This window comes from Physeter macrocephalus, chromosome 8 (assembly GCF_002837175.3).
Source record: "Physeter macrocephalus isolate SW-GA chromosome 8, ASM283717v5, whole genome shotgun sequence".
Taxonomy (NCBI): domain Eukaryota; kingdom Metazoa; phylum Chordata; class Mammalia; order Artiodactyla; family Physeteridae; genus Physeter; species Physeter macrocephalus.
Window position 1 is genome coordinate 151515389 of NC_041221.1, and position 68796 is coordinate 151584184.

Genomic DNA, 68796 nt, shown 5'->3' on the forward strand with positions numbered 1-68796 from the left:
TTTATAAATCACTCTCCACCTGGCCAAGACCTTTCACACTCTTAGAAGTTGCAGTCCCTCCTCAGGTCCTGTCAGACATGGAGTGCTGGGCCGGCAGGAGCAGGGCTGCCCAAAGGATAACAATATGGAGAAAGGGGTCTGTTTTTTTCACGTACCTCCCTGAACCTAGAACAGATCATCTGACTTAGTTCTGAGTTCTCCATAAAAACCCTCACGGCCTTGCTCCTCCTCTGGCCTCACATCTCTGCCTCACTTCCTTAGAGGGCTGTCTCTCTCTCTAGCTCTCACTCAGCAGCCAGGGGCCCCTCACAGGTCCTTGGGCAGAACAGAGACTGCAATAGCCATCAACTCTGAATCCTTTACCTTCTCCTTCAGGGAAGCCACAGGAAACATTGGATGGAATAAATCCCGCCAATCACAAGCATTCAAACATTCTCATAAGTACTGTTCTTTTAAAAAGCTGGAAAGTTGGGTTGAGGAGTTTGGGGTTATTATTAGCACCACACACTATAAAAAGGAAATACCACTGATGATCTTAGATGGCTGTATTTTTATATGGGATAATTCAAGCTTCCTTCTTAGAGTTTCCAGTCATAAGAAATCCTTAATAAAAATACTACCTCAGGTCGTACCCTCAAACTCAGCTCAACATTGTTGAAATCCGTTGGGACTATTCCAGTCAGGACTGACTGGGAAACTAGGATTGCATTTTTAGCCCATTCTTATGGCTGTTCCCTTCTGAGTTGCTCAGGTCTGTCCTACCAGAAGAAAACAACCAATTAATCAACCTATGTATGAATATTTATTTGTAGTGACCATGTGGAAGCAGCATGGCAATGGGTTGATCTGCAGACTCTTATCAGACTGATCTGAGCTTGGTCCCTGTGTCTCATAAGGCAAGTTGCTCAGCCCTGCTGTGCTTCCTCTAAAAAATGGGTTGTTGTGAACCCTGTGAGCTAATGCCTAATGTCTGGCACTTAGTAAATATTCAGTAAATGTTGATTCATTATTATTATGTGTTCACTCATGCCTCTTACCACGGGGACTGCAAAAGTGTGGTTTTGCCTTTGGGAATTCTATTTTCCATTTTGACACTCAAAACATACAGGCAGGAGAATAAAAGAACAACAGAAGTAATGAAATCTCACGTTAGTGAGGTTGCTAAAAAACGTGCAATTTAGTCTTTCAGATACTGCTGGCCCCCTGCTTTGAGCTTTATTGGAGAGGAATTTGTCAGTGTGTGTCAAAAGCGTTTAAAACGTGTTTGTCCTTAAGAAAGCAATCTGTCTGTCATGGACAGACAAATGAGGACTGACACAGGAGGACCATGCCATTACTGTATGTAGACTACATCACTTTAAGGTCTCTTAGAGCCCCAAGAGTCTGGGGCATCTTTAAGTGAAAATATTAATCTGAATTTGGAAAGTCATAGGGGTTAGCGGTACCTAACATGTATTCAGTTTAGTTAGGTTGTAGCAGATCACTAATTTTCCATCTTATTTCACAGAACCCAAGGCATGACTTGGGATTTACTGACATAGAAAATAGTCATGGCAGTTGTGTTTCCATTGTATTTGCACCCATCACCTCCCATCCCAAGAAGAAGGAATAAATCTGCAGCTGTTGTTTGAACTTCTGCAATCTGAAACAATTTGAAAACCACAGCTGTTAGAGGCATAAACCTGATTCTGGCTTTGTCCTTGATCCATGTCTCATGTTTCATGGAACTCACCAAAAGCCACGCTCTGGGGGTTGAGTCAGAAAGGCCCCTTCTCCTAATCATCACCCTTCCAGAAAACAGAAGTGCTGAGTGCTTATTCCTGAGGGGACTTTCCAGTGTGAAGCTGAGCCCGTTTGTGCCTTGGTTCAGTGGAACCAAACCCCTGAGAGGGGTGCTGATATTCCTAAAGTCCTACGAAAAGTTCAGCTACTACCCAGCTTTGCCCACTGGCAAGCAGAGATGAATATTATGGCAAACACCAGCATCTGGCTCCCAGCAGGAGGAAGGGACAGTCTGGAGGGCTTTAGTGCATCTCAAGTTAACCACGCTAGTCTACTCACTTCCACAGAGAACAGCAGGCTGTATTCAGGGATCTCAGTGACAGCTGTGCCTTCCAAACCAAGATGCTGTTCGGAAAGATGATCCAAATGTGGGCTATGTGTTTCAGTGGGATTAGGTGGGACTTTCCTACTCAAATGGCCCTTTGTGTGCTTCTCAAAGACAGGGTATTAACCTCACGCGTGGCTAAAGCATGATGGATGACTTGGAGTTCTCGATTTACATTTGGCTGCCAGTCAGAACTGAACCATCAAAATGCCTGGGTATCTGATGGACAGTGCCTGGCTTATTCAGACTTGTTTCTGATGGAGTGGGTGGATCCTGGGGCTTTTGCTCCATCCAGGTTTGATAAGCTAAACAAGGCTGGAATGTTACAAAGTTCCTCTCAAGGCAGCAGAATTCAGTGTCCTGAATCAGTAGGCTCTATTATCATTTTTGTTTATATTCAGCATCTTTACCTACTTCCAGATCTACTCTGACCTCTGCCCATTTGGTGCAAGGTGGGGGTCTCACCCAAGACTGGGGCAGCTGGAGCACAGGGCCTCTGCCCCTCTGCTCGAGTCACTTCTCCCAGCTCCTTAAAGTCACCTGCTTGGTCTTCTTGCTTTCTCAGTAAGATCCCTTGCAAGTGTGAAGTGCTTCTGTCTTCATCAGTGCTTTGGACTGTCTTCTCAGGCCAAGGGGAGTCAGAAGTTGACTTGCTCTATCTTGGCTGTTACAGGTTTGCACCATTATATGACAAGAGTTCAACACTCCCAGGCTGGAAGTGGGGTGGGATTGCCCCTCCATTCTCCTACAAACCAGAGTGGAGAAGGGGCTGCTTCATCTTCTGGTGAAGAACTGAGCTTTTAGAGGTTCCAGAATGATTCAGATGTCTTGGTTCCCAACAAAAGCTGTGTGGGAGACTTAGGCTGGCCTGCTGCACTGACCCCTTGACTAGGCCCAATGGCAAACAAGTTATCATGTGGGAGGAGCTAAGCTAAGTACCTGTGGTGTCACCAGAAGTCATGAACCCAGAATCCAGACATTATAAACCTAATAAAGGATCCAAGGGAGCAAGCTCTCCTCTGGCCTGGCAGACCCTTCACTCCACATGCTGAGTCTCTTCACTCAATGCGAAGAAGGGGCTGAGACTGAGATGTGTGGGCTGCTGGCCTGAGACGAAGTGAGGTCTGGGGTTGAGGTGGAGAGTGGCTGCATCTGACATCATGGAGCCCTGGTTCTATGTGCAGCCTCTGCACTGCTCGCTGGCATTGGCAACAGTGAACCAAAGTGAGAGCGACCTCAGTAGAATGGGACATCTTCTCAGTTATCCCCAGACACAACCAGCCTTTGTGCTCTGGCCTACCTCAGAGGAAACAAGAGAGCCTCTTAGAAAGTTTAACTCCAGGATTTCCCTGGTGGCACAGTGATTAAGAATCCGCCTGCCAATGCAGGGGACACGGGTTTGAGCCCTGGTCCAGGAAGATCCCACATGCCACGGAGCAACTAAGCCCACGAGCCACAACTACTGAGCCTGCACTCTAGAGCCCACGAGCCACAACTACTGAAGCCTGCACGCCTAGAGCCTGTGCTCCACAAGACAAGCCACTGCAATGAGAAGCCCTCGCACAGCAACAAAGAGTAGCCCCCACTCACTGCAATTAGAGAAAGCCCGCGCACAGCAACAGAGACCCAACGCAGCCAAAAATAAACAAATAAATTTATATATATATAAAAAAAGAAAGTTTAACTCCACAGAAACTTTTACAAGGTCAAACTTTTTAAGCTCTGGCACTGAATTTACTTACAGGAATCTATTCTAAACAAAGGAATTTGTTGTCCTCTCCGTGTTGGTAATCACAATACATGTCAGAAATAATTTAAATTCCAATAGAAAGGGATTGATTAAAGGGATTATGTTATATCAATACAAGTAAACCATTAAAAGTTGTATTCTAGATTAGTTCTTCCAGGCAGAAGTACAACCCACCACCAAGAAGTGTTCTGATCAAAACTCTAGATCTAACCACCAATTTATAGAAAATTCAGAGGACAGAGAAGCATGTTAAATGACAGCAAGGGAATGCAATCAGGAAAATTCAGAATGTAAGTACTCTACAAAACAAACTTTGTTTCTTCTTCAACAATAAAAACATACAAGAAAAACAAAAGACAAAATGGGAACATACAGAGAAAGAGACTTAGGATATATCTGAACCAAATGCAATGGGAAGACCTTTCTTGAATCCTGACTCAAACATACAATTGTAAAAAAAAAAACAAAAGATCATTTATGAGACAATTGGGAAACTTGAATGCTGGATATTTGATATTAATGAATGATTACAATTTTGGTTTTTTTTTTTAGTCCCAATCTTTTAGAGATATATACTAAACTGTTTATGGATAAAATAATATAATATTTGCAATTTGCTTTTTAAAACTCCATGGGGGGTGGGGGCAGGAGGGTAGGAAAGTATAGAATTGGTGATTGTCGAATGTGAGTGATAGGTACAGAAATTTTATGAAAGTATTTATGCTTCTTTTTAAGAATTTTATTTATTTATTTATTTTTGGCTGCATTGGGTCTTCGTTGCTGCGCGCAGCCTTTCTCTAGTTGTGGTGAGCGGGGGCTGCTCTTCTTTGCCATGCACGGGCTTCTCATTGTGGTGGCTTCTCTTGTTGCGGAGCATGTGCTCTAGGCGCCTGGGCTTCAGTAGTTGTGGCATGCAGGCTCAGTAGTTGTGACTCGCAGGCTCAGTAGTTGTGGCTCGCGGGCTCTAGAGCACAGGCTCAGTAGTTGTGGTGCATGGGCTTAGGTGCTCTGCAGCATGTGGGATCTTCCCGGACCAGGGCTTGAACCCATGTCCCCAGCATTGGCAGGCAGATTCTTAACCACTGTGCCACCAGGGAAGTCCTATGCTACTTATATAGGGTTTGAAATTTTTCATAATAAAAAGTTTTTGGAAATCATGTGGAAGAAATCTTGTGTCATGGAAAACTGTTTATGGCATATTACATTAAAAGAAAGAGGGAGTTGTATCTTAAGTACTATTATGATCTCATTTTTGTAACTGTGTGTATGTGTGAAAAAGTCTGCAAAAATATATGAAACAAAATGACTGATGAACTATGATTAATTCTGAATGACTGAATTACAGTGATTATACTTTTTTAGTGTGTTCACTGCTATAAATTTTTATAATAATCATTATTACTCATATATAAGCATGAAATAACAATGAATATATTTAAAATTAGAAAAAATATATGCATAACTATATTTGCACAGAAAAGTTATGGGAGGATAGTCTTCTAGGATTTGGGGCTTTCCTGTGTTTTCCTAATTCACTGAAAAGAGTAAAATTTCTTATAAAAAGAAATTTAGAACAAAGAAAAGTTGGCTTCATTTTAGGGCACTGAAATGGTTCTGATCACCAATTCCAACCTGGGGCAGGGGGGCATTTCCCACACCACCAACAGGCAATTCTCCACGATACACCACCAACAGGCAATTCTCCATGACACTGGCTGGGTATTCTACAATGTAGCTCAATTCTGACACCATCCACCTGGAGATAATGTCAGACCCTACAGGTGAAGGACTCAGTCCCACAAGACTGTTTCCACCCTACTTCAGACACCAGTCATATCCCCAGGTTACCACTTGTGTTTCCGACTGACCAGCTATAGAATGAAGCTTCCCAGTGACCCTCTGCTAGGATTCAACCAATTTGTTAGAGTGGCTCACAGAACTCAGAGAAACATTTTACTTCCTAGATTACTGGTTTATTATAAACGGTAATAAACGATATAAGTCAGGACCATCCAGATGAAGACATGCATCAGGACAAAGTATAGGGAAAAGGGCATGAAGCTTCCATGCCCTCTCCAGGCATGCTACTCTCCCAGCAGCTTCATATATTCAACCTGGACACTCTCTGAACCTCATACTTTGGGGATTTTTATGGAGGCTTCATCACATAGGCATGATAGATCATTAACTCCATTTTCAGCCCTTCTCCCTTCTCAAGAGAATGGGGGGCGGGGCCGAAAATTCCAAGCTTCTAATCATGGCTTGGTCTTTCTGGTGGCTGACCAGCACTCATCCAGCCGTCATCCAGGAGCCCACCCAGAGTCACCTCATCAGAACAAAGACACTCCTATCACCCAGAAAACTACAAGGGTTTCAGGAGCCCAGCATCAGGAACCCGGGTCAAAGACCAACCATTAGAAAAAAAGATGTTCCTAGTTCTCTGATCACTTTGGAGATTCCAAGGGTTTTAGAAGCTCTGTGCCAGAGACAAAGACCAAATCTGCATTTATTGTTATAAATCATAATATCACAGATATTTTAAGAAAATGTTTGAATACGTCATAACTACCAATTTATGCACTCTATTTCTGTACAAAGTTGAACTGTTCCCTGGCAGGCCTGAGTTCTGCTCCTCCACAGAGGAGATGTTTGATGTGGGACAAGTCAATTGTTCCTGAGTCTCAGTTTCTTCCACTCACTTGGTGGGTGGACTTGGATAAGTCACTTCACTTCTTTAAGTCCTCAGTTTTTTCATTGGTTAAATAAAGAAAACAACTATTTACAAGCTTGTTATGAAGACTGAGATAATCCCATAACATACCAGATACAGTTGCACATAGTAGGTGTTCAGTAAAGTGTAGCTTCTATCTATTAATTAATCCAACAAATATTTATTGAGCATGCAATACACTGCAGGCACAGTGCTAGGTATTACGGATAATTCGTCAAGCAAGAAACACAATGTCCCTGTTCTCTTGAAGCTTCTAGCCATGGTTGGTGGGGAGAAAATAAACAAGGAAACAAATAAATGAGATAATTACATTTGGTGATAAGTGCTTTGAAAAGAAAATTATTTCTGTGCTTATATTTACTATTAGTGTAAAAACATTCCTGGTCAATCTCTCTCTACTCCTTTATGTTTTAGGAGCCACTCTCAAATTAAAGAGAGCTCAACAATGACTTTAATTGAGCTTGGAAATTCACTGAACTACTGACTCTTAATGCAACATGAAGAAGACAGAGAGAAAAATGAAATGTTGGTGAGAGGAAAATCCTGAAGCTGTACCATAGCTCCCAAATGCCATTTTGTGAATCATTGCCTGGTGGGATTCAGAACTACCTGGGGAGCATTTTAAAGATACAGACTCCCGGGGCTTCCCTGGTGGCACAGTGGTTGAGAATCTGCCTGCCAATGCAGGGGACACGGGTTCAATCCCTGGTCCGGGAAGATCCCACATGCCGCGGAGCAGCTAAGCCCGTGCGCCGCAACTACTGAGCCTGCGCTCTAAAGCCCATGAGCCACAACTACTAAGCCCGCGTGCTGCAACTACTGAAGCCTGCACACCTAGAGCCTGTGCTCCACAACAAGAGAAGCCACCGCAATGAGAAGCCCACACACTGCAACAAAGAGTAGCCCCCGCTCACCACAACTAGAGAAAGCCCGTGCACAGCAACAAAGACCCAACGCAGCCAAAATAAATAAATAAATAAAATAAATTTATTTTAAAAAAAGATACAGACTCCCAGTTCCCATCCTCAAATATTCAAATTCTGGAGATCCAGGAATTTTTGTTGTTGTTGCTTTTTTTTTTTTTTTTAAGTTCACTGGTAATTCTTATGGGCAATCAATCATGGGAAGCAGTGCTTGTCAGGCAGCTTGTGAATTCCATTAGTCACCGAAGCTGAGAATACAGAGCTGTGTCTGTTGGCCACCATATATTTATTTTTCTAATTTCTAAAATACTTGCCCTGGTTGGCCCTCAAGGAACTTAGAATGTAGTGGGAGATATAAATGAAGGTGCTGTGGGAATACAAAGCAGGAACAACTAAGTCTTTGAGGGTTAGATAAAACTTTCTGGAAGGGAAGAATTCTGAATGAGTTAGAATCTGCTCCAGCTGCATGTGACAGAAGGCACAAAATTATAGTGGATTAAGCTAGTTAAAAATTTACTTTTCTCTCATATAAAAGCCTCTAGTCTGTAAGAGTGCTCACTCTGAAATCTCATCATTGAAATTTACTAGGACAAATTACTGAAACTGCAAACCTAACCCTTTCATATGATTAGTTATGGCACATCTGCCTGAAGCAATATTATGCAAACATGAAAAGTCATCACTTAGGAAGCTACAGAGTATGAAAAACAGCTCATGATAAAATATTGAGGAAATGCAAATTTGTGTATATGCAAAATTGTGTATGTGTTGTGATTACAACTGTGTGAAAAATGTGTGTATATGGGCAAATATAGAAAGACCATCATAAAATAAAAACAATTATTGGATGGATTACAGGTTTTTTCTTCTCTGAAGATTCCCTTTAGTACAGTTAAATTGTTTTCACAACAAAAATTTAAATGTCTTGCAAACTTTACATGGTGTCAAAGGTAGGAGTGCTTAAGAATCACCTGAGGAGCTTATTAAAAATGCATATTCCCAGGCTCTAGCCAGAGAGATTCTGATGCTATAGATCTAGGGAATGGCTGCATTTTTAACAAGCATCCCAGATCATTTTGTTGGAAGCAGTGCACTGACCACATCTGAAAAACACCACCATATCTAGTGTCTCAGAGACATTTAAAAATGTATAGAGTTGGAATATTATATGTGCCAAAACAGCCCAGCTTTGCATTGTCCTAAGGACTCTGGCCAATATTCCACTATCACTGTTGGGGAAACAGTAAGAAAGTTTAAAACAAATATTCCATATTCACAAAAATGTTTTCTCTCCCTGGTTTATACAGTGAAATATCACTAAAAGGTACAGCTTTGATCATTTTTCTTTTGTCTTTAAGCAAACTTGAAGCTATCTAATAAAAGCAACCCAGGCACTAACAGTTATGTATCTCCAGTTCTCTTACAGTCCCCATGTATCCTGTAACTTACTCCATGCCTTTCTAATAGGCCCAACACAAGTTCAGCTATAATCTGCCTTCGTGAGTGAAGCTCAGTCATTTCAAACTCTACATCTGCATTGCACAATGTGCATAAGCATAGATCTGCATAGATCCAGTTGATTCTATACTCACTGTATTCACTAGAATGATCAGTTTATCTGTTTGCCCAGGAATTTTCTGGTTTTATCGCTGGTCCTAGGTCCCATGACCTCCACCCCTGCAACCCCTCAGTACTGGGCAAACTAGGACAGTTGGTCACCCCCATACCTTTCCATTGCCTGTGACCCATGTAATTATGCACAGCTTAAAAGATCCTTTCCAGGGGCTTCCCTGGTGGCGCAGTGGTTGCGCGTCCGCCTGCCGATGCAGGGGAACCGGGTTCGCGCCCCGGTCTGGGAAGATCCCACATGCCGCGGAGCGGCTGGGCCCGTGAGCCATGGCCGCTGAGCCTGCACGTCCGGAGCCTGTGCTCCGCAACGGGAGAGGCCACAACAGAGGGAGGCCCGCATACCACAAAAAAAAAAAAAAGACCCTTTCCAGGAGGGGTTATCAGCCTCCACAGACAGTGTCCCAGGGAATACAGGCACGAACATAGCTTTTGGAAGATCTTCCTCTGAAAAAGAATACATATAAAATGCTGTTCATTATTTTTTAGAAATAAAACATTTCCCTGAAGTGGTTTCAGAGGAGCCCGGGATTTAAGGTGAAGCAAATGGTCCTCCTCCTACATCTCCATCTCCCCCTTTTTCCTGCAAGCATTCATCATTTAGTGAAAAGTTTACTAAGATTTGTGTGTGTTACCCATCAGAAAAGAGACATGTAGGGTTCGGTCAGGCAGTTAGAATGAGGAAAGTAGAGATAAAGGGTAAATCTGTCTAGAGGATGTGGAATTTTTCATCAAGTAGAATTAGAAAGTAACTCCTTCCATACTTGTTTTCAGAAAAGTAGTTTTATTGTGAAACTAATTTCTCTAAAATCCTAAAAAGTTAAGATGATTCAGAAAGCTAGAACAGGATGTTCCTCAGCAGAGTCTGTTCTAACATGTAGGACAGATTTTTCAGAATTATGCTGTTCATATCAAAATTATACTACTTTAAAATATTGCAAGTAATGCATAGAATCCCCAGAATTTCATTTTGAAATCATTTCCAAACTGGAACTTTCAAAAGTAGCTTGTATTTTTGGCTCAGGAATAATCCTTCTGACAGCTGGTTTTCACTGTGAAAAATACACTTATATGGGAATTTAGCACATTTGCCCACTCAAATTCTTGGGTGCAATATCAACTTTCATTAAAAAGTCAGGGCTTCCCTGGTGGCGCAGTGGTTGAGAGTCCGCCTGCCGATGCAGGGGACACGGGTTCGTGCCCTGGTCTGGGAAGATCCCACATGCCGTGGAGCAGCTGGGCCCATGAGCCATGGCCACTGAGCCTGTGCGTCCGGAGCCTGTGCTCTGCAACTGGAGAGGCCACAACAGTGAGAGGCCCGCGTACCGCAAAAAAAAAAAAAAAAAAAAAAAAAAAAAAAATAAAAGTCAGTGTAGTGGACAATCAAAATTTATAACAACTCTAGGTTTCAGTTCTTCTGTCTTTTAAGACCATCAGATACTTAATGCAGAATACAGTTTAATTAGTCACCACCTTCTTTCAGTAAACGATTTAAGGATTTTTTCCGATCAATGCAGAAAACCATATGTGAAGCCAACGACTGAAAACCGAAGCAACAGCCATAAACAGCATTTTCCAGAGTGAATTCTGTTAGTAGACATTATGTTAAAAGAAAAAAGGATACTCACGCTCAGGTAGGGGAGCACTGAGATAAACAGAGCTCAATATGTTTCTTCACGTCAAGATTTTTGAGAAGTTTTGCAAAGACAGTAGGCATTGGCACTCTCCAAGGTGGGGACACAGCATATATTTCCCAAAATTATTTGACCAAATATTGTCAGAATATCTAAAATGCTTGGGTTCCAACTAACACCTTTAGAAAAAGACTGCTCTTGACTTTCTAAATTTCATAATTCAACTCCTTGAAGTTGGGACTAAATCTATTTTCAGTCTATTTGCAGTGAAAAGAATTTTTATTTGCAAATAAGAAGGGCAGATTTGTCCAAAGCACAGAACAGTCTGAGTGACATTCAACACACTTTGAAAGGAAGTTATTCTTATTACAAATATGGTTACCTCCAATTTACAATAAGAACAAATAAGGCCTTGAAACCTATTAGAAAGTGCTTGTGGTTTCAAGCTCTAGAGAATTTCACTTTGATGACTTGGAGAGGCGAATGAATTCATTCCAATAGGGCAGGGTTTTGTTTAGTCTATAGGTCTCTACTCAGAGCTAACAGTGGTTTGAAGAGCTATAAATGAGCAGATATGGGCATTTGCAGCTAGGCATGCTTAACTGCTATTGGATATTGTTTCACCTAAGAGATACCCATATTTCCCAGCCCAAATTATATTGTGGATCTGTAAACAATCTAAACTGACTTCTGATCCCAGCATTAAGGGAGAGAAGGAAGAAGATTAAAACAGTAGCCCTAACTCAACAGCCATTAAAATGAAGATTGGGGAAGGACTAGCCTGAAGACAGATAGTTAGGACACACTGAACTATCCTCTATATTATTCCACTGCCTTACAAAGGGATTCCCCCAACGAATTTGTCTATAATAACAAGGTCGGTTGGAGATATTGCCTCACACCTCTCAGAATGGCTATAACCAAAAAGTCTACAAATAACAAATGTTGGCACAGACGTGGAAAAAAGGGAACCCTAGTACACTGTTTTTAGAAATGTAAACTGGTGAAGCCACTACGGAAAACAGCATGAAGTTTCCTCAAAAAACTAAAAATAGAGCCATCATATGATCCAGCAATTCCACTCCTGGGTATATATCCAAAGAAAAGGAAAACATTAATTTGAAAAGATATACGCACCCCAATGTTCACAGCAGCATTATTCTTTTCACTGCAAATAGACTGAAAATAGATTTAGTCCCAACTTTCAAGTAGCTGAATTATCAAATTTAGAAAGTCAAGAGCAGTCTTTGTCTAAAGGTGTTAGTTGGAACTCAGGCCTTTTAGATATTCTGACAATATTTGGTCAAATAATTTTGGGAAATACAAGATGTGGAAGCAAACTAAGTGTCCATCAATAGATGAATGGATAAAGAAGATACACACACACACACACACACACACCCCCACACACACATACACAATGGAATATTACTCAGCCATAAAAAGAATGAAATTTTGCCATTTGCAACAACATGGATGGAGCTGGAGGGTATTATGCCTTTTTTTTTTTTTTTTTTGGCCACATCACGCAGCATGGGGGATCTTAGTTCCCCGACCAGGAGGGACCCATGTCCCCTGCAGTGGAAGTGCAGAGTCCTAACCACTGAACCGCCAGGAAATTCCCTATTATGCTTAATGAAATAAGTCAGACAGAGAAAGACAAATACTGTATGTTTTCACTTATATGAGGAATCTAAAAAATAAAACAAACAACTATAGCAAAACAGAAACAGACTCACAGGATAAAGAACAAACTAGTGATTACCAGTGAGTAGAGGGAATGGGAGAGGGGCAAGATAGGCATAGGGGATTAAAAGGTACAAACTACTATGTATAAAACAAGCTATGAGGATATAGTGTACAGCACAGGGAATATAGCCAGTATTTTATAATAACTTTAAATGGAGTATAATCTATAAAAACATTGAATCACTGTTTACACCTGAAACTAATATAAATTGTAAATGAGCTATACTTCAGTAAAAAAAGAATAAGGTCTGTGATCAAAACCCAGCTCAGTCACTAAGATATGATTAAAATGAAATGGGATAAAATGGCTCAAACTGTCACATACAATGGTGTAGACATCTGTCATGGTGTAGACATCAAATGTGCTGTAGTTCCAATGTGAAGTTACATGTTTATTCTCTACCAAGAAATTCAAGTTTTGGTCTTTAACCACATTCAAATGATATTGCACAGAGTAATAATAAATATAAAATGTGAAAATAAAAATTTTATTGGGAAGAGGAAATGTTACATACAATTAAGTATATGGTTGATGAAATGTATCATACAGTAACAGCCTTTGCTTAAGGAACAGGTTTAGTAAAGGAAGAAGTTGGAAGCTTAGAATAGGTTTCCACACATAATTTCCAAGCAGTTTTAAGTAAAAGATCTCAATTTGCATAAATTATACAGATCATTGAGAGAAAAGTGTATTGGTTTGTAGCTATTTCTGATCATCAGTTCAACTTGTGTCTTGTAGATCTCTTTTACCCTGATCCCAACTCTGGTGGTTCTGATCCTGTTCTAATATGGTTCTCTCCATCCATAAGTGGGCATTTACCCAGAGGCCACATCGCAAATAGGATTTTTTTGCTCATTGTGAATTAAACAAATTCCATGTGCTCTTAAATGAACTCCATGGTTTTAAAGACAGCTGCTTGAACCAAATCTGGAAGAGCTCTTCCATTTAGGGAGTGCTTAAGTCATAGGTACACATCTGTAAAGAGTTTGGAAATGGCATCATAATATGTGCACACCATCTTTGTTCATACAGTTTCAAGTAAGCTAATAGGATCTGTACAATTCTAGAGACTATTAGGTAAAAATGAATATCTGCATGTGGTATGGAACCCATTCTCATTTGAACAATACTCATTTTGCTTATTTCTGTCTCCCAAACAGAAAACCTCCAACAAGAACAATTTTCTCTATGTTTATTTAATTATAACAAAAGTAGAACAATGCATACCAAATGTAAAAAGATATCCAAAAAAGATGATGAAAATGTTTAGGAACAGAAATGACTAATTTAGCTGAAGGAATTACTCAGGTTCCATTAAAACACATTTGCAACTTATAATTGGTTATTAGTGTAAAGTAAATTTAGTAACTGAGTCCCAATTTACTACTAAAAGTTATCAAAATATTTTCAAAATGTTACATAAAAACTGAAACATCCATGTATTACATAAACACCAAACAAAACATCATATAAAGAAAAATAAATGTATCCTGAGATAAAATACAAATCACACTTGTCATGCCAGATTATACACCCCCTTTCCCCTCACATATAATTGTGAGGATTCAGTGTTTTGCACGTTCCAAGATAAAGTAATGATAATATATGCTGATGAAAATTTCAGCCATAAAAATAAACTACTTCATATCTTAAATAGTCTTATGATGAAACATCAGGATTCCAGTTTCATTAATCAAAACTTTATGAAGGCATAAATTGCATTTGGTTTTGACTCCTCAGATCATGGCTGAAAACTCTCAGCAAAGCATTCTAGGTGCTTTTTTTTCACATCAAGTGACCCAGAATATATTTTAAGAAATGTTTATTTTCTGTACATATTTGTTTTATAATTATAAATTCCTGAGCACTTTTTCTTCTTCTTCCTCATCACTGTCAGTGACATTGACTTGCTGGACGTTAGAGGGAGTTGATGTCGGGGCTGTGAAGACACTTTCCAAGGCTCCAGTGTCCAGCTGAGGCATGGGATTTAAGTATTCTTCGCCACTGTGGCTATGACTGTTACAGTAAGAGGTCCCATCCATGCTCTCACAACGCCGAAAATCTTCGCTGTGAGCACGTTCATCTGGGTAGTCTCTAAAAGGATAGTCACTATTTAAAGCTGAAAACATAGCCTCATGTATTTGGTAACTGTCTTCATAATAACCAAGGCATTCTGGCACTGAACTTGGAAAATTTCCATAGCCAAAAGGAGGCCGACTATAAGGGCACGTGCTGTAGCAGAAAGACAAAAAAGGAATTCAATCATAACTTGTCCACATGTTGCCTTGTATACAGACTAACTGAGCAAGTTTAACTGGGGCCTAGAGAGCTCCCAAGATAACTTTCTGCAACTACTTCATGTACTCATCCACATGTTGCCTAGTCCCAACATAAAACAATTGGCAAAGTAAGCTTATAACTATTACCTATTATCAGCCTCAGGTTTCTTACCTTTGGCAGCCTTGATAAAGAAAAATTACTTATCTGGGCCTTTCTCTCATGATGCCTTATACCATGTAAGGTTTTAGAAATGCAGGTACCTGCTGTGCTGTGCTAAATATTGACACTTAGTAAGCAGTTTAACAATTGTTCTTACTAGTATTTGAAGCAAAATTTATGGGAGGTGGGGGGAAGTGTATAACTGGGTTGAAATCAAGAGCTCTTGGGGATGGGGGAGGGCACTCGAACAGAGGATAACAACTTAATTTTTAAATTCACATTCAGTAATCAATTATATTAAAACAATACCAGAAAGATTTAGAACTGATATTAAACTGTGGTTTTTAGAGATCTTATCCAAAAAAAAATTTGGAGTGTGGGAATGTGAAGAATTGAAAAGATCACTTTGCTGTTTTACAAACTAATGGTTTTTCTCGTAAGGCAAATCTAAAAATTCTGCCATTCAAACCCATTTGTCAATTTTTTTTAAAAGTATTACTCCACCCTCCAAAGGCACAGAACAGGAATCATAGGAAGAGTAATGTAGAAAAGTCCAACCAAAAGTTGCCTGGACTCACGGACTCCATCTAGTGACAGATAATATAAGCATAATAACCATGCTCATTAGCAAAACCCAAGACAAGTTGGGTGTTTCATTTCATGCTCCCACATTTTTTTTTAAAGGTCAACTTTCTTTCCTTCCCTTTAAAAATATAAGTATGATTGACATAATAGACTATCATCTCAAATTCTTTGGAAATACAGGGTTTCTTCAGTGGTTGGTGTCCTACCCCCAAATCTCCAAGTGCTAGGGACCTTGCCCGTGTTCAATATCACAAATATGAGACCTAGTTTCTGAAACGTTTCACGTTTCCACTCCTACTGCCACATCCTCATTCAGGCATTTTTAATTTAATATATACATCCTGAATGCATTGTACTTGCAGCTACTATGACGTTGCTCCATAGCTCTTCCACCTTTAGATCTCTCCATCCATTGGATTCCACAAACACATCAAGGGTGTGCTCAAATCTACTTCCTCCACAAAGCCTTCTTCTCTTCAGCTGGGAACAATTCACCTACTAACTATTCTTTTAGGACTCAATATAGGCAAGATATTACACAAGGTTTGGTGGAGAATTTAATTTAAAAAAAATCTAAAATCCAGGTAGTATATACTTGATATGTGCTAAAGTGTGCTATAATGCAAACATCACATGGCTATATTGGTGTGGTAAAAACAAGTTAGTATTATACCTGGAGAACAAAAGGATCAGTAAAGATAAGAGTAATCCCAGACTTCCCGGGTGGCACAGTGGTTAAGAATCCATCTACCAATACAGGAGACACAGGTTCGAGCCCTGGTCTGGGAAGATCTCACATGCCACGGAGCAACTAAGCCTGTGTGCCACAACTACTGAACCTGCATGCCACAACTACTGAAGCCCGCGTGCCTAGAGCCAGTGCTCCGCAACAAGAGAAGCCACCCCTATGAGAAGCCCACGCACCACAATGAAGAGTAGCCCCTGCTTGCCGCAACTAAAGAAAGCCCGCATGCAGCAACGAAGACCCAACACAGCCAAAAATAAATAAATAAATTTATTGAAAAAAAAAAAAAGAGTAATCCTAAAAGGTTACATGGATGAAAATGAATACCTACAGAAGCATCATGGTGTAGTGGGAAAAGCAATCCTGAGGGGTGTGTAGTGATATTGCAACGTTGTTTAAAGTTCAATTCCCTAATGATATATGATGTGGAGAATCTTTTCATATGCTTAATTGTCATCTGTATATGTTCTCTGGTGAGGTATCTGATTAGGTCTTTTGTCCATTTTTTTTTTTTTACGTGGGCCTCTCACTGTTGTGGTCTCTCCCGTTGCAGAGCACAGGCTCCAGACGCACAGGCTCAGCGGCCATGGCTCACGGGCCTAGCCGCTCCGCGGCATGTGGGATCTTCCCAGACCGGGGCACAAACCCGCGTCCCCTGCATCAGCAGGCAGACTCTCAACCACTGCGCCACCAGGGAAGCCCATCTTTTGTCCATTTTTAACTGGGTTGTTCGTTTTCTTATTATTGAATTTTCACAGTTCTTTGTATATTTGGATAACAGTCCTTTATCAGATACATCTTTTGAAAATATTTTCTCCTAGTCTGTGGCTTGTCTCCTCTTTCTCTTGATACCATGTTTTTTGATACAAAGTAGCTTTGTAGTAAGTTTGAGGTCAAGAATTGTGAGCCCTCCAACTTTGTTTTCCTTTTTCAAGATTGTTTAAACTATTCCAGGTCACTTACAATTCCATGTAAATTTTAGGATCAGCTTTTCCATTTCTTCAAAAAAGCTGCTGGGATTTTGAAAAGGATTGTATTGATTTTGTAAATCCCTTTGGGAAGTATTGCCATCTTAATAATAAGTCTGCCAATGCATATACACGAATACCTTTCCATTTATTTCAGTCTTTTTTATTTCAGCAATGTTTTATAGTTTTCAGTTTACAAGTTTTGCATCTCCTTGGTTAGATTTATTCCTAAGTATTTTACTCTTTTTGATGCTATTGTAAAAAGAACTGCATTCTCAATTTCCTTTTTTGAGTGCTTGTTGCTTGTGTACAGAAATACAAGTGAATTTTGTATATTGATCTTATACTCTTCAACTTTGCTGAATTCATTCATTCACTCTAATAAATTTTTGTGGATTCTTTAGGATTTTCCATATATAGGATTTTCCATATATAGTATCATGTGTGAAAAGAGATAATTTTACTTCTTTTCCATTTTAGATGTCTTTTTTTCTTGCCTAATTGCTCTGGCTGGAACTTCTAGTACAATGTTGAACAGCAGTGGTGAAAGCAGACATCCTGTCTGTTCCCAGTCTTAGGGGGAAAGCTTTTGGTCCTTTATCATTGAGTATGATGTTAACTGTCAGTTTTTGATAAATGCCTTTTATCACATAGAAGAAGTTCCCTTCTACTCCGAGTTTGCTAAGTTTTGAAATCAGGAATTGATTTTTATCATGAAAAGGTGTTGGATTTTATCAAATGCTTTTTCGGCATCAATTGAAATGATCAGATGGTTTTGTTCCTTCATTCTTTTAATGAAATGTATTACCCTGATTGATTTCCTGATGTTGAACCACACTTACAATTACTGGGGAAAATCCCACTTGGTCTTGGTGTATAATCCCTTTTAATACGCTGCTGGATTCAGTTTGCTAGTATTTTGTTGATCCTGTAATTTTCTTTCTTGTGATATCTTTTTCTAGCTTTGGTAACAGAGTAATGCTGGCTTTAGAATCGTTGCCTCTTATATATTTTGGAAGAATGTGAGAAGGATTAGTGTTAATTCTTCTTTAAATTTTGGTAGAATTCACCAGTGAAGCTATCTAGTCCAGGGCTTTTCTTTGTTGGGAGGTTTTTAATTACTGATTCAATCTCTTGATATACACCTGTTCAGATTTCCTATTTCTTCTTGAGGCAGTATTGGTAATTCAAGTATTTGTCCATTTCATCTAGGTTATCTAACTTGTTGGTGTACAATTATTCATTATTATCCTATAATCATTTTTCTATGAGGTCAGAGTAATGTACCCAGTTTCATATCTGATTTTAGTAATTTATGTCTTCTCTCTTTTTTTCTTAGCTTAATTATAAAAGTTTGACAATTTTGTTGATATTTTCAAAAAGCCAACTTTTGTTGACCTTTTTTTCTCTATTTCATTAAACTCTATTGTTTTTCTATTCTTTATTTCATTTATCTCTACTCTAATCTTTATTATTTCCTTCCTTCTGCTAGCTTTGGGTTTTATTTGCTCTTCTTTTTCTAGTTCCTTAAGGTATAAAGTTAGGTTGTTAATTTGACATCTTTCTTTTTTTTTTTTTCTTGCGGTACACAGGCCTCTCACTGTTGCGGCCTCTCCCGCCGCAGCGCACAGGCTCCGGACGCGCAGGCTCAGTGGCCACGGCTCACGGGCCCAGCCACTCCGTGGCATGCGGGATCCTCCCGGACCAGGGCACAAACCCGTGTCCCCTGCAACAGCAGGCGGACCCCCAACCACTGCGCCACCAGGGATGCCTGACATATTTCTTTTTAAATGTAGGCCAGGGCAGCTATGAATTCCTCTATCAGCACTGCTTTTGCTATATAATTCCTTAAGTTTTGGTATGTTGTGTTTTCATTTTCATTCATCTCAAAGTATTTTCTAATTTTCCTTGTGATGTATTATTTGACCCATTGGTTAAAAGTGTGTTGTTTAATTTCCAATATTTGTGAATTTTCCAGTTTTTCTTTCTGTTATTGATGACTAGTTTCATTCCATCATGGTTAGAGAAGAAACTTCGTATGGTTTCAATCTTTTAAAAATTTCTGAGACTCATTTTGTGATCTAACATATGGTCTATCCTACAGAATATACATTTTCACTTGAGAAGAATCTATATCCTGTTGTTGGGTGGAGACCATGTATTTCTGTTAGATCTAGTTGGTTTAAAGTATCATACAGTCTTCTATTTCATTTTTGATCTTCATCATTTTTGGATGGATGGTCTTCCATTCATTATTTAAAGTATCCACAGCTAATATCATACTCAATGGTAAAAAGTTTAAAGCTTTTCCTCTAAGATAAAGAACAGAACAAGGATGCCCACTCTTGCCACTCATTCAACATAGTACTGGGAGCCCTAGCCACAGCAATTAGGCAAGTAAAAGAAATACAAGGCATCCAAATTGGAAAGAAAGAAGTAAAATGGTCTCTATTTGCAAATGACATAATAATAAATCTAGGAAAACCTAAAAACTCAACCAAAAAAACTGTTAGAATTAGTCAGTGAACTCAGTAAAGTTGCAGGATACAAAATCAATATGCAAAAATCAGTTGCATTTCTATACACTAACAGTGAACTGTCAGAAAAAGAAATTAAGAAAAACAATTCCATTTACAATTTCATCAAAAAGAATAAAATACCTAGGAATAAATTTAACCAAAGATGTGAAAGACCTGTACATTGAAAACTATAAGACACTGAAGAAAAAAATTGAAGAAAACACAAATAAATGGAAAGATATTCTGTGCTCATGGACTGGAAGAAATAATATTGTTAAAATATCCATACTACCCAAAGCAATCTACAGATTCAGTGAAATACCTATCAAAATCCAATGGCATTTTTCACAGAAATAGAACAAACAATCCCAAATGCTTTCTGGAAACATGAAAGACAGTGAAGAGTAAAAGCAATCTTGAGAAAGAAGAACAAAGCTGGAGACATTATACTCTCTGATTTCAAACTATATTACAAAACTATAGTAACCAAAACAGTATGGTATTGGCATAAAAACAGACACATAGATCAATGGAACAGAAAACAGAGCTATATAAAAGCCCATGCATATGCGGCTAATTCATGGCTATTAATTAACAAAAATAGACAATTGGGAAAAGATAGTAGCTTCAATAAATGGTGTTGGAAAAACTGGACAGCCACATGCAAAAGAATGAAACTGGACCCCATCTTACATCATACACAAAAATCAAGTCAAAATGGATTAAAGACTTAAACATAAGACCTAGAGCTTTAAAACTCCTAGAAGAAAACATAGGCAATAAGCTCCTTGACATCTGAATTGGCAGTTGTTGTTGTTTTTTATTTGACACCAAAAGCAAAGGCAACAAAAGCAAAAATAAACAAGTGGGACTACATCAAACTGAAAAGCTTCTGTACTGTAAAGGAAACCATCAACAAAATGAAAAGGCAACCTACCGAATGGGAGAAAATATTTGCAAATTATATATCTGATAAACAATTAATATACAAAATACATAAAGAATTCATATAGGGCTTCCCTGGTGGCGCAGTGGTTGAGAATCTGCCTGCTAATGCAGGGGACACGGGTTCGAGTCCTGGTCTGGGAGGATCCCACATGCCGCGGAGCAACTAGGACCGTGAGCCACAACTACTGAGCCCGCGCGTCTGGAGATCATGCTCCGCAACAAGAGAGGCCGCGATAGTGAGAGGCCCGTGCACCGCGATGAAGGGTGGCCCCCATTTGCCACAACTAGAGAAAGCCCTCGCACAGAAACGAAGACCCAACACAGCAAAAATAAATAAATAAATTAATAAACTCCTACCCCCAACATCTTCTTAAAAAAAAAAAAGAATTCATATAACTCAATAGCAAAAAAAAAAATCTGATTTAAAAATGGGCAGAGGAGCTAAACAGACATTTTCTTCCCAAAGAAGACATACAGATGGCCAACAGGTACATGCAAAAGTGCTCAAGAACTTCCCTGGTGGTGCAGTGATTAAGAATTCACCTACCAATGCAGGAGACATGGGTTCAACCCCTGGTCTGGGAAGATCACACACGCCGTGGAGCAACTAAGCCTGTGCACCACAACTACTGAGCCTGTGGTCTAGACCCTGCGAGCCACAACTACTGAGCCTGCGCACTACGACTACTGAAGCCCACGCACCCTAGAGCCCATGTGCCACAACAACTGAGCCCACGTGCTGCAACTACTGAAGGCTGCATACCTAGAGCCCATGCTCCACAACAAGAGAAGCCACAGCAATGAGAAGCCCACACACCTCAATGAAGAGTAGCACCTGCTCACCACAACTAGAGAAAGGCCATGCACAGCAACGAAGACCCAATGCAGCCAAAAAAAAAGGTACTCACAATTATCACAATTATCAGGGAAATACACATTAAAACCACAATGATATCAGGAAATGCTGCCATTTGTAACAACATGGATGGACCTTGAGAACATCATGCTAAGTGAAATAAGTCAGAGAAAGACAAATACCATATGGGTTCACATACATGAGGAGTCTAAAAACAAACAAACAAAAAACAAAGAAAACCAAATCACAGATACAGAGAACAGTCTGTGGTTGCCAGAGATTGGTAGTGAGAGGTGAGCAAAATGGATAAAAGTGGTCAAAATACACAAACTTCTTATTTATAAAATAAGTAAGTCCTCGGGATGTAATGTACAGCATAGTGACAATAGTTAATAATACTGTATTATATTTTTGAAAGTTTCTAAGAGATTAAATCTTAAAAGTTCTCATCACAAAAAAAAAATTATGTTGTATACCTAGACTAATATAATGTTATATGTCAATTATATCTCAATAAAAAATAAATAAAATAAAGTAGTGAAGTCTTCAACAATTATTGCATAACTGTGTATTTCTCCCTTCAATTCTGTCAATTTTTGCTTCATATATTTTGGGGTACTGTTGTTATATATGTATGTGATTATAACTGCTATATCTCCTAACATTTTATTATTATTTTTGGCTGCGTTAGGTCCTTGTTGCTGTGCGCAGGCTTTCTCTAGTTGCAGCAAGTGGGGGCTACTCTTCATTGCGGTGCACGGGCTTCTCATTGTGGTGGCTTCCCTTGTTGCAGAGCATGGGCTCTAGGCACGCAGGCTTCAGTAGTTGCAGCATGTGGGCTCAGTAGTTGTGGCACATGGGCCCTAGAGCACGTGGGCTTCAGTAGTTGCACTGCCTGGGCTCAGTAGTTGTGGCGCACAGGCTTAGTTGCTCCATGGCATGTGGGATCTTCCCAGACCATGTCCCCTGCATTGGCAAGCGGATTCTTAACCACTGTGCCACCAGGGAAGTCCCTTCTTAACGTTTTAAAATAGATATGTGGGAGTTCCCTGGTGGCCTAGTGGTTAGGATTCCAGGCTTTCACTGCTGTGGCCCGGGTTCAATCCCTGGTCAGGGAACTGAGATCCTACATGTTATGTAGCGTGGCCAATAAATAAATAAATAAATAAAATATGTAATGTCTTTGTCTCTTGTAACAATTTTGACATAAAGTCTATTTTGTTAAATATGATTATAGCCACCTCAGCTCTCTTTTGGTTACTACTTGCAAGGAATATGTTTTATTTTTTCACTTCAGCCTATTTGTGTCATTGGATCTAAAGTGAGTCTCTTGCGGGAATTCCCTGGTGGTCCAGTGGTTAGGGCTCTGCGCTTCCATTGCAGGGGGCACAGGCTCAATCCCTGGTCAGAGAACTAAGATGCCCACAAGCCACATGGTACAGCCAAAAAAAAAAAAAAAAATTCTGCTCAGTGAATATCATGTTTATTTTTTAAAATAAGTAAAGTGAGTCTCTTAGAGACAAGATTTAGTGTGATTATTTTTTAAATTCATTCTGCCAATCTACCTTTTAATTTAATCCATTTAAAGGGATTACTGATAAGGAAATACTTACTCTGCCTTTCTTCTTTTTTTTGGCTGTACCACGTGGCATGTGGGATCTTAGTTCCTGAGCTGGGGTACAGGGGTGCAGTGGAAGCATGGAGTCCTATCCACCACCGCCAGGGAATTCCCGCAAATATTTTTAAGTTATCTTCTTAAGTAGTTACCATGGGGATTATAATTAACATCTTAAATTTATAACAATCTAGTTTGAATTGATACTGTTACCTTCATTAGCATATCAAAATTCTGCTTGTATACAGTGCCTTCCTTCCTTTGTATTGCTACTGTCCTAAATTATGTACTTATACATTTTATATCTAGATAAAATTTTATAAACATTTTATATAAACATTATAAACATTTTATATCTAGATATATAATAGATTTTATAATAGATGTTTTATGCATTTGCTTTTCAAATCATATAGAAAAAAAGTTACTAACCAAAAATACAATATACTTGGCTTTTAAAAACAAAAGAAGGACTTCCCTGGTGGTCTAGTGGTGAAGACTCTGTGCTTCCACTATAGGGGGCATGGCTTTGATCCTTGGTCAGGGAACTAAGATCCTGCATGCCATCTGGAGAGGCCAAAAAAACAAAAGAAAAACGATACTTGGCTTTTGTATCTGTTATTTTAGTAACTTTTACCAGTGTTCTTTATTTCTTTGTTTGGCTTTGAGTTACTGTCTACTGCCTTTTCATTTTATTCTGAAATACTTCCTTTAGTATTCCTTGTAGGGTAGGTTTACTGGTGATGAACTTCCTCTACTTTTTTTTTTGGCCACACTGCGTGGCTTGTGGGATCTTAGTTTCCCAACCAGGGATCAAATCTGGGGCCCTGGCAGTGAGAGTGCTGAGTCCTAACCACTGGACTGCCAGGGAATTCCCTCTCCTTCATTTCTTTTCTTTCATTCTTTCTTTCTTTTTTTTTTTTTATTTTTTTATTTTTGGCTGTGTTGGGTCTTCGCTGCTGCACACAGGCTTTCTCTAGTTGTAGTGAGCGGGGGCTACTCTTCGTTGTGGTGCACGGGCTTCTCACTGCAGTGGCTTCTCTTATTGCAGAGCACGGGCTCTAGGCACGCAGGCTTCAGTAGTTGTGGCGCATGGGCTTAGTTGCTCCACGGCATGTGGGATCTTCCCGGACCAGGGATCAAACCCATGTCCACTGCATTGGCAGGCAGATTCTTATCCACTGCACCACCAGGGAAGCCCTCCTTCATTTCTGAAGGGTAGTTTTGTTGGTTATAGAATTCTTGGTTGATGGTTTCTTTTCTTTCAGCACTATGCTATGCCACTGTCTTTTGACTTCCGTGGTTTCTAATGAGAAACTGGCTGTTGACCTTATTGAGAATCTCCTGTACAAGATTAGTCACTTCCCTCTTGCTGTTTTCAAGATTCTCTCCTTCTTTGGCTTCGACAGCTTGATTATAATGTATCTCTTTGAATTTACCCTACTTAGTGTTCATTGAGCTTCTTGGATTCCTATCTTTCTTTAAATTTTGGAAGTTTTGGGTCAAGCTATTTACAAGTCTTCTTCAGCCTTGACTTCCTATTTACACAGAGACTAAAAAGCAGTCAGAGGTGAAAGCTTAGGGTCTTCTCCAGTGTTTGCTGAACATGTGCCTAGCCCTGGATATGTTAGCTCTGGATATGTTTGTGCCCTTGTGTACTGATTCCTCAGTATACATGGGAATTTTTCAAAGCCTCTATTCCCCCATATATCTCTTTTCCCAGTCTCTTCTAGGCTTTTCAGTCTGTCTGCTGCTTGTCCTGTCTGTTGTTCCTTAACCCAGGCAGCTGTGGACAGTACATACCTTTAAATATTTTCCACAAACACTAGCTGGGAGGCCACGCCAGCTCTAAGGGAATGCTTGGGAGAGTCAAACTAAGGTAAGCCCCTGAGCCAATTCCTCAGGAAGTCACCGGACAGGTCAAAAATGCACAACCATAATGCTTTAAGAACAAGGTCTGTACTACCTCCTCTAATAGCTACAAGTCACACCAGGAACATGGGTCACTATCCCCTTGGCCATCACTGAACTAGAAAATGTGAGATAGCTGTGGCAAAAATGCCAAAGTGCTCTCTTATCAGAATTTAGCATCTTCTTTCTTCATTAAACACCCCTCCAGCTGACTCTGACAGTTTTTGCCAGCTTAATTATTGCTTCAGTGGAGAGAGAGATTCTTGGGGCTCCCTATTCTGTAACTCTCAGTGATATTCTACCTCAGTGGTGTTTTGTACTTTTCAGAATATAAGTTTTGCACTTATTTTGTTAACTTGATTCCTAAGGTTTTTAAATTCTATTCTATTGTAGATGGAATTGTTTTCTCAATTTCATTTTCTATTTATTCATTGCTACCATACAGAAATGCAACTGTTTTATATATATTAGTCTTATATCTTGAAAACTTGCTGAATTCATTTGTTACTTATAATAGCTTTTTTTGTGGATTCCTCAGGATTTTCTATATATAAGATTGTGCAATATATAAATACAGTTTTATTTCTTCCTTTACAATTTAGATACCTTTTATTTATTTTTCATGTCTAATTGTCCTGGATTAAACCTCCAATAAAATGTTGACTAGAAGTGGTAAAAATGTACATCCTTGTCTTATTCTTGATCTTAAGTGGGTCTTGGTGATCTCTAGTCTTTGCCATTAAGTATAATGTTAGTTAGGGTTTTTTTGGTAGATGCCCTTTAACTAGTTGAGGAAGTTTCTTTGTATGCCTAGTTTGCTGGAATACTTCATGTTCAACATGAAGAAGTGCTCAGTTTTGTCAAATGCTTTTTTTCTGGGTTTATTGAGATGATTGTGTGGTTTTGTCCTTTATCCTATTGATATGGTATATTACATTAATCGATTTTCAAATGTTAAACAACTCACATTCCTGGAATAAATCCAAGTTGGTTACAGTGTATAATCCTTTTGTTATGCTGCTGAGTTCAGTTTGCTAGTATTTTGTTGAGGATTTTTGTCTCTGTATTCATTAGAGATATTGACCTACAGTTTTTCCTTCTTATGTTGTCTTTCTCTGGTTTTGGTAGCAGAGCAATATTGCCCTCATGGAATGAGGCCCTCCCATTTTTTGGAAGAGTCTGACTATGAAGTGTGTCTACTGTAGACAACATATAGTTAAGATCTTGATTTTTATCCAGTTATACAATATCTGCCTTTTGATTGTTTAATCATTAACAGTTAATGTGATTATTGAAACAGCTGGATTCATGTCTGCCATTTTATTTTTTGTTTTCTGTGTGTCTTGTATTTTCCTTGTGGCCTTCTACTACTTCTTTACTGCTTTCTTTTGCATGAAGTAAATATTTTCTAAATAACTTTTTAGTTCCTTTAACAACTTTTCCACTATTTTTTCGTTATTTTCTTAGTGGTTGCTCTAGGGCTAATCATATACATCTTACCTTACCTGAATCAACTTCAGTAAAATATAGAAATTTTTAACAAGTATGTATTTATTTTGGCTGCACTGGGTCTTAGTTGCAGCATACAGGATCTTCGTTGCAGCATGTAGGATCTTCAGTTGCGGCATGCATGCGGGATCTAGTTCCCTGACCAGGGATTGAACCCAGGCCCCCTGGGTTGGGAGCGTGGAGTCTTACCCACTGGACCACCAGGGAAGTCCCAAAATATAGAACTGTTGCTTGTATATAGCTCTACTCCTTCGTCCCCCTTTTTGTACTACTATTGTTATATAAATTACAGCTATATGTGTTATAAAACCAGCAATCTATTGGTATGATTATTAATTTATATAATTTTATGCCATTAAATAAGCTGAGAAGAGAAAGGAGAGCAAGTATATACTTTGAAGTTTGTTATATTAACCTTTTTATTCACTACTGCTGGTTCTCTTCATTTGCTCCTGTGGATTCAAGTTACCATCTGCCATCATTTCCTTACTCTAAAACAACTTTGCCTCCACCTACTTCCTTATGCTTTTATTATCAAATATATTACATTTCTATATGTTATAGGTCCCCCCAAACAATTTTGCATATTGTTTTATACAACTGCTTTTAAAACCAGTCAAAAGAAGATTTATACTATCTTTTTTATACTATCTTTTATTTATTTTTTTATTTATTTTTATTGGAGTATAGTTGCTTTACAATGTTGTATTAGTTTCTGCTGTACAGCAAAGTGAATTGGTTATACATATACATATATCCACTCTTTTTTAGATTTCCTATACTATCTTTTATAATTGCATTTTTACCTTTACTGGACTCTTTGGTATTTTGTTTGTTTGTATTCCAACTACCATTAGTGATCACTTACTTTCAGCCTGAAGAACTCCCTTTAGTATTTCTCACAATGCAAGTGTGCTAGCAATCTCAGTTTTGGATTATCTGAGAATGTCTTTACTTTGGCTTCATTTTTGAAACATGGCTTCACTAAATGTAAGTTGACAGGTTTTTTCAGTACTTTAAATATGTATTCTGGCCTCCATTGTTTCTCATGGATGTCAGGTGTTCATTTTATTGGGGTTTCCTTGTACATGATGAGTGTCTGTCTGTCTGTCTGTCTCTCTCACTTTGATTTTCTCTTTGGCTTTGGATTTCAGTATTTTACTATGATGTGTCTCGCTGTGGATCTCTTGGCTTTTAGACTACTCATAATTCATTAAATTTCTTAAACGTGTAATATTTTTCATCAAATCTGGGAAGTTTTCAGCTATTAGGTCTTCAAATATTTTTTTCTGCTTCTTTTTCTCTCCTCTCTCCTTCTGATACTCCTTTTATAGGTACACTGGTACAGTTAATGATGACTGTGTTCTGAGGCTCTGTTCATTTTTCTTCATTCTTTTTCCGCTCTATTCTTCAGACTGTATAATCACTACCAGTCTATTTTCAAGTTTTCTGATTCATTCTTGTGTCAGTTCAGTTTTACTGTTGAGCCCCTCTAGTGAATTTTTCATTTTGGTTATTGTACTTTTCAAGTCCAGAATTTCCATTTGGCTGTTTTTATAATTTCTATGTCTTTATTGACAGTATCTCTATGAAGAGACATCGTCATCATAATTTCCTTTACTTCTTTAAAAATGGTTTCCTTTAATTGTTTGAATATATTTATAATGGCTTGGAAGCCTTTGTCAAATTTGAAATCTGGGCCCTACCACAGGTAGTTTCTTTTGCCTGTTTTTCTCCCCCATGTACAAATTGTGCTTTCCTGTTTCTCTGCATGTCATAATTTTTGGTTGAAGTCTGGACATTTTAGGTAATATACTGTAGGAACTCTGGACAATGACTCTCTTTCACTTCTCCAGGGCTACTTTTTTGTTTTTTTTGCTTGTTTTTTGTTTACTGACTTGACTAGACTATTTTATTTTTTATTTTAAAAATTATTTATTTATTTATTTGTTTGTTTTGGCTATACTGGGTCTTGGTTGAGGCATGCAGACTTCTTAGTTGCAGCATGCAGACTCTTAGTTGTGGCACGCAAGCGGGATCTAGTTCCCAGACCAGGGATCGAACCCAGGCCCCCTGCATTGGGAGCGCAGAGTCTTACCCAATGGACCACCAGGGACAGACTATTTTAGTGAAGTCTATTTCCTCTGCAGTGTGAACCTTGAGTGTCACTCCTTAGAGGGCACAGACTTGGACATAAATACAGTCACCCTAGGATGATATTGGTTTTAGCAGGACTCTCTTTGGCTATCTCTTTCCCTGATTTTTGTGTTAAGCTCTCTGACTCATTTGCTATCACATACAGCTGTTAAGATTCCACTAATTGCTGGCTGATTGCTCTAATGTTTTCGAAATGCCTTGGGGCAGAGATTGTTCCACAGTCTGATCCAATTAAATTCAGACGGGGTAAATTTTGAGGAGTCTGAGGTTTGTTCTGACTGCAAGAGGGCTCTTCTTAGCTGTTTCTTTCCCTAGTTCTCTTTGGTGTACTAGCTGGCATACAGTAGCTTCTTGGTCTCAATTAAGAGGAGTCTCTTTTTATTTGCTTATCACCAAAATCTCACTGTTTTCAAGAGTGTCCTTAGGCTTGAACTTCCCCACACTATTTCAGATAAAGTCAAATTCCTTCTGCGGAAAGCTTCTGAGCTCTCTGTTCTTATGGCAAAATCTCTGATCTTCTTGGCTTGCCTCTGCCAGCATAGAACATGTCTTCTACAAGTGACCTGGGTCAAGCGTGTTCAGGGTTGCAGTATTCTCTGCCTGTCATCCTTAGAGTTGAGTGGCTATCCTGTTAGTAGGGGCTGAGTGAAGAAAAGGAACCCCCAACCTCTTGGTCACACGTACCATCAACTTAGTTTCTTTAACTCAAGAGCTGGAGAGGATGAGAAATGCTACCATTCTCTGTAAGATATTGTATCCCTTGATTAGGAGCTGAGGGGAGTGAGAGCAACCTTCTTGGCCATACCCACCCAGAGTTGGCATTCCATCCAGATGAACTGAGGGTGGGAGTGAGGGATGGTATTTGTCATGGCTCAAGGGTCATAGACTCTAGCTGTTCTCACCAAGTTTTAGGATGTTTTCTTGAATAAATGTTTCTTCATTTGCTGTATGCCCTTAGGACACCGCCCAGAGAATTTAAGTGGTTAGTTTTTAAAAATAGTTTTCACCAGTTATGCTTGTTTGCTTGGGAGCAGCTTCACAGAGCTCCTCATGCTGCCACCCCAGAAATGAAACTCCCTCTCATCTTTTTAATCATACTATTTCTATTAATATCCTTGAGCTTTGTTTTGGATGCAGTTAATTACTTGAAAACAGTTTGATCATTTCAGATCTTAAGAATTTTTAGATACAATTTTTTAGATAAAAATTGATTAAAAATTTTTAGTCTCGGGGGCTTCCCTGGTGGCGCAGTGGTTGAGAGTCCGCCTGCCGATGCAGGGGACACGGGTTCGTGCCCCGGTCTGGGAAGATCCCACATGCCACGGAGCGGCTGGGCCCATGAGCCATGGCCACTGAGCCTGTGTGTCCGGAGCCTGTGCTCCTCAACGGGAGAGGCCACAACAGTGAGAGGCCCACGTACCGCAAAGAAAAAAAAAAAAAATTTTAATCTAGGCCTAGCTAAAACAAGACTCTCTAAGTATTTAATACCCCATCAAGGTTTTCCAATCTGTTTGGTGAGAACAGGAACTATTTCCAGCCTGGTGTGATTGCTGGGAACTGTTGTCTCTGATTTTTCAGGTAGTTTTTCCACTTGCCTTGGGTAATTTTCCTCACAGGCATACACTGATCAGTATTCAGCTAATACTCAAGATGGAACCTATGCAGAGATCCAGAGTTCTTGCGCTGTGCAGCTTTCTTCTCTCCAGTACTCTATCCTGAGAATTCTAACTGACTTGGTTTCACTGGTCTCTCAGCTCCATCTCCTCAACTCAGGGAGTCTGCAAGGATCTGCTTGTGTTTCTCCTCCCTGTGCCACGGTTTCCAGGTCAGTAAGCTGGTTAGATTGCAAGGCTTACCTCATTTATTTTCTGTCTCTCAGGGATCTTCATATTCATTGCCTGGTAAACCGTGCCTTGAAAACCATATCTTCATATATTTTGTCTGTTTTTTTATCATTTCAGATGAGGGTAGATACAGTTCCTTATATTGCATCTTGGCTGGTACAGAAGTCCTCTTTAAACATTTGAAATATTGATTTTTAGTCTCTGCCTGATTTTCAGTTATTTCAAATTCTTGGGGTGTTAATTCTCCTATTTGTAGCATCTACTGACTCTTGTTCTTAATGAATACTTTCCTCGTGTTCCATAATTTTCTAAAGCTCACCTTTAATAACAATTTTCTCCCTTTGGAAATTCCAAGTGGCTTGAATGGTGGAAGTGTTCCTCTAGAATATTTGTCCCAGGTAAGTCATACAAGAACTAATTTCTGTGTTAATTTCTCAGTTTATTTTTTTATTATTTTTTAATATTTATTTTATGGGGGGGCTGCGTCAGGTCTTAGTTGTGGCACGCGGGATCTTTGTTGAGACATGAGGGATCTTTCGTTGTGGCGCGCAGGCATCTCTCTAGTTGTGGCGTGTGGGTTTTTTCTCTTTTCTAGTTGTAGTGCACAGGCTCCAGGGCACGTGGGCTCTGTAGCTGTGGCACACAGGTTTCAGAGCACGTGGGCTCTGTACTCTGTGGCACATGGGCTCTCTAGTTGAGGCATGTGAGCTCAGTAGTTGTGGCACGTGGGCTTAGTTGCCCCACAGCATGTGGGATCTTAGTTCCCTGACCAGGGATCGAACCCACGTCCCCTGCATTGTAAGCTGGATTCTTTACCACTGGACCTCCAGGGAAATCCCTAATTTCTCAGTTTATCAAGTGGATAGGTTGAGTTCCGATTCTCAACCAGTGTGCAGTATAATCTAGGGTTTTGATTTCTAACAGAAGACTTTTTTCCATATATAGCCCTGAATAAAAACAAGTTTCCTTTGTGCTTTCTCTGGGTCAATGATAAAAATCTTCTATTACTTTATCAAGGTTGAGAGGTCTTTCTAGGGTCTTAGCTTTTTAAAAAAGTTATTTATTTATTTAGGCTGCATTGGGTCTTCATTGCTGTATGCGGGCTTTCTCTAGTTGCGGCGAGCGGGGGCTATTCTTCATTGCAGTGCATGGGTTTCTCATTGTGGTGGCTTCTCTTGTTATGGAGCACAGGCTCTAGGCACACAGGTTTCAATAGTTGTGGCTCATGGGCTCTAGAATGCAGGCTCAGTAGTTATGGTGCACGGGCTTAGTTAGGAATCTTCCCGGACCAGGGATCAAACCCGTGTCCCCTGCATCAGCAGGCAGACTCTCAACCACTGCGCCACCAGGGAAGCCCGGGGCTATAAATTCTATCCTCCATAAGGATTAGGCAAAATATTGTATAAGTATGTAGATGTGCATTATTACAGAAAATAGGTCCAAAACTTCAATTAAATTCGTAAATAGGTCTACAAACCAAACAAGGGTTAAGGATAATTGCTTTTAACTTTCGATCTGTTTGTCTAAAATTTTACAGTTACGATGCTATATAATCCCACAAATTTAGAATTCTTTGGACTCACCTTCCCTAATAAATACATAGATATAGCTATGTCTGATTATATTTTTTTATACATTTCAAGCTAATAAATTCCCATTTATCATTCGTATATTTTCTATATCCCTAACTGCAAAACACTTTTTAAAAAATTAATTAATTAATTAATTAGTTTATATTTTTGGTTTCATTGGTTCTTTGTTGCTGCGCGAGGGCTTTCTCTAGTTGCGGTGAGCGAGGGCTACTCTTCATTGCGGTGTGCGGGCTTCTCATTGCCGTGGCTCCTCCTGTTGCGGAGCACAGGCTCTAGGCATGCGGGCTTCAGTAGTTGTGGCACATGGGCTCAGTAGTTGTGGCTCGCGGTCTAAGAGCGCAGGCTCAGTAGTTGTGGCGCACGGGCTTAGTTGCTCCATGGCAAGGGGGGTCTTCCCGGACCAGGCCTCGAACCTGTGTCCCCTGCCCTGGCAGGCGGATTCTTAACCACTGTGCCACCAGGGAAGTCCCTGCACTACACTTTTTGAACACATTTATTTACTCAATGGCCAACAGAATGAAGATCTTAGATAACTCTTGTGCATATGAAAGTATAAATACTACAAGAAGGAGGAGGAATAGAAGAAAAGGTGGGGCTTCCCTGGTGGCACAGTGGTTGAGAGTCTGCCTGCCAATGCAGGGCACACGGGTTCAAGCCCTGGTCCGGGAAGATCCCACATGCCGTGGAGCAACTAGGTCCGTGAGCCACAACTACTGAGCCTGCGCGTCTGGAGCTTGTGCTCCGCAACAAGAGAGGCCGCGACAGTGAGAGGCCCGTGCACCGCGATGAAGAGTGGCCCCCGCTTCCCATAACTAGAGAAAGCCCTTGCACGGAAACGAAGACCCAACACAGTCAAAAATAAATAAATTAATTAATTTTTTTTTAAAAAGAAGAAAAGGTGGGGAGTGAAAAGAATAACTAAGAAATTAATTAGTACAGAAAGAGAGTATCTCAATAAGCACTGTGTGAAGATGGTTAATATTTGAAGGCAGGAGGATGTTAGCCCTCACAGCTAGGGATCAGCACTTCTAAGTGCCCATCTGTTTCATAAAGTGACTCCTTGATTAAACTGCCTAACCTCCTTGATTTTTACTTTAGATACACAGGAAAAAATATCAAATATGTATATTTGGTATATATTTAATATATATATCAAAAGTCATTACAATTACGGTATTGAAAAGGTTGAATAATTCCACACATAAATGGATTAGATTAGGGAGGAAATATTTTTTATAGAAGACTCTATTATTAGTTGGGAGAAGAGACAATAGAAAAATTGAGAGGAAATCAATTAATTTTGTTATTTAGCCAGGCTGGATTTTACTGAAATATACTATCTAAACAAGCATAAATAAGATCATCCATATCCTTGGGAAAATTATCATCACACACATACAGGTAGAAGTTAGGAGCAACTTAATGTTTATAGCTCACATACTTCTTTGACATTCTTACATGAAATAAAATTCAGTATAGGGGCTTCCCTGGTGGTGCAGTGGTTGAGAATCTGCCTGCCGATGCAGGGGACACGGGTTTGTGCCCTGGTCTGGGAAGATCCCACATGCCGCGGAGCGGCTGGGCCCGTGAGCCATGGCCGCTGAGCCTGTGCGTCCGGAGCCTGTGCTCCACAAAGGGAGAGGCCACAACAGTGAGAGGCCCGCGTACAGCAAAAAAAAAAAAAAAAAAAAAAAAAATTCAGTATAAAACTACCAACTCAACTTCATTTGGTTCCTTTAATAGCATTATTATTAATTAGCAATAATGGTTGTAAAGATAAAGGTATAGTTTCTGTCTTCTCAGGACATACTTTTCAGAGTTTCTTTTCAAAATATTCTTTAAACTATCAGATGATTTGTACATTAATAGCCAAATCCCATAAGTCTTGTCATGAGTAAGGAAGATAAATTTCCTATGATTTTATCTATTTATTATATAAGGAAATATTTCCTTCCCCAAAGTCTACTTGACTACATGATTTTTCCATTCAAAAATACAGTATGTATTTTCCGTGTGATTCTCTGCTAGCAACTAACAGCTACCAATCAAGAGAAGCCATTATATTGAGAAGCCTTGCTGATAGAGTGAGAAAAACAAACATGGAATTCAAAATCGGATAGCAAATCTAAGTTTGACTACTGGCTCTGCCATTTACTAGTTGTGTGACCTTAAGAAAGCAATTTAACAGCTGATCAGTTTCTTTATCTGAAAAAGTAAAGGGATTGCTATGCCTAAAACAAAGGACTGTTGTGAGAATTATAGATAAAAATGCCAAGTTCTCAAAATGCTAAAAAGAAAAAACAATAACAACTAGAGTGAGACTGTGGTACACAACCTGTTCTAGATGCATCTTTTTCTCCTTTAATGTGAGTAAATACTGTCTAAGTCTTTCCTGTATTACAAAATGAATTATTTAACAAAGATAAAATTTCCACAGTTTTAGTTTGTGGACCTCGAGGTTCTAACTAAGGCTGATCTTCTCAAACCTACTCATTTATTAAATTCCAGCTATGTCCTTAGCACTCTTCTTATAACAAAAAAAAAACACTGTAAAATTCTCTAAAATTCCTATAACATCTCAGATCCTAGGAAATAGCAATGAGAAGAGATTATCAACCCCTGGCCTTAGGAGTCTCTTGAAGTTAGATTTCTTGAACTAAAAGACTTCTGAAAGCTATTAAAGAAGAGCCTATTGGGAAAAACAAAACAAACCACAAATAGCAAAATCTCCCTTTCTCCTGATCTGATCCCCTAGTTCCACTTTCTTCCATTTCTGGGCTAAGGACTTGAAAGCAAGCAATCCCATTATGAACTGAAGCAACATAATATATACCTCGAAAGTCCTTTGAGGCCTTGGTACCCAAGTGGGGAGTAGTTTTACTTTCTAAGTAAGTAACCGTAAAAGATTGTGTTAAACATGTAACACTCCATTCTCAACAGAAACCATCTCTGTCTACACACTTAACAGCAACTGAAAAGTAGAGGTTAATGCCACTCTATTAGAACGCTTGCAAAGAAGTTAAATTCTATCACTCCAAAATGAGAAGTTACAAATTTATTTTCCCTAGATACTTCTCTGTGAAAATAAATTCCTTTACTGGTAATTTATATAAGAAACGTTTTGGTTTGTTAAAAAGGGCACTGAGAGGGTATATAACTTCAGACAAGTCATTTAACCTCTTAGCCCAAGTGCTCTCTATATCCCTGCTACTCAAAGTGTGGTCCACAATCAGCAGAATTGACATCACTTGGGAGCTTGTTAGACATGCAGAATATTAGGCTTACTAAAACTCAGTATAGGAAACTACTGTACCCCAGACCCGCTGACTCAGAGTCTTCATTTTAACAAGATCACATATGGTTTATATATATATATATGAAAGTTTCAGAACCACACCTCTATACAATAAGGGGGTTTGACTAAATGATTTTAAGGTCACATATAACTGATTATTTTTTCAAGAGAAAAATCAGATCTGACAACACTGGAGCCTGTATTCTCATGCGGCAACAGTAGGCTGGAACTGAGTAGCAGCTGCCTCATAAGATGGGGCATGCACTCTCCTTGGCTTCCCCAGTCCTCATCTGGCCCCTCTTATGTTAACTGCTTGGCCCCTATTTAGCCACTAATCTAAATTATATAGATTCCAAGCAGTAATGAGGAAGTTCCTTTTTCAGTAAATGAGAGGCCTTCAGAGGTAAAAATTCATTAGCTGTAAGTAGTTTTAGGTGAAAGGAAATAAATTGTTCATTTACCTTGATGGGAAGTAGTGAGGTCCAGGTAGGAAGTAAGGGTGATGAAAAGAGAATCGTGGTGGGGTCCCAAACAATGTGGCTGCATGGCCAAGGGGAGGGGGCTGGCAGACATGTGGATGTGGAATAGGAGGAGCTTGTGGGATTGGAGCACTTCTGGGACAAGTGGAGACGCTGGGATACTCCTTGGGAGGTTGGATTGTAGAGGCTGCAAATCTGGCGTGGGCAGTACTTGCACTAGTTGGAATCCTGCTGGTGCTCTCCAGAGAGACAGGAGTGGGTCTCTTCACAGAGCAACTGGCTCCAGAATGCAGCTGATGAGTGTCTGTTTGGGAGGGCCCAGCAAAGCACTGGGGTGGGAGTGGTGGACAGAGGGGCAAACTTGGAGCCTGGACAGCCACCTGGGCAGTACTGGAGACGCTCGGCTGGAAAAGCGTGATGGGGCTTGGGCGCTGGACTGCAGGTGTGGGCAGCTGGACGGCAGGTGGAGCTTCACCTTTGGAAATAAAAATAGCATGGGTCAGGCATGAACTGAGTCACTCCATATTTTTCTTTTTTTCTGCAGAACTTAATAAACTGTACAACCAGAAGTCTTCACTAACCACCTTACCTAAGAACATCACCACCCTATTTTAGCATCTTGAACAAACTGAAGTCATCTTGTTCATTTATTTTACATTCTTGTCTCTCTTTCCCACCTAGATTCTAAGTGCCATAAGAGGAGAGACCTTTTCTGTTTTGCTCACTACTGTATGTATCCCCAGGGCTCAAAATTCTGCTTGGCACAGAATAGGCTCTTAAAAAATATTTTTTGGATAAATAAATAAATGAATAAAATGATTGAGTGATTGAGTGAAAGACAAATACACACAAATGCTGGTACATATATATAAATGTTTCTAAAAGAAATAATATGAAACTACTGATAGTGGTTACTTTTAAAAGGTGGTCATCTGGAAGAGGGGACAGGGCGGTGGGACACCAGACTTTAATTTTATACCTATTGGTACTACTTGAATTTTCTGTTCTCTAAATATATCAATTCTATTTTACATATTAATAGAGGTTTCATCATAGTGGTATGGGTCATTTTTCTTTTATTTTGTATACGTCTCTATATTAAACTAAATTATAAATGACATTTAATTTTTTAATTGGAAAAAACTAAAGAAACAATCAGTAAAATTATTTTGCTTTATTACATTCAATATGAATACATAAGGAAATTCCCAAGTGAGACTAAGACTTGCCATAAGTCAGCAATTTGTGACAGATAAGAAAGGAATATTATCACAGCAGGGCATGATGGATATAGCAGAATTTTTAGAGGCAAGTGAAATAATCATGTATTTGATCTTTCTGATCCTGAAGAAGAGAGGACTGCTGACCGAGTTGCTGAGTTATCCAAATGACACACTTAGCCTAAATTTAACTTAACTTTTCCACAGAAATACAGAGAGAAGCCAAAGCAATAGATTCATGATCTAGTTTATTTCAATGCAGTTAGCTCTCTGTTAATATAGAAGATGCAGTCCAAGAACAGACCCCGTGATGAGAAATGTTTCTGTCAGAGGCCAAAAGGATTGTGAATCTTCTCTCAGCCTTGGCCAGGTAACACCTTCCTCTCCTTCCTTCTCTCCAGATAAGTCAAATAACTACCCCTCCTCCCCCTTAAACCTGGAGGTAGGGAATTAAGGGGTATAACTGTTTCAAGTTGGCCTCTGACCCAGTGAAGTAGAGGCAACACAGGAGCAGGGTGTAGATGAAGCTGTACTGATTCTCAGTTAATGGGGTTACATGGACTAGCCCTCCAATCTGTGAGGCACAGGCCTGAGGCCTTTCCTGATTAATCAAACATAATTTCCCTCTTCAGGTTCCCTCAGAACCTATAAATCTATCACATATCATAAAATAGTGTAAATTTGCAGGTCTGCCACCCTTACCACAATCACAAAACTGGGAGCTCAAGAGCAGAACAGTTTAATTCATGTTTGTATCCCCATTACCTGGCACAGAACCTGGTTAATAATAGTTAAGAAAGGTATGAGTAGGTGAAAGAAAAAACAAACTAACAAATAAACCTATAGCTGACAGAACCTCTACCACTCATCTGGTATAAGGAAAATCTCTATGCAACTATGAAGCCAGGCTGACCTGTAAAATCTCTCAGTTTTATTCACTGAATTATCACTGCACTCAAGACATCTGCTCCTAAAATATACCTCTGACACAGATTTCTTTTTCCTGTACAGTACAGGAGGCTCTTAGTCCTCAGAAAAGAAGTATGGTCATTTTAGGCAAAGGAAACACAAATTATAGGAGCCGTAGAGAACAATGATATTATTTCAGTTATTGAAGAAGGAAGGGACTCATCTTTTATCTGATGCAAATGTTCTTTTCTACCAAAGATATTTTTATAAAATAAGGGGTACCAGTGAGGCATGAGGTGATAAAATCATGCATTCATTTAACTAAACAAATATTCACTAAGCAACTAACATGTGTCAAGCACCATTTTGGCCTGAGGTAAAAAATCAGATAAATCAGATGCATAGAGAGTTATATGGTAGTATAATGAAGATGTCCTAAATGTCAAAATTCATGTTGCTAAACAAGAGGTTAAAGTCTGCAACACCTAGTCATCACTGATAAACTGTCAGTGAATAGGGAAGACTTGTGGAAAGGGCAGAGATCTAATGTATCACACTGTAGATAAAGCATGGAAAAGACCAGCCAGTCACCTGGTTTCTCTCCTTCTAGCATACAGCTAGGTTACATTTCTCAGCCTCTCTTGCAGTTAGAAGTGGTCCTGTGGCTCAGGCTAACCAATGGAATGTAAGAAGTGATATGCACCATTTCTGAAACTGGCCCATAAAAAACTCTCATGCATGATCCTCCATGCTCTTTTCCCTTCCGCAGGTCATGCACACTTGGATGCTACATATCAAAGATGGAAGAGCCATAGGGTAGAAGAAAACTGTGTCCATGAATCCCTTGGAAGAAAGCCAGAAATACTTATTTTGGACTTTACATGGGTAAAAAAATAAACCATGATTCTGTTTAAATCGTTACGTTTAGGTGAGTGTTGAAGCAGCTAGCATTATCTAATTGTTACATGAGGTACAGAGCAGAATTTTAGATCTATAGTACAATATGATAAGAACAAAAGAAAAAAATTAAAGTTATTAATAACTTTCAACAATTCTGGCAAATCTCTCCCACCCACTCCTAAAGAGGAAGACTCTACTGCCTGTGTTGAATGGATGAAGGATGCAACCAGGCTTTTGCTGTGTGACTGGGATGAACAGGAAGGAGTAGAGAATGGCATAAACTGAGGATAGACCAAATTTCTCTAAAAGAAAAACTTGTATAGAGGTAGAAAGAAGAACAGGAGGACGAGCATATGGCTGAGGAGAGAGAAACAGAGGCATAGAGAGGAGGAGAGGACAGAGAGAAATAGAGTAAGAGGCAGAGACATAGAGACAGAGATGGGAAATGGAGACTTGGGAAGAACAGTTAGACAACTGCTAAGAAAGATGGGACTTTGGGGACAGAAATGGTAATGAGGAACCTAAGAAGACTTACTAATAGTTTGAACCATAAGATTCCACCTTCCTTGCCTCATAAGAAAACCTACAATAATGAGCTACATCACTTTTCAAGGAATTTTCAAGCCATATCTTTGTTTCTTATGGATATAAAACTTTGCTAGAACTGATCTTAAGTCAGGGACAAGACCAGATTTTTTTGCATTATAATAACAGTATCAGAATGTTGGAGGGTTTTTTTTGTTCTATATCTGTTAAATAAGAATAGATGGGTAAACCAAAATCATATCACATGTTTACTACCAAAAAATTAAAATAGTAGTAAACATTTTTAAAGTAAAAATTTAGAGAAAATGTATGAATTCAGAAGAGTGAAAGATGTCAACTGAGTTTAGATGTAATAAGGAAAACCCATTTCAGGTTTGAGAAATAAAATGTAGAAAATGAAATAATCTCACCAGAAAATTCCTAAATATATAAAATTGACATTTAAAAGCCAGGCTAAAATAAATATAGCTTCTACCAAACTTCCAGAATACTTTAAAATAAATAAATTTGATCACTTAATATAAATGAAAATGCTGGCATAACTGGCAACAAAGACATATGATAAAGAAAGTATCTAAAAAGTATTCTGGACTATCCGGCTGTAAGTACTTTCAGAAACTAGAAACAGGAGACAAGCTCACAAGATCACAATATCACAAGATCTTAGGTGGCATTCACTGAAGAATTTTAGAGAAACTCAAAGTTAGAACTGAGAAAATATTAGATGAAGTAAATAATACAAATGGTCTCTTTGCCAAAAATGCTATGCCAGAGCATTTTTGGAAAGTCAACATAACTCCAAGTTATTGGAAGTAGTGAACTTGTTATTGGAAGTAGTGAACTTGAGAACTATAGTTTGGTGAGTCTATTTTCTACACTTGAAAAGGTGATGAAATCTATACAATGTATTAGTGTATAAAGGTTGCTAGGAAAAAAGAGAACAAATTTTTTTCTGATAAGAAATAAATTATACCTCACTAACTTGATATCTTTCTTCCATGGGAATAAACAAAACAAGTTTGAAAAACACGATTACCATGACTTTATGTTTAGAATATAATATAAAATTAGTTGAAAGAAACAAAAAAAGGGATGGTGTAAAAATTTGTATCTGTAGATAATAAGCGATTAAAAGTAGATTCTCTTAGGGATTTGTGCTATAATTTGTTCTTATTTAACAGTTTTATAAATGATTTAGAATATAAAATATATAGTGAAATTTCCAAATTGGCAACTGATAACAACTCCTCCAAGTAATATAATGCCAAGCTGATGAGTACAAACTAAAAGAACATATTTCAAAAGTTGTACGATTGGGCACCAGCGTAGCCAATAAATCTCATCATAACTATTACATAACTATTATATATATATATATATATAATTATTATACATATAACTTTATATATTGGGAAAATAATTCCCAAATTTTATACTTAAAAGATAATGATTTTTTTAATCATTTGAGATCCAAGAATTAAATCTTTACTGATACTACATATTACTAGAAATAAGAAAAATTTAAAAAGAAAAAAGCAAACAAAAGATCATTATCCTTAGATTTGATTACTTTGTATATGGCTCTGAAATGCTTCCTGTAATATTGCTTGTCATACTTAAATAAAACATCATGGATGCAAGAGCTCTACCACTTTCTATCTCCCCAAATCTTTGCTCAGAATTGCATAAAATTAATATATTGTATAAAACTGTCAGCTGCCTCAAGTAAGAACACTGATAAATATATTTCTGGGGAGAGAAAACATACAGCATTTAACTGTGGATAGAATCACATGGAAGAGGGGTCTTAGAAAAAGGGGTAAAGAGAAGAAACAGATGATAAAAGTGTAAATCATAAATAACAGATAAAACAAGGTAAGTTAAAAAAAAAGCACAATTAAGCCTAGATTGAAATACAGGATTAAAAGAGATACTACCAAATAGCAAAGGGTGAAAGTGCCTGACAGTTCTGGGAGAGAACAGGGTGATAGGATCAGCCTTCTTTGCCTTGAGCCTAGATACCCCGAATGTGGCTTTGTTGGTATCCATTGCTATAATAATACACGGGAAAAAAATTGAAAATGCCTAAGATATAATAAGTTAATTTTCAAGATATCTAAACCTCTCAGCACATAGATATGAGGAGGTAGAAACTGGAAAGAACAGTAGTTTCAGGATAAGTGATAGCAAGTAGTGAACGTACAAAGCTCTGCTTAAGAGATGACTAAAATAGGCTCTGGAAGAACAAACTAATGATGGATAGACCTATAACAAGTTCTTAAGATACTAGATTCTCAATTTTGGGTTCTTAAAAGCAAAAGACAGGAATGTTGTGAAGAACTGATAATAGAGGAGAAATTTAGGGAAAGACAATGTAATGAACGAAATATCTGGTAGAAGATAGATTACTTCCATTGCTTTTCTAGGGCAGCAAAAAAAAAATGGTCTTAAGAGATCAGTCACCATTACTATATTCCAGGACAGGATGCCTCATACCCCATCAGCAAGGCATTCTTTTATGCTAATAGTAAAAACACATACCTATTTCCTATTGAATTACCTCAGTCATTTCCTGCATTATCTGCATAATCTATGGACTCATCCTGATTTGCTTAAAAGGTCTGACATAGAATATTTGCTACTCTAGCAAACCAAGGGCTTTGATGTCTACTGAAATCTTTCTTTCTCTGATTTAATGTTTTCACTCTATTTTTGATTTTTTTCTTAACGTTGTTCTAAACTCTTAAGCTAACAGAAACAAAATTTCAAGTTAAGAGGTAAAATTATCACACAGCCATTAAAAAATGTGTAATCTACAATAAAACCAACTCACCAACTGAATGAGTGATGGTGTTCTGTAGGCTGGGAATTACCACAGAGTAGGTAGGTGAGCAATAAGGATAAACTGTTGTTGGATTTGTAGAGATGATATTCTGTGTGGTACCAGAAAGTACATTGGAAACGCTTAGAGGGAAGCGTTTTCGCTTCCCTGGACGAGGCTGATAAACCCAACCTAGAAAAGAAGATAAACTATTTTTAATTTGAACATATAGATACTATTTAGCCTTGAAATAGTTCTTTTCACATTAAAAGTCCAAAACACTTCTAAGACTTAATTGTCTAAAGTATCTTTTCCAGCTCTATGATACTATTTCTGTGCATTTTAGCATATATATCCATACGGCTCCTAACTAGTGGCCAATGTTGTAACCCATAATTCAAAGGAAGAGAAAGGGCAAATGTCTTTTATCCGAAGACACATAATGAATTTATAGTAAAATCAGCATTAAAGGCACTGACTTTGAATCCCAAAGCTTTTCCTCTACCCATAAAACAATGCCCCAGTAAGATACTATTTGTCTCCTCCTGTTTCCTCACTTTCTATAAGACACAATTATCTATATATTATGATGAAGTGGTTACTAATGACCAGTCACTATTTTTATGCCTTCTTCGGGAAGAGAGTCACTCTCTTAGACTTGGCAGTCTCCAAGTCCACAAACCACCCAATTTCCTTCCAAACTCAGAAAAGTGGAGTTAGGGCAGTTGTAGCCACTGTATAACCAAGAGAATCACTGGTTCCCTGTAACCGCTGCTCTGACGATTCCCCCCAGAACCTTTCTGCTATTACTTTAGAAAAATAGTTATTCTTTGCCCACCATGCACAATACGTTGGGCATACACTGTGCTTTTACCAAGCTTAATATCAATGTCCTCATTGCTGGGGAGAGAATCAGAATTTATTTCAAACTACATCATGATGAGGATAAATTTATCAATCAGAAGGCAGCACTATATTCTGATAACCATATAATATTAAAATGGAGCATGGTGTTAATGCCTGCAGCGTGCCCTGCATATTTTCTCTGTTGCTCTGATTTGAACTTCATTTTCTAGCATATTTGAAAAATTATAGCCTAGAACTCTGGAGCTTTACCTTCATTACGTTTATATTTATATATTTAATCAAAACGACAGTAAAACTGTTTGTCCCCAGGTTTGCATTAGTTGGCAAATATGAGACCAGATATCCCTCTACTTTGTTCTGTTTAAGGAAACTTATGCCCAGTATCAATTAAATCATTACTGTAATATTAGCCAGTATTTTCTCTATTGTACATATCAGATTAGAAAAAAATTACATTTTTGTCTTTCAGTCTCAACCTAACCTATTCTTTACCTAAATAAATTTAAAGAAGTTAGAAAGAGGCTTTGTTCATTTCGTTTGATTACCAGGAAATTCCTCTCTGTGCTTTTCTTTAATCTTTTGTGCTTCATCATAATAGGGTTTCTTTTGTTCTTCACTAAGTTTGTTCCACTCTAACCCGAGCTGGACACTGATTTCTGCATTGTTGGCTGCTGGGTTAGCTTTGGCTAGTGCTGGCCGGTGGATCCTTGCCCAAACCATAAATGCATTCATGGGTCGCTTCACATGACCATTTCTGTCCTTACTGAAGGGAGTATCTGGTATTCCTACATGACAAAAATTAAGAGACTAAATTAATGTGCCACACACACACACAACTTTAAAGTGAAGTGCACTTCCACCTATATTTACTTTTTAAATATCTGGAGAAAATATACACTTCAATATAGCCAAGGAACTGCCAGCATTCCAGAATTCCTCATAACCCCTGAACTCAACATTCTAAACTGTGGCTTAGAAAGACTCTTCTCTTCCTCAAAAAGAATAATATTGTTGAAGATACTGTGGAAGTAATAATGTTGAAGACACAGTAAACTGCTGGCTTACTACTTCTTTGAGCTATATTAATATCTCTCACAATAATTAACATTTAGTTTATTTCCCATTAAAATATTCTATTACTCGGGGACAGGAATTATGACTTATTAATGACTATAATCCTAGCACTAGGTGGGTGTACCCTAAATGTTTAAAGAAACTCATTTACATGCCACTGGAGTGCCCATTCAAGCAAAAATACTTATAATATTAATATACTATATTATTTATATTTCGTTATGAAGGTGAAGCACCTGCCAAGGTGGGTCACTAACACTAGTTCCATGTCCCAGGAGAATAAATAAGAGGAAAATAAGAAAAGTGACTTTTTGAAAGTCACAGAGACAGCTGAAATTACAATAAAGGAAGTTGTTTAAATTCACATCTCTTACATAATTCATCAAAAACCACTGCCTATAAACTTCATATATTGTTTCTCTTTATTTTAGGATTACTTGATATATAAAATTTTAAAATGCACAAAGGATGAAATAAGTATTATAAAGAAAGCTTCCCCTTTCTCTCCTTTATAAAATGAAAACAAAGTTTAAAAATTACTGACGATAAAAAGCAAGAGGATGGGGTACAGATGAACTTATTTGCAAAGCAGAAATAGAGACACAGATGTAGAGAGAAGAAACATATGGGTACCACAGGGGGAAGGGGAGGATGGGATGAATTGGGAGATTGGAATCAACATGTATACACTACTATGTGTAAAACAGGTAACTAATGAGAACCTACTGTATAGCACAGGGAACTCTACTCAGTGCTCTGTGGTGACCTAAATAGGAAGGAAATCTGAAAAAGAGGGGATATATGTATACGTATAGCTGATTCACTTTGTTGTACAGCAGAAACTAACACAACATTGTAAAGCAACTATACTCCAATAAAATTTTAGAAAAAAAAAAGCAAGAGGGAGGGGTGGGGAGGAAGAATCAGTAAAGAAAATAAGAAAACAATAAAGATAAAAGTCAATGAAGATATGAACTGGATTAATATGACTTTCCATTGACATTTACTACCATAGTATTCTGTCTGAATTAAATCTTAAAATAAGAATTTTCTAGCTATATATTTGGAAATAATGGATAGAAATAAAAAATCTACTTGTAATTGTTACTACTGTAACTGTGGTCATTTCTTTTAAAACAACTTATTCTACAGTGTTTTCATTTTCTATATTTCTATAAGTCCTTAGCTTTTAGAATACCATTACAATTAATTATGTAGTTTTCTCCTAGAAAATGTTTACTCTTCATTTTTAAAGAAGATAAATCACCTCTAAATCCAGTATAAACTTTCCTGTTTATTTTTTCATTAAACACTATTTTTTCTTGTTTCTTGATAACATGTAAAAATACTGAGCTACTATAATACAATATTTTAAAATGTTGATTATCTGTAGCATATAAACTGAGGGCTTTGTGTTATCTAGCAAGAACATTTCTATTTTTGCGTATAAACATTAGTCACATCTAAATCTCATCCTTCACTGGGTCTTAAAAAAATAATTATTTTTAATGTTTGGGAATCTTGAACGTGTTAGCATATTTTACTGGTATATGTACAAGTCAGAAATGGTACCTTTGCAGACTTTGCCCTGAACCCATGATTTTATTTTTCTAATTTATGCTTCTCAACAGCTGACATGTCAGCTACGGGGCAATAGACGAAGTTTGAAAACCAGACTGATTCCCTTGCCGTCTAATACCTGCATCTGAGGGAAGCACGGTGAGCGGGACATCTTTGGTTTCAATTTTTACAGAAGGCTCCAGTAAGGACTGCATTTTAATAGGCACCGGTGTCAAGGGGACCTTGGTCAATCGTATCAGCTCTGAAGGTGGAGGTCCCTGAAACTGGATCCGGGCCCCAGGGGGCACGGTGTGAAGAGTCAAAGGGATCCTAAGCTCTTGCTGGTGCGGCCCAAAGGCACTGGACGGCTGGGTCAGGATGACATCTTTGCTGCCATGGACCAGGCCACTGGACGCGGGCTCTGTGCCGAGCCTGGAGTCCTCGCGGAGTCTCTCAGCCTCCTCCGTTTTGATGACTCCTTCTCTGATAGCCGCCAGGCTTTTGCCTTCCCCGCCTTTCGCCGTGTAGCTCATGACCTCTTCCTCCTCCTCCAACTTGCCCTTCTCGTCCCCTCGTGGGCTGTCGAGGGCCGGCCCGGGGCCTCCCGCCTTTGCCGCCCTGGAGGCCTTAGGGCCCGCCTTGATGGCCCTCCGAGGTCCCACTGACGGATCCAAGCTGGGGTCCGGCTCCTGCTTCTCTGCCTTAACGTGCACCGGCCGGGGCTGCACCGGGTGCAAATGAGGCCTGCAGGGGGCGCCCTCGGACGCCGAAGGCGGCGGCAGCAGTAGCAGGTCGGGCCTCAGCTGCAGCAGCCGCGCCTGCGCGGGAGAGGCGGCTGCGCCTTCCTCCCAGGCCAGAGGCAATGGTGGCCCAGGCGGCAACAGTAACACCTGCTCCGGGTTCACCTGCAGCACCCGCTGTGCCGCGGGCTGTACGCCCGACGCCGGAGCCTCCCCGCACGACGAGACTACGGTCGCAATGGCGGCCGCGCACGGGGCGGGCGGCGACGCAGAGGGCTCCGCGGCCGCTGCCCGAAAGGAGGCGCCCTCGACAGGCATCGGGGGCGGAGCGGGGCGCAGCGGGCGCGGCGGGGTCGCCCGCGGCAGTTGGCGGAGCTCCGGCCTGGCTCTCTCCATGGGGGGAGGGAGACGCCCCGGCCTAGTGCCGGCCCGGATTGTGACCTCAGCCGTTTGTTGGCGACCTTCTCCCCTCCCCCTTTCAGTTAAGACCCTTCCAAGGCCTTTGCTACCCAGAACCCTACGCGGTTCAAAAAGCAGCCCTTGGTCTTGGCCTCGCCCAACCACAAGCGTCTTGGTACCCCCACCCCCGGCCCGCCAATCACAGGCACGTTCTCCGGCTCCTCCCGCCCTCCACGCACCCCTGGTGCCGACTCCTCGAATCACCCGCTACGGCCTGGGCTGCGGCACGTGCTGCCCATTTTCCCCCTGTGACTCTCCCTCTCTTCCGGAGTTCTCTTCCGGCCGTTGTCCTTAGTTACCCTTTCCCCGTCCGGAGCGCCCGACAATGGCGTTGCCCAGGAAACAGAGCGCTTCCACGCCACTAACCTCCAGGAGATAAAGCCGTGTGAGTTCTTCACAAGAGCTGGAGATCCCTGCCTTGTACGCGTGGTTTGCAATTCCAGAATACCCCGTGGGCCCTGACCCTCACCGGGGTCTTTGGATTTGTGCCAAGGGAAAAGAAGGCAAATTTTGCAACTTCTCAATAACCCCCTTAGCTGATCTTGCTGGGAAGAGTGTTCGACTCGGCCATTACTGTGCTAGTTAAACTTTTCATTTATCACCACTCCTGTGGGCCCTGCTTGCAAAATACATCCCAAATTCATCCACCTCTTTCGGTTTCTCCCGCCATTACTCTGTTCTGCTCTTACATCATCTTTCACCTGGATACTGCTATAGCTCTGTAAATAGTCTCCCTGCTTTTCACTTTTGTCCCACTATGCTCCAGCTGCCAAGAATCTTTGAAAAATACAAATCTAGTCCTCCCACACCCTCTCTCCAAAAAAAATCTTCTCAGGCCACGCAGTAAAGGTTTAATAGTCTTGGCAAGGTCCGTAAGGCCTCAAATGGCTTGGGCTGTAGTTCTACTTACCACTCTAGCCCCAGCTTTAGCTACACCGCCTCTCATCATTCTTTCTCCTACTTCAAAGATGTTTGAATATGCCCTCACTTGTATTTCTCCCTTGTGTCTCCTTAACACCTCCTGATCCTATTCCGAATTGCACTCAACTAGTAATTCCTCAAAGACGTATTCTCTGACTCTGAAAATCAGGTCAAATCTCCTTTATGGACTCGTACCTCTATCATCTCTTTTAAAGTTCTTACCACAATTCGTAGTTACATATTTCTTTATGGCATTATTCTGCTGCCTCCTCCACTTTACTATATACTCCTTGAGGGCCGATTGTGTTTTGTAAATCTCCAATGCCAACCATAGAGCCTGGCATATAGTAGACATTCAATAAATACCTGTTGAATGAATAAAGACTGTCATAGTCTAATAATAAAATAGTAATCACTACCTATATTAAGGGCTTGCTTTTCTGCTAGGCATTGCTTCAAGTCCTTCGAGTGCTTATGCCTCTCCTTTTACTAGTACTGTATTGTGTTTGTTTCCATTAAATATCACCAAGAGAAAGAAGAAATCTTGTATTAACATTTGTTACAATTCTAAGTGATGTCCTGATTAAAAGCTATAGATTTATCTTGAAGCAGATAATTTTTTGCCACCAGAACAAGTTAGCTCTCAAAGAAGACCTGACCCAACTCTCTTTCTAATGCCCTGTTGTCAAATGTGGCAAATAGGAGTTCTTACAACTGGCAGGTAGTCAAGGGCAGTGGTTCTCAAATTTTTATCTCAGGAACCTTTCATATCCACAAAAATGATTGAAGATTCCAAAGAGCTTTTATTTATGTGGTTTTAGCTATCAATATTTGCCATATTATAAATAAAAACTGAGGACTAGTATAGTTATCAATTCATTTTAATTCATTCATTAATGAATAGTTATCAATTCATTTTAAGTATCTATAATAAACCCATTACATATTAACATAACACATTATCATGATAAAACTATGTTTTCCCCCAAATTAGAAGAGTGGAATTGTGAATCTACTGTCTGACTTAGTTGAAAAAAAAAAAGTTGGATTCTCATGGCTGCTTCTGATTCAGTTTGTTGTAATTCATGCCATATAGGCTCTAGAAAGCTTCACTGTACACTCATGAGAGTATGAAGTAAAAAAGGCAAATATTGTCTTAGAATTATTATGAAAGTAGTGTTAACCTAGCAGACACTCTGAAAGAGTCAGTCCCTGAACCACACTTTGAGAACCACTGACAAAACAAAGGCTAGTGAAAGAGGCAGAGGAATAAATCATGTTAGTGTTGATTTTGTGCAAGACTAATACATATTCCAATCTGAATTAGTAATTCAAAGCACGTGATGTGTCAGTCCTCTGTGATAGTGCAAATAGTATATGGGGAGTATATTTTAAGCAGAAAGCAACCTTTTTTAAAAAACAAAAAACTGTTTTACTGAGGTTTGATTTATATATAATGTTTACAATTAAATGTACAATTTGATGTGTTTTAATAAATATTTAAAGTTGTGTAACCATCACTACAATCCAGTTTCAGAACATTTTCATAAACTCAAAAAAGTTGGGGTAAGGTAACTCAAAAAATCCTCTTGTTCCCTTTTGCAGTAAATATATGCTCCCACCTTCAACCCCAAACAACCACTTATATGCTTTCTGTCTCTATAATTTTGCCTTTTCTAGAAATTTCATATAAATAGAATCAAATAATGTGTAGGCTTATATGTCTGGCTTCTTTAACTTAGCATAATGTTTTTGAGGTTCATCCCAGTTTAATGTATCAGTAGTTCTTTTTATTACAGCGTAGTATTCCATAGTATGGAAATATCTAATTATTCAGGGATGTTTTATTGGAAGATGGCCCCCACTCATTTTGTTTATCCATTGACTGGCTGATGAGCATTTGGATTATTTCTAGGTTTTGGCTGCTATGAATATGATGCCCATTCATGTATAAATATTTGTGGGGACATAGGTTTGCATCTCACTTGGGTAGGCACCTAGGAGCAGACTTACTAGGTTATGTGGTAAGTTTATGTATAACATTTTACAAAACTGCCAAACTGCTTTGCAAAATGTATCATCTTACATTTCCACCTACAACATATAAGGGTCCCAGTTTCTCTACCTCTTCTCCAATATTTGGTGTCAAAACCCTTTTAAGGGTTTACCTGGTGGCGCAGTGGTTGAGAGTCCACATGCCGATGCCGGGGACACGGGTTCGTGCCACGGTCCGGGAAGATCCCACATGCCGCGGAGCGGCTGAGCCCGTGAGCCATGGGCGCTGAGCCTGCACGTCCGGAGCCTGTGCTCCGCAACGGGAGAGGCCACAACAGTGAGAGGCCCGCGTACCACAAAAAAAAAAAAAAAAAAAAAGTATTTTAAATTTTATCCATTCTATATAGTATATATAGAATATATTATAGTAGTAGTATATAATAGTAAATTGTGTTTTAAAACTACATTTCCACAGTGAATAATAATGTTGAGCATCTCTTCATGTGCTTAGTTGCTATTCATATACCTTTATTGCCTAGTTGTTAAAGTTTCTTTTGCCTATTATTTAGATTGTGTTGTTGATTTTCTTATTTTTGATTTTTAAGGATTCTTAATACATTCTGGATATAAGTTCTTTATTAGATATATGTTTTGAAAATATTTTCTTCCAGTCTGTGGCTTGTCTTTTTGTTCTGCTTTTTTTTTTCATTCTTAGTAGTGTCTTTTGAAGAGCAATATTTTTACCTTTGATGAAGTCTAATTTGTCAATATGCCATTGATTATATTTAAGAAATCACTGCCTAACCTAAGATTAAAGATTTTTCTCTCGTGATTTTCTCTAAAAGAGTTTAGTTTTAGTTCTTACATTTAGCACTATGATCCATTTCAAGTTATTTTTTATGCAAAGAAAGAACTAGTTCCTTACCTAACACCCTACAGTTGTTTCAGTACCGTTTGTTGAAAAAACTATCCTTTTCCCATTGAATTACTTTAATACTTTTGTTGAAAATTAATTGACAATATATGCATGGCTTTATTTCTGAACTCTGTTCGGTTCCTCTGATCTATGTCTGTCTTTATGCTGATACCACATTGTCTTGATTACTATATCTTTATGGTAAATTTGGGGATTATGTCATATAAGTTCTCAAATTTAGCTCTTTTTCAAAATCATATTGGTTAGTCTTGATCCTTTAGATTTTCATATAAATTTTAGTATCAGCTTATCAATTTTCACCAAAAACAAGCCTGCTGATTTAGGTAGCCTGCACTGGATCTATAGATCAGTTTTGGAAAAATGGACTTCTAAGCAATATTGAGTCTTCAGTTTGCAGGCATGGGATATATGTCCATTTATTTCAGTCTTTAATTTTTCTTGACAATGTTGTATATAATATTCAGTGTACAGTTCTGCACTTCTTTTGTTAACTTCACTCTAAATACTTTAATTTTTGATGCTGTTATGAATGTAATTGTTTTCTTAATTTCATTTCTAGTTGGTTATGTATTGATTTTGTATTCATTGCCTTACTGCACTGGCTAGAAGCTCCAGTCTACTGTGGAATACAAGTGGTGAGAGTGGACATCTTTGCTTTGTACCTAGTGTCAGGAGAAAAGCAATGTCTTTTATGTTTAAGCGTGATGTTAGTTGTAGGTTTTATGTAGCTGCCTTTTATCAAATTAAAGATGTTTCTTTCTCTTCTTTCCTAGTTTGTTGAGAGCTTTATCATGAATGTTTGCTGCATTTTATCAAATGCTTTTTCTTTTTTTAAATTCACATCTAAATTTTTTCATTTTAAATTTACACAGTTGCAAATGATTTGATTTCTGATGTATTGTAAATATTGATATTTTATCGAAAGCTTTTTCTACATATTTTGAGATTGTCATATTCCCCTTTAGTCTAGGGGTCAGCAACATTTTCCAGTAAGGGCCATATAGTAAATATTTTTGGTTTTGTGAGCTATATGATCTTTGTTGCAACCAATCAACTCTGTTATTGTAGAATGGAAGCAATTATAGAACACGCGTAAATGAGTGGGCATGATTGTTTTCCAATCAAACTTTATTTAAAAAAACAAAAGTCATGCCAGATTCAGTCTCTGAGCTGTGGTTTGCTGACCCCTGCTTTAGTCTGTTACTACTACATGTATTACATTAATTGATAGATGTTAAACTAGACTGCCTTAGTGGATACACCTACTTGGTCATAATGTATAATCTTTTTTATACAGTATTATACACAGTTACTATTCTTTTAAGAATTTTAGCATTTACATTCATGATGGATATTGGTCTGTAGTTTTCTTCTATCTTTGAAACTTTGGTATCAGGGTAAAATGAGCTGGAAAGTGTTCCATTCACTTCTAGTTTTGAAAGGGTTTGTGTTGTATTGGTATTATCAATTCCTTAAATGTTGATAAAGTTCACCAGTAAAGCCATCTGGGCCTGGACTTTCCTTTGTAGGAAGATTTTTTAGTAAGTCAAATAATTTAATGTCTTTATTTGATATAGGTCTATTCAGATTTTATATTTTTTCTCGAGTCAATTTGATAATTTCTGTCTATGAATTTGGCCATTTCAGCTAAGTTATCAAATTGTTGACATAAGGTTGTTCATGATATTTCTTCATAATCTTTTAAATTTCTGTAGAGTTCAGGATGTTTCCTTTTCATTCCTAATTTTGGTAATCTGTATCTTTTCTCTTTTTTCTTGGTCATTTTACTAAAGTTTTGTCAATTCCGTAGGTCTTTTCAAAGAACCAACCATCAGTTTCACTGATTTTCTCTATTGTTCTGCTGTTTTTTTTCTTTTAATTTCTGCTATGGGCTCTATTATTTTGTTCATTCTACTTACTTGGGGTTTGATTTGCTCTTCTTTTTCTAACTTCTTAAGATGAAAGCTTAGTTAGTTGATTTTTTAAGTTATTGATTTTAAATCACTTCTTTTCTAATAGAAGCATTTAAAGCTGTAAGTTTCTCTCTATGCACCGCTTTACCTGCTTTCCATTACTTTTCCTATGGCATGATTTTGTGTTCATTCAGTAGAAGATATTTTATAATATCTCTGGTGATTTCTTCTTTGACCTATGATTTATTTAGAAGAGTACTGTTTAATTTCCAGCTCTATGGAGATGTTCCAGATTTCCTTCTGCTCTTTATTTCTAATTTACTTCTACTGTGGTCAAAGAACATTCTTTGTATGATTTCAGTCCTTATAAATGTATTGTGACTTGTTCTATCACCTTGCATATGGTCTATTCTATAGAATGTTTCATGTGTACTTGAGAAGAAAGTATATTCTACTGTTGTTGGGTAGAGCATTCTAGCTGTTTAATAATATTCAAGTATTCTGTATACTTTCTGATTTGCTTCTTGTCATCTCTATTAGTATTATCAATTATTGAGAGAGAAATATTGAAATATCAACTATAGTTACTGAATGGTCTATTTCTCCTTTGATTTTGTCAAATTTTGCTTCACATATTTTGGGGCTCTCTTGTTAGGTGCAAGTATATTAGTAATTGTTGTAACTTTTTGATGAATTGACCTTTTTGTCATTATGAAATATCCCTCTCTGTCTCTAGCGATATTTTTGTTATTAAAATCTATTTTAGGGCTTCCCTGGTGGCACAGTGGTTAAGAATCCGCCTGCTAATGCAGGGGACACGGGTTCGAGCCCTGGTCTGGGAAGATCCCACATGCCATGGAGCAACTGGGCCCGTGAGCCACAACTACTGAGCCTGCGTGTCTGGAGCCTGTGCTCCGCAACAAGAGAGGCCCCAACAGTGAGAGGCCCGCACACCGCGATGAAGAGTGGCCCCCACTAGCCGCAACTAGAGAAAGCCCTCGCACAGAAACGAAGACCCAACACAGCCAAAAATAAATAAATAAATTAATTTTTAAAAAAATCTATTTTAATATAGCCTCTCCAGTTTTCTTATGGTTACTGTTTGCTTGGTATACCTTTTCCCATCCTAATACATTTGATGTGTTGTATTTTAAATATAAAGTATTTCTCCTGTAAACAGAATATGCTTTTAAATCCCATCTGATTGTTCTGCTTATTAATTGGAGTTTTCAGTCCAGTACAATTTAATGTAATTATTGATATGCTTAGAATTGTGTCTGTTGTTCTGGAGTTTGTTTTCTCTGTGCTTTTGGTTCTTTGGTTTCTCCTATACTGCTTTCCTTTAGTTATACAGACATTTTTAGCTTACAATTTTAATTCCTCTCTTGATTTTTTTAGATGAGTTTATGAGGTTTAGTGTGTGTGTATGAGAGTATATGTGTGCACACACATGTGCATGCTCTTTAGATTACAATATTCATCTTTAACCTATCACAGTCTTCTACAGTCTTCCTATACTGACTTGATTCTGATAAAATATTGCAACATTTCACCAGTAGAACTCCATTTCCTCCTCCTTCCTTTATGCTATTATTATAATATATATTATGGCTATATATATTATAAACCAAATAATAGAGTAATATATTTATTGCCTTAAACAAACTTGTGGTTTTCAAAGAAAATAAGAGAAAAATTATGTAGTCTTTTATATTTACCCACACATTTACTATTTCCCACATTCTTCTTTCCTTCCCACAGATCCAAGTTATTGTCGAGCATCATTTCCTTTAGTATTTTTTGGAAGGCATGTCTGCTAGCAACAACTTCTCTCATTTTTGTTTATCTGCAAATATTTTTATTTCACCTTCATCTTTGAAGGCTAGTTTAATTGGATGTAGAATTTATGGTTGACTTGTTTTTCTTTCAACACCTTGAATATGTCATTCCACTACGCTCTTGTTTCTAAGAAGTCAGCCAGTAATTATACTTTTGTTTTTTCCATACATAGTAAGTCATTTTTCTTTTGCACCTTTCACAGTTTTCTCTTTGTTTTTGGTTTTCAGGAGTCTGACTGTAATAAGTGTAGGTGTGGTTCTCTTTATTTTTATCCTACTTGGGATTTGTTGAGATTTGGATTGTATGTTTTGTTTTCTCTTAAATCATACTTGGAAAAGTTTTAACCATTATTTCTTCATGTATTATTTTTTTCCTACCCATTGGCTTTCTCTTCTCCTTTGGGGACTCCCATTAACACATGTTGGGACCCTTACCATTATCCTGTAAGTCTCTGATGCTCTGTTCATTTTTTTTCAGTCCTTTTTATCTCTATTCTTTGGATTAGATCATTTCTATTGATCCAATCTAATCTTCAGGCTTGCTGATTCTTTCTTCAGCCATCTCAATTCTACTTTTGAGGTGTCCAGTGAAATTTTCATTTTAATTGTAGTACTTTTTAACTCTAGAATTTCAAATTTTAATAACTTCTAGTTATTGATTTCCTATTTGTTTATTATCATACTTTTCTATAATTCTTTGAACATATTCTTAATAGCTTCTTTGAAGTTTTTACCTGCTAAATTCAATATCTGAACCCCACTCACACAAAGTTTCTATTCACAGAAAGCTATCTTTTGATTTGCTAATGGGTCTGATAGACTCTTGCTCTCTTCTCTTATCTCTCATGGAAGGGCATCAATAATAATTGTCAAATAACATAAAATATTAATTTCAGTAGTTGGTTCCTTGACAGTTTATATAAGGCATAGCACGAAGTGTTATTTATTTATTTATTTAATGATGGAAATCTATCTGCCATCAGATTCCTTGTAGTGTTCAGAACTTCACAATGTGACCTTATTTGGAAATAGGGTCTTTGGAGATTTAATTACTTAACAAGTGAGATGAAATCATACTGGATTTGGGTGAACCTTAAATCCAATGACTTGTGTCATAAGAAGAGGAGAGGACACAGAGAAGATGACATAAAGATGGAGGCAGAGGGCTTCCCTGGTGGCGCAGTGGTTGAGAGTCCGCCTGCCGATGCAGGGGACATGGGTTCGTGCCCTGGTCTGGGAAGATCCCACATGCCGCGGAGCGGCTAGGCCCGTGAGCCATGAGCCATGGCCGCTGAGCCTACGCGTCCGGAGCCTGTGCTCCACAACGGGAGAGGCCACACACTGAGAGGCCCGCGTACCGCAAAAAAAAAAAAACAAAAAAAAAACCCATGGAGGCAGAGATTGGAGGGATGCATTTACCAGCCAAAAAATGCCAAGGATTGCTGAGAGCCGCCAGTAGCTAGGAAGAGGCATTGAACAGATTTTCCCTCAGAGCTTCCAGAAGGAATCAGTCTTGATTTGAATGTGCTAGTCTCCAGAACTGTGAGAGAATAAATGTTGTTTTAAGCCACCTAGTTGGTGATACTTTGTTATAACAACCCTTGGAAACTAATATATTCCATATTCTTTTCTTAATGGATAACGTGTTACAGAAAGTTCTGGGATTGGTTCTTTTCCATCGACTAAGGAAGGCCTAGAGGAGAATTTCCATTCGCTGACTGATTTATTCATGCAGTAAATATTTACTGAACCCCTAGAATGTGACAAGCTCTGTGCTAGGCACTAGGAATATAACAGGGAATAAGACAAATGATTCCTCTTCCCTTACACAACTTACCTTTTTAAAAGAAATTTTAAATTCATACCAAAACTGTTCAGGGTCACAGCAGTGTCCTCAAAGAAGGTTACTTAAAATGAATCCAATAAAACAATGTTGTGGACAGAATGTTTGAGGCCCCCAAAATTTCTGTGCTGAAGCCCTACACCCCCACCCACAGTGTGTCTATATTTAGAGATGGGATCTCTAAGGAAGTAATTAAGGTTAAATGAGGTCATAATGGTGAGGTCCTGAACTGACAGGATTAGTATCTTTATGAGAAGAGACACCTGAGAACTCTCCATTCCTGTAATCACCTCAAGAACACACTGAGGAAAGTCCGTATGTGGACATAGTGAGAAGATGACCATCTACAAGCCAGGAAGAGAGCTCTTACCAGGAACCAGCTCTACTGCACCTTGATCTGGCACTTTCAGCCTCCATAATTGTGAGAAAATAAATGTCTATTGTTTAAGCAAGGCAGTTTGTGGTATTTTGTTAGGGCAGCCCAAGCAGATTAATACAAACAGGAACCAAATATCCATGGTAATTAATGGAAAAGGTGTATTTTTATCTTTAAAAAATTATGAGTTCAATTGAACTTACATTTTAGAAGTTTCATATTACAGGTGCCATGGTAATTCTTAGAACAAACACAGAATGAACCAAGTGCTAATTGTTTATGGGGGAAGATAGACTTTGGTGGGGAGGCTTTCAGTACAGAGAATTGAGTTAATTGTTTTCCATAGACCAGCAGATTATTATTTTTGGTTTGTGCAAGTCCCTGTATTAGTTTCCTATTGCTGTTGTAGCAAACCACCACAAATGTAGTGGCTTAAAACAACACATACATAGTTCTTTAGGTAAGAATTTCGAAATGGGTCACATGGGACTAAAACCAAGATGTCACGAAGGCTGCATTCCTTCTGGAGGCTCTAGGAAAGAATCCATTCCTTAACTTTTCCTCTTTCTAGAGGCTGCCCACTTTTCTTGGCTCACGAACCTCTCCTATCTTCAAAGCTAACAGTTGGATCCCTCCAACCCCGGCTTCCATCACTACCTCATCTTCTCTGGCTCATTTATCTCCCTTTCCATCTTTTACATAACCTTGTGATTACATTGGACCCACCCAGATAATCTAGAATAGTCTCACTATTTTAAAATCCCTAATCACATTTGCAGAATCTCTTTTGTCATATAAGGTAAAACATTCACTCATTCCTAGGATTAGGACACAAACATCTTTGGAGGCACTATTATTCTACCTACTGCAGTCCTCATTCCTGTTTTATTTTATGTCATGTCATATCATGTCATTTTATTTTTTTATGACACTTCTCCTTTATTCACCATTTCCATTCCCGTTCCAGTTCTACTCTCCCTCACCTCCATCCCCCAGGCACCCACTTTATTATTTTTTAAAATAAATTTATTTATTTATTTATTTATTTTTGTCTGTGTTGGGTCTTTGTTGCTGCACGTGGACTTTCTCTAGTTGCGGGGAGCAGGGGCTGCTCTTCATTGCGGTGCACGGGCTTCTCATTGCGGTGGCATCTCTTGTTGCAGAGCACGGGCTCTAGGTGCACAGGCTTCAGTAGTTGTGGCACGCAGGCTCAGTAGTTGTAGCTCATGGGCTCTAGAGCGCAGGCTCAGTAGTGGTGACACACGGGCTTAGTTGCTCCGCGGCACGTGGGGTCTTCCTGGACCAGGGCTCGAACCTGTGTCCCCTGCATTGGCAGATGGATTCTTAACCACTGCACCACCAGGGAAGCCCCCATCCCCTTTAAAATACTTAATGGAACCTCGGTTATATATGTATCATTTAGTGATATACAAAGTTTTGTGTATACATGTATTTGTTTTTTCATTTACACATGTCATCCTAGATATAGACTCAGTTTGTTTCTTATTTTTTTCACTTAGCATACTTTTTGGAATTTTTTTTGCTTATCTGTATTTTCTACAGTGGATATGTTCACTGATTTTTAAAAAACTTTTATTTATTTGTCTTTATTTTTGGCTGTGTTGGGTCTTCGTTTTTGTGCGTGGGCTTCTCATTGTGGCTTCTCTTGTTGCAGAGCACGGGCTCTAGGCACGTGGGCTCAGTAGTTGTGGCTCACGGGCTCTAGAGCACAGGCTCAGGAGTTGTGGCACATGGGTTTAGTTGCTCCACAGCATGTGGGATCTTCCCGGACGAGGGCTCTAACCCATGTCCCCTGCACTGGCAGGCGGATTCTTAACCACTGCGCCACCAGGGAAGCCCTGATTTTTTTTTTTTAGTGTGTTTTTTAAGTGTGTAATTTAGTGGGTTTTAGTATGTTCACAACATTGTGCAACAATCACCGTTATCTGATTCCAGAATAGTTTCATCATCCCAAAAGTAAACCTCAAACCCATTAGTAGTTACTCCCCATTCCCCTTTTCCCAGGCCCTGGAAACCACTGATCTACTTTCTGCCCTTATGAAGCACAATTTTAAACAGATTACCCTTGTCATATAGGTATATCTGGTTCTGAGCTTCTGAATTATGCATTCTGTGCATCACTTTTTACTTCTCCATTCCTGTAATGGTGGACTATTGGATGCCTCTAGTGAGCTCCTACCACAAGCAGTGTTGCTGTGGACAAGACCTCATAAACCTATACAGCAGTTGCTCTGCAGATATACCCAGAAGGTATGCGCATACAACTCTTCACTAACAGATTGCTCTCCCAGGTGGCTATTTCACTTCAAACTTCTAACAGCAGTACATAAGGATTTCCTTTTTCCAACTTCCTTACCAACACTTGGTTTTGTTCAATAAATTATGCCCATCTTATCGGTGTATAGAAGCATCCAATTGTTGTTTTATTTTGCACTTCTCTGATCTTTAGATAGGTTGAGCATCTCTTCATAAACTTATTAGTCTTTCACCTTTCCCCATCAATGATGTGTACATTAAGACCCTTTGCCACTTTATTATTGTGTTTTCCACTTTTTCCTTGTTGATATGCATGAGTCCCTTGTTTATTACAGATATTCAAACATTGCAAATATCTTATCTGTGACTCATCTGTTCGTCTCTGACATCCTCTGTTGAACAGAAATCCTTAATTTAACGTGGTTGCATCCATCATTTTTTCACCTTATATTTTAGGCTTTTAGGGTCTTGTTTAAGAAGTATTTTTCCATCCCAAATTTCTCAAAGAAATTCTATTATATTTTCTTCCATTAGTTCTATAATTTTACCTTTATAGTTAGGCCTTTAATCTATATGGAACTTTTATGTGATATAAAATAGGAATCCAAGTTAATTTCATACAGTAATCTAGTTATACTAACACCATCTAATGATTCATGTTTTCTCTGCTAATTTACCCTGCTTCTATGTATCAAGTAGCCCTATGAAGAGATCACATGGAGAGGGCTAAAGCTTCTTGCCAACAGTCATGTAAGTGAATCATATTTGAAGTAGATCCTCTAGCCCCATTCAAGCCTTCAAATGACTATACACCCAGCTGACATCTTAATTACAACCTCATGAAAGACCATGAGCTGAAAGCACCCAGCTAATCTACTGAATTCCTGACTTACAGAAACTATGTGAGATAATAAATGTTTATTATTGTTTTAAACCACTAAGTTTTGGGGATAATTTGTAACACAGCAGAGGATAACTAATATAGTTTTAATACTGAATAAAGAGTAAGTAGAGCTCTTTGGTCTCTATTACATGGTGCCCTTCAGTTTCTATTTCGTTTCTATCAGAAGAATAAAAGTAAGTGATAGGTTTTCAATTTTGGTATTCCCTAAAATAAGAGTGTAAGAATGTTAATAAATGGGAAAGATGGGAAAAGAGAGAAAAGAAGCTGAGAAAGGAACAAATATTTAAGGCCCCTTACAGTGTGCCTATTATGTCCTTTATTACCTTATTTTGATCAAAAGAGTATTTGGTCAGCTGGCAAAAATGTGGTTATCGCATTTATTTTATCTTGGACATCCTACTACATATAATCACTGTTGACCAAAGTGAGGAGGCCAAAGCACTGTTGGCTTTGACTTGGCTGGAGGCATAGGTCATAGAAAGGAATGAGGCAGGTTTGGAAAATACTGTGAAGGAAATGGATGTGTTGAATGGAGTTTGCACTAAATACTCTTTAAGGTCCATCATCCCTAGTGTTCTGAGATATTCGTCCTTTGCCTGGTAAACTCATATCTACCCTTCAAGACTCAGCTTAAATGTACCAGTCCTTAAAAAGTCATTAGTTCTACATACCTCAACATAAGAAAGGCCATATATGACAAACCCACAGCTAACATCATAGTCAACAGTGAAAAGCTGAAAGCATTTCCTGTAAGATCAGGAACAAGACAAGGATGCCCACTCTTGCCACTTTTATTCAATACAGTTTTAGAAGTTCTAACCACAGCAATCAGAGAAGAAAAATAAATAAAAGGAGTCCAAATTGGAAAGAAAGAAGTAAACTGTTTGCAGATAACATGATATTATACGTAGAAAATCCTAAATACGCCACCAGAAAACTACTAGAGCTCATCAATGAATCTGGTAAAGTTGCAGGATATAAAATTAATATGCAGAAATCTGTTGCATTTTGATACACTAACAATGAACTATCAGGAAGAGAAACTAAGGAAACAATACCATTTACCATTGCGTCAGAAAGAATAAAATACCTAGGAATAAATCTACCTAAGGAGATAAAAATACCTCTATTCAGAAAACTATAAGACACTGATGAAACAAATTGAAGATGACACAAACAGATTGAAAGATATCTCATGTTCTTGGATTGGGAGAATTAATATTAAAATGACCATAGTACCCAAAGCAATCTACACATTCAATGCAATCCCTATCAAAATACCAATGGCATTTTTCACAGAACTAGAATAAATAATTTTAAAATTTATATGGAAACATAAAAGACCCTGAATATCCAAAACAATTTTGAGAAAGAAGAACAGAGATGGAGGAATCACACTCCCTGACTTCAGACTATACTACAAAGCTACAGTCATCAAAACAGTATGGTACTGGCACAAAAACAGACATACGGATCAGTGGAACAGAATAGAGAACCCAGAAATAAACCCATGCACTTGTGGCCAATCTGCAATAGAGGAGGCAAGAATATACCATGGAGAAAATACAGTCTCTTCAATAAGTGGTGCTGGGAAAACTGGACAGCTACATGTAAAAGAATGAAATTAGAGCATTCTCTAACACCATATACAAAAATAAACTCAAAGTGGATTAAAGACCCCTAAGTATAAGACCAAATACCATAAAGCTCCTAGAGGGGAATATAGCCAATATTTTATTATAACTATAAATGGAACATAATCTTTTAAAATTGTGAATCACTATATTGTATACCTATAACTTATATATAAACGATACTTCAATTTTTAAAAAAGCCAGTAGTTCTAGCCAGAGTGAAACATTTCTTTATCTAATAAATGCTTTCACAGCACTTTCTGTATACCTCTATTTTGGCACTCATATTGGAAGGGGGATATGGCAATACTATTGGTTGCCTACCCTCCATCTTTTTCCTTGCTAACAGAACCCTGCTTTTGTTCAGAAGGCACTGTGCCAAGTACTGTTCCCCATAGTCAGAGATTGGTATAGTGGTGGGCATGTGACCCAAGCTCTGTCCACTGAGACATAAAAAGCAGTATGTTGGATGCTTCTCGGGGGCAATTTTTTTCCCTGTAAAAGAGCAGATATACAAAAAAGCTCTTTTCTGTTCATTTCCTTCCCTCTGCTTTAGATGTTATAGTGTGAGGATGTTATGTCTGGTACCATGGCAGTCATTTTCTGAACATAAGGAGAGAGCTCTCATATATATTGTGCGGATAGTGAAGCAGAAGAATTAAAAGTGTTCCAATCCTTGATGGCACCACTGAGCCACTGAATGGACCATGGAACTGCCAAACTCCAAACTTTTCTGTGAAGTAAGTAAATTTCCCATGTTGTTTAAGTTTTTGTAAGTCAGGTTCCCAGTTATTTTCAGCCCAAAGCATGCAAATTGATAGAAAGGGAAACAAAAATAACATTTATTAAACACTTGTAATATGCTTGAATTTTTTGTTAACATGCTTCTCTCCCTAAATTGTTAGAGTAGGGACCTTGTCTTAATCAATTCCTAGCTCCTTCTATAGTCTCTGATTTAGAATGATTGCTTAAGAAGTGTTTGTGAAGTGAATAAATAATAAATGAATGGATAAATCTGTAAATCAATGTGATGATGTTATTAGGAGGCAGTGTAGAAAAAATGGTTAAGAGCATAACCTCAGGTATTACATTTCCAGCTTCCAGCCCTGGCTATACCACTTACTAGCTATGTGACCTTGGGCAAGTCACTTAATTTCCATAAAGCTGTTTCCTCAGCTATGAAATGGGTGTAATAATAGTACATACCTAAAAGAATTGTTGTGAGGATATTAAACATTCTATATAAAGGGCCCAATACAGAATTTCACAAGTAACAAACACTGAACATGTTAGCCGTTATTATTAGAGAAAAATAGGGAAGAGCCAACAATGATTCCAAATTTTCAAGCCTGGTTAACTAGAAAAATAAAGATAAGTTGGGCCAAAATTCAGGGTGGAAATGGAAAAGATGATGTTCATCTTCAGACATATGTAAAACAAAGCCTATATATAGTTAGAGAGTAAAGATATTTTGGATATAGAGAGCGTTACTCTGCTTAGATTCTGATTTAATTGCAGTTACTCATCCTGAAATTCTATAATCACAGAACTGTACTTTTAAATATAGTAATTTAAAGAGGAGGATAACTTCCAGATTGCATCCATGATGAGTCAAATCCAAGGAGGTAGTAGTTTCTGAGATTCTGCCTAAAAATGTGTTCTCAAGTAGAGATCTTCAAAAACAAAATATTATAGAGAGAAAAGATTTCCTTAAATGGTGTAAATTCATGCAGTATCAGTGATGTGATGTGGTTCAGTCTCTGAAATCCCTTGAATTCTCTTCCCAAGTTGATGTTTCTTCACAGAAACAGAGAAAAACTATGCTGGAAATATTTAGAGGGGAAATTCTGTGTATTAGCATTCAACCACTTTTGTTCCCCAGCTAGTCAGAACCAGTAATAAAAGTCAAACATGGAGGAGGTGTGACTAAAATGACAGAGTAGGAAGACCCTGAGCTCACCTCCTGCCATGGGCACACCAAAATTACAACTATTTACAGAGCAGATATCTAAGAGAATGACCTGGAGACTAGAAGAAAAGGTTTTCCACAACTAAAAATATAAAGAAGGAACCACAGTGAGATGGGTAGGAGGGGTGGAGATGCAGTAGAGTGAAGACCCATATTCCCAGGATAGGCAACCCATAAATGGGATGAAATAACTATTACAGAGGCTCTCCCCAAGGAGCAAGGGATCTAAGGTCCACATCAGTCTTCCCAGCCCAGGGGTTTTGTACCAGGAAGATGAGCCCCCAGAATGTCTGGCTTTGAAGCCCAGCAGGGCGTGCATGCAGGAGAGCCAGATGGCTGTAGGAAACAGATACTCCCCTCTTAAAGACTGCATACAAAATTTTACATGCTCTGAATCCTAGTGCAGAGGCAGCAGTTTAAAAGGAACCTGGGGGACTTCCCTGTTGGCACAGTGGTTAAGAATCCACCTGCCAACGCAGGGGACACAGGTTCGAGCCCTGGTCCAGGAAGATCCCACATGCCACAGAGCAGCTAAGCCTGTGCGCTACAACTACTGAGCCTGTGCTCTAGAGCCTGTAAGCCACAACTACTGAAGCCTGCGTGCCTAGAGCCCATGCTCCACAACAAGAGAAGCCACCGCAATGGGAAGCCCACTCGCCGCACCTAGACAAAGCCCACCTGCAGCAACAAAGACCCAATGCAGCCAAAAATAAATTAATTAATTAAAAATAAAATAAAATAAAAGGAGCCTGGGTCAGACCCACTCGCTGATCTTGGAGAACCTCCCAAAGGGGTTGGAGGCAACTAGGACTCCCAGTGGGGACATAGTTACTGGTGGCAACCATTTTGGGGAACTCATTCTACCACAAGGACACTGGTGCTGGAAAGCACCATTTTGGATTCTCATTCCAGCCTTTTAGCACCAGGGACTTACCTGCCCACCAGCAGGCCAGCACCAGCTCTGGGCCCCAAGGGTCCCACAGCTGGCCATTTCGGGGTCTGAACCTGCCCACCAGTAGACCAGCAGCCACCTCATGAGGCAAGGCCTAATAGCCAACCAAGCTGGGGGCCACTCCCACCATAAGAAGGGCCGATGCAGCCCACATAGGGGGCACCCCAGAGCATATAGCTCTGGTGATCAGAGGGGAATGTACCACTGGGCCCCACAGGACATCTCCTACGCAGGGTCACTTCTCCAAGATCAGGAAACATAACCAACTTACTGAAAACATGGGAACAAACAGAAAATTAGGCAAAATGAGGAGACAGAGGAATATGTTCAAAACGAACAAAACCCTAGAAGAAGAACTAAGAGAATTTGAGAAAAGCAATCTACCTGATAAAGAGCTCAAGGTAAATGATCATATAGATGCTCAATGAACCCAGGAGAAGAATATATGAGAACAGTGAGAAGTTTAACAAAGAATTATAAAACTTAAAGAAGAACCAAATAAAGCTGAAGAATACAATAACTGAAGTAAAGAATATACTAGAAGGAATCAACTGTAGATTAGATGGAACAGATCAGCAAACTGGAAGACAGAATAGTGGAAATCACCCAAGCTGAGCAGAAAAAAAGAAAAATGAATTTTTAAAAATCAGGTCTCTTACAATTTTAAGAGACCTTTGGGACAACATCAAGTGTACTAACATCAAGTGTACTAATGTTGGGTCCCAGAGGAGAAGAGAGTGAGAAAGGGGCAGAGAACTTATTTGAAGAAATGATAGCTGAAAACCTCCTAACATAGGAAAGTAAACAGATACTAGGGTCCAGGAAAACAGAGTCACAAACAAGATGAACCCAACCCAAAGAGGTCTACCCCAAGACACATAATAATTAAAATGACAAAAAAGAAAGAAAGAATCATAAAAGCAGCAGAGAAAAGCAACTAGTTACATGCACGAGAACTCTCATAAGACTCTCAGCTGACTTTCCATCAGAAACTTTGCAAGCCAGAAGGGAATGGCATCATATATTCAAAGTGATGAAAGGAAAAAGCCTATAATGAAGAATACCATACCCAGCAAGGCAGATCTGATTCAGATTTGAAGGAGAGATAAAGAGTTTTACTGATAAACAAAAGCTAAAAGAGTTCAGCACCAGCAAACCAGCCTTAAAAGAAGCATTAAAGGGACTTCTCTACGTGGAAAAGAAAAGACCACAACTGGAAATATGAAAATTATGAAAGGAAAAATCTCATTAGTAAAGGCAATCATATAGTAAAGGTAGTAGATCAACCATTTATAAAGTTATTTGGAAGGTTAAAAGACAAAAATAGTAAAAATCCTCTATATCCACAATAAGTATTTTGGGATGCACAAAATAAAATGATGTAAAATATGATGTCAAAAACATTAAATGTGTAGGGGGGAAGTAAAAATGCAGAGTTGGGAACCAAGATGGTGGAGTAGAAGGACGTGCTCTCACTCCCTCTTCTGAGAACACCAGAATCACAACTAGCTGCTGGACAGTCATTGATAGGAAGACACTGGAACTCACCAAAAAAGATACCCCACATCCAAAGACAAAGGAGAAGCCACAATGAGATGGTAGGAGGGGTGCAATCACAGTAAAATCAAATCCCATAACTGCTGGGTGGGTGACTCACAGACTGGAGAACACTTATACCATAGAAGTCAACCCACTGGAGTGAAGGTTCTGAGCCCCACGTCAGGCTTCCCAACCTGGGGGACTGGCAATGGGAGGAGGAATTCCTAGAGAATCAGACTTTGAAGCCTAGTGGGATTTGATTGCAGGACTTCGACAGGACTGGGGAAAATAGAGACTCCACTCTTGGAGGGCACACACAAAGTAGTGTGCACATCAGGACCCAGGGGAAGGAGCAGTGACCCCAGGGGAGACTGAACCAGACCTACCTGCTAGTGTTGGGGGGCCTCCTGCAGAGGCGGGGGTGGCTGTGGCTCACTGTGGGGACAAGGACACTGGCAGCAGAAGTTCTGGGAAGTACTCCTTGGTGGGAGCCCACCCAGAGTCCGCCATTAGCCCCACCAAAGAGCCCAGGGAGTCTCCAGTGTTGGGTTGCCTCAGGCCAAACAACCAACAGGGAGGGAACCCAGCCCCACCCATCAGCAGTGAAGAGGATTAAAGTTTTACCGAGCTCTGCCCACCAGAGCAACAGTCAGCTCTACCCAACACCAGTCCCTCCCATCAGGAAACTTGCAAAAAAGCCTCTTAGACAGCCTCATCCACCAGATGGCAGACAGCAGAAGCAAGAAGAACTACAGTCCTGCAGCCTGTGGAACAAAAACCACATTCACAGAAAGATAGACAAGATGAAAAGGCAGAGGGCTATGTACCAGATGAAGGAACAAGATAAAACCCCAGAAAAACAACTAAATGAGGTGGAGATAGGCAGCCTTCCAGAAAAAGAATTCAGAATAATGATAGTGAAGATGATCCAGCACCCCAGAAAAAGAATGGAGGCAAAGACTGAAAAGATGCAAGAAATGTTTAACAAAGACTTAGAAGAGTTAAAGAACAAACAAACAGAGATGAACAATACGATAACTGAAATGAAAACTACAATAGAACGAATCAATAGCAGAATGACTGAGGCAGAAGAATGGATAAGTGACCTGGAAGACAGAATGGTGGAATTCACTGCTGCAGAACAGAATAAAGAAAAAACAATGAAAAGAAATGAAGACAGCCTAAGAGACCTCTGGGATAACATTAAACACAACAACATTCGCATTATAGGGGTCCCAAAAGGAGAAGAGAGAGAGAAAGGACTTGAGAAAATATTTGAAGAGATTATAGTCGAAAACTTCCCTAACATGAGAAAGGAAATAGCCACCCCAGTCCAGGAAGGGCAGAGAGTCCCATACAAGATAAACCCAAGGAGAAATATGCAGAGACACATAGTAATCAAATTGGCAAAAATTAAAGACAAAGAAAAATTATTGAAAGTAGCAAGGGAAAAAAGACAAATAACATACAAGGGAACTCCCATAAGGTTAACAGCTGATTTCTCAGCAGAAACTCTACAAGCCACAGGCTCACTGAATGGATACAAAAACAAGACCCATAAATATGCTGTCTACAAGAGACCCACTTCAGACCTAGGGACACATACAGACTGAAAATGAGGGGATGGAAAAAGATATTCCATGCAAATGGAAATCAAAAAAAGCTGGAGTAGCAATACTGATATCATATAAAATAGACATTAAAATAAAGAATGTTACAAGAGACAGGGAAGGACACTACATAATGATCAAGGGATCAATCTAGGAAGAAGATATAACAATTATAAATATATATGCACCCAACTTAGGAGCACCTCAATACATAAGGCAACTGCTAACATCTATAAAAGAGGAAATCGACAGTAGCACAATAAGAGTGGGAGACTTTAACACCTCACTTAAACCAATGGACAGATCATCCAAAATGAAAATAAATAAGGAAACAGAAGCTTTAAATGACACAATAGACCCTATAGATTTAATTGATATTTATAGAACATTCCATCCAAGAACAGATTACACTTTCTTCTCAAGTGCTCACGGAACATTCTCCAGGATAGATCACATCTTGGGTCACAAATCAAGCCCTGGTAAATTTAAGAAAATTGAAATCATATCAAGCATCTTTTCTGACCACAACGCTATGAGATTAGAAATGAATTACAGGGAAAAAAGCATAAAAAACACAAACACATGGAGGCTAAACAATGTTACTAAATAACCAAGAGATCACTGAAGAAATCAAAGAGGAAATCAAAAAATACTTAGAGACAAATGACAATGAAAACACGATGATGCAAAACCTATGGGATGCAGCAAAAGCAGTTCTAAGAGGGAAGTTTACAGCTATACAAGCCTACCTCAAGAAACAAGAAAAATCTCAAGTAAACAATCTAAACTCACACCTAATGGAACCAGAGAAAGAAGAACAAACGAAACCCAAAGTTAGAAGGAAAGAAATCATAAAGACCAGAGAGAAATAAATGAAATAGAAACAAAGAAAGCAATAGCAAAGATCAATAAAACTAAAAGATGGTTCTTTGAGAAGATAAACAAAATTGATAAACCATTAGCCAGACTCATCAAGAAAAAGAGGGAGAGGACTTAAATCAATAAAATT

General features: G+C 38.8%; 1 protein-coding gene across 1 annotated transcript; it reads right to left on the reverse strand.

Annotated features, from left to right (window-relative positions):
* Nucleotides 1–14205: 14205 nt before the first annotated feature.
* Nucleotides 14206–47334, reverse strand: SOX30 (SRY-box transcription factor 30). The gene is made up of 5 exons (XM_007115429.3): nucleotides 46020–47334; nucleotides 43792–44031; nucleotides 42392–42571; nucleotides 35966–36458; nucleotides 14206–14753 (listed from the first exon to the last, which is right to left on the reverse strand). Exons 1-5 carry the CDS (start codon nucleotides 47014–47016, stop codon nucleotides 14372–14374), a joined length of 2292 nt encoding a protein of 763 aa, XP_007115491.1. The 5' UTR covers nucleotides 47017–47334; the 3' UTR covers nucleotides 14206–14371.
* Nucleotides 47335–68796: the final 21462 nt, after the last annotated feature.

Excerpts from the sequence above, each read along its gene's own strand:
- SOX30 (XM_007115429.3), bottom strand. The coding sequence starts at position 47,016 with ATGGAGAGAGCCAGGCCGGAGCTCCGCCAACTGCCGCGGGCGACCCCG. Across the intron at positions 44,032-46,019 it reads CGTGCTTCCCTCAGATGCAG|GAATACCAGATACTCCCTTC; the intron begins GTATTAGACGGC and ends TTTGTCATGTAG. Across the intron at positions 14,754-35,965 it reads CCTCACTACTTCCCATCAAG|CACGTGCCCTTATAGTCGGC; the intron begins GTAAATGAACAA and ends TTTCTGCTACAG.